Consider the following 72,089-nt stretch of genomic DNA (forward strand, 5'->3'; position numbering starts at 1 on the left):
CCTCCTAAACCCGTATTATAGATCAATTCTTATCTTACTGATAAGACTATGGCTTAAATAAGTGTTTATGACCTTTTAGTAATTTAGAGATAAGGTTCATTAGATGGCGGGCACAAAGTGAAAGTGAAAGCCTGATTCACACATGTAGACAGTTAACCCTTTGTGACAGAACTGCTGAATATTTTTAATAAAGACCAATTGAAAAAATTATTCTTAGCCCAAAATGAGTTAAAAGCGGTCATTAAAAAATTGCCCCAAGGGTGTACGTAGCCTTTAAAGGGAACCTGTCACCTTAAAAACACAGTGCAATCTGTAGGCAGAATGTTGTAGAGCAGGAGGAGCTGAGCAGATTCATATATATTTTTATAGGAACATTTTCAGTAAAACTTGTAATTTATTCATTTGCACCTCTACTCTTTCCCATCTTAAGAGTCATGTGGGCAGTCCTACTTAGTGACTGACAGCTAACTCTACAATGACTAAACATTGGTATTGAGTCATCAGTTAGTAAGTGCAGTCATCCACATGACTTCTAAGCACACAGAGAGCAGAGAGGATAGAAGTAGTAGTGGCTCAGCGTCAACAATAATTCACAGTGACAGTTCTCACAATGATGCTCCCTAGAGCCGGGCAGAGATAGGAGGGCACACACTTTTTTCCCTTGTGGCTATCACTTCTTTAGCTAGCCCTAGACTCACACACTGAACTAGGGGCAGACCAAAGTCCATCACCTATATTCCTACAAGGGCAGAGTCAGGATTATTAACCTTGACTTATCTATACAAAACTGTAATGAGTAGTACAATACATTAGAACATTAAATAATATGTAAATAACAAGAAACAATTTTCCAAGTACCCTATTCTGGGGTACTGCAGAAGCATTGAAGCATGCTTTATTAAGGTTCCAGTACATTCATGGGACAATGTTGCGGGCAATGCCTCTAATGAAGCTGAGTGCGCAGTGGGGACAACTGATGCCCCGGGTAACAACTGTCTCCACTGCATACTCTTTGGCTTGATAAAGCTCTTTGCTTGAAACATTAGCACCAGAGGCTTAATAAATAGAGTCGAGCGGACACCTGGATGTTCGGATTCGGCAGGTTCGGCCAAACTTGAAAAAAAAGTTTGGGTTTGAAGTAAATGGGGACCCGAACTTTTGGCCACTAAAATAGCTCTAAAATAGCCCTGGAAAGAGCTAGAGGGCTGCAATTGGCTTAAGAGCATAGCAAATGCTCTGCAAACAAATGTGGATAGGGAAATGAATTAAAAAAACATAAAAGACCTTAAATAATGTAGGAGGAAGAGGTTGAGGAGGCGGTGAATGGGTGGATGTGGCCTAGGTGGAAGCGGCGGGGAAGGAGGAATAGGTAGCCAACACAGATGTGTGTTATTTAGCATTTTTACATAGGGGTATCCCCCAAAATATCGGGACATATAAAAAAAAAAAAAGGAATAAGTGCACTTGAGTACAAGGATGGATGGTTGAGGCTGTTAGAACTGTCTATTCTGCACAAGGTACAGACAAGTCTTGAGGGATACAAGCCTGGTTCATTTTAATGAACGTGAGCTTGTCCACGTTGGCTGTGGACAGGCAGCTGCGTCTGTCTGTAATGACGCCTCCTGCCATGCTAAATACACGTTCAGAGAGTACACTGGCTGCAGGGCAGGCCAGCACCTCCAAGGCATACAGGGCAAGCTCTGGCCATGTGGACAATTTGGAGACCCAGAAGTTGAATGGGGCAGAACCACCAGTCAGTACGTGCAGTCATGTGCACAGGTACTGTTCCACCATGTTGTTTAAATGCTGCCTCCTGCTAACACGCTCCATATCAGCAGTTGGGGCCGGTTGTTGCGGTGAGGTGACAAAGCTTTTCCACATGTCGGCCATGCTAACCCTGCCTTCTGAGGTGCTGGCGCTGACACAGCTGCGTTGGCGACCTCTTCCTCCTCCCCTGCCTTCGCCTTGTGCTTCCACTTGTCCCCCGGTGTCAGTCGGGAATGCTCTCAGGAGTGCATCTACCAGCGTGCGCCTGTAGTCGCGCATCTTTCGATCACGCTCCAGTGAGGGAATTAAGGACGGCACATTGTCTTTGTAACAGGGAGCCAGCAGGGTGGCCACCCAGTAGTCAGCACACGTTAAAATGTGGGCAACTCTGCTGTCGTTGCGCAGGCACTGCAGCATGTAGTCGCTCATGTGTGCCAGGCTGCCCAGAGGTAAGGACAAGCTGTCCTCTGTGGGAGGCGCATCGTCTGCGTCCTCCATATCCCTCCAGCCACGCACCAGTGATAGGCCCGAGCTGCGTTGGATGCCACCCCGCTGTGAACATGCTTCATCCCCATCCTCCTCCTCCACATCCTCCTCCTCCTCGTCCTCCAGTAGTGGGCCCTGGCTGGCCAAATTTGTACCTGGCCTCTGCTGTTGCAAAAATCCTCTTTCTGAGCCACTTCTAAAAAACTGGCCTGAAAGTGTTAGAGATGACCCCTCTTCCTCCTCCTCCTCCTCCTGGGCCACCTCCTCTTCCATCATCGCCCTAAGTGTTTTCTCAAGGAGACATAGAAGTGGTATTGTAACGCTGATAACGGCGTCATCGCCACTGGTCATGTTGGTGGAGTACTCGAAACAGCGCAACAGGGCACACAGGTTTCGCATGGAGGCCCAGTCATTGGTGGTGAAGTGGTGCTGTTCCGCAGTGCGACTGACCCGTGCGTGCTGCAGCTGAAACTCCACTATGGCCTGCTGCTGCTCACACAGTCTCTCCAGCATGTGCAAGGTGGAGTTCCACCTGGTGGGCACGTTGCATATGAGGCGGTGAGAGGGAAGGCCGGAGTTACGCTGTAGAGCAGACAGCCAAGCGGCGGCAGGATGAGAATGCCGGAAGCGCGCACAGACGGCCCGCACTTTATGCAGCAGCTCAGACATGTCGGGGTAGTTTTGAATGAATTTCTGCACCACCAAATTCAGCACATGTGCCAGGCAAGGGATGTGCATCAAACCGGCTAGTCCCAGAGCTGCAACGAGATTTCGCCCATTATCACACACCACCAGGCCGGGCTTGAGGCCCACTGGCAGCAACCACTCATCGGTCTGTTGTTCTATACCCCGCCACAACTCTTGCGCGGTGTGGGGCCTATCCCCCAAACACATCAGTTTCAGAACGGCCTGCTGACGTTTACCCCTGGCTGTGCTGAAGTTGGTGGTGAAGGTCTGTCGCTGACCGGATGAGGAGGTGGTAGAAGAGGAGGAGGAAGCCGAGTAGGAAGAGGAAGCAACAGGAGGCAAAGAATGATGCCCTACAATCCTTGGCGGCGGAAGGACGTGCGCTAAACAGCTGTCACGGCCACGGTTCTGGGCGTGACTCCTTGGGAGCCGCATACAGTTGCCCGCGGTTTGGGTTGTTGTTTCAACCGCAGCTTGAGGCTTGATGTAGTTTGCCTCAAGTGCGGTTGCCGCGGACAACAGGTATGTGTGCGGTCCCTTTGGAGTTTGTGTGTCTGTATGTATGCACTTATGTATGTCTGTGTGCACTCTGTCTTATGTTTGGTGTGCACTGACATCTTCCCCTCACTGTGGTTGCCCGTGGCAACGTTTGGTTGTAGTGTGTACATGTGGTGGCAGTGTCCCGGCCTTCGGGCTGATTCCCAGGACACGGTTGCCACCCATGTCGTTGCTTGCGGCAACAGCCACAGTGTGACTTAGGTGTTGGACACTTTCCCTTTAAGTTGATGTCTTCCCTTCCCTGGTGTTGGAAGGGTTAACTTCCTTCCTAGTGTGTGTGTGCACTGGGTGTGTCCGATTGTGGGTGTGGCTGCATGGGCTATATAGCCTCAGTTTAGACATGATGTCTGAGGGGTACTCCAGCCTTGTTGTAAGCTGGAGGAACTCTCCTGGTCACATTTCCATCTGCCAGTGAGGGCCACCCTTGTGGTCATAAATTGTGATACACCATGTTATGTGATGTTCAGTTGATATTTTCCTGTTGTAAATTGGTGCAGCTATGGATCTGGGTTCCTGTGTGTGGTTGTGTGTTTGCTGGGTTCATTGAATGTTGTGTGGACTTCAGCTTGCCTGCACAGGGATCCAGTCAGCAAGGCTGTGGCAGGTAAGTGGAACTAGTTCACATTACCTGCCATATCCATAGGACTGTTTTTGTTCCCCTTTTTCCCAGCAGCTTGGCCAGTGAGACTCCTCTTCCTTCGTGTCCAGAAGGAACAGGTCGTCTTACCCTGCTCCTAGGTGAGGGCCATCTTGAGGGCTAGCAGGGACTTCTAGGTTCCGGAGCATGAGCCCTCCTACCATCAAGTTTGGCTCATGTAGCTAGGAGTCAGGGTCAGGTTAGGGATGCGTTTAGGAGGTGACCTGCTCCCTAATCCTGTCGTCCTGGTCAAGCAGCGACCATCATCTCTGTACATCACACGGCTGAGGGTTTTCCCCATCCTCAGCCGTGACAACAGCTCTCCGCCTGGGGCCCAGCCGCCACTACATTTACCCAGTGTGCAGTTTGGGAGATATAGCGTCCCTGGCCGTGCTTACTGGTCCACGTATCTGTGGTTAGGTGGACCTTGCCACAGATGGCGTTGCACAGTGCACACTTGATTTTATCCGATACTTGGTTGTGCAGGGAGGGCACGGCTCTCCTGGAGAAGTAGTGGCAGCTGGGAACGACGTACTGTGGGACAGCAAGCGACATGAGCTGTTTGAAGCTGTCCGTCTCCACCAGCCTGAATGACAGCATTTCAAAGGCCAGTAGTTTAGAAATGCTGGCATTCAGGGCCAGGGATCGAGGGTGGCTAGGTGGGAATTTACGCTTTCTCTCAAAGGTTTGTGAGATGGAGAGCTGAACGCTTCCGTGTGACATGGTGGAGATGCTTGGTGACGGAGGTGGTGTTGTTGGTGGCACATCCTCTGTTTTCTGGGCGGCAGGTGCCAACGTTCCTCCAGAGGCAGAGGAAGAGGCCGAGGCAGCAGCAGAAGAGGGAGCAGGAGGGGCCTGAGCCCTTTCTTGGTTTTGAAGGTGCTTATTCCATTGCAGCCCATGTCTCGCATGTAGTTTCATGGTCATGCAGGTTGTGCTAAGGTCCAGAACGTTAATGCCTCGCTTCAGGCTCTGATGGCACAGTGTGTAAACCACTCGGGTCTTGTCGTCAGCACATTGTGTGAAGAAGTGCCATGCCAGGGAACTCCTTGAAGCTGCCTTTGGTGTGCTCGGTCCCTGGTGACGGTGGCAAGTAGCAGGCAAACTGTTTTGGCGATGGCTGCTCTGCTTTTTCACCCTGCTCCCTCTTTTGCTACGCTGTTGGCTCGGTCTCACCACTGCCTCTTCCTCCGTCAGTGGCAACGACCTTCATTCCATGTGGGGTCTAGGACCTCATCGTCCCCTGCATCTTCTTCCACCCAGTCTTCCTCCCTGACCTCCTTTTCGGTCTGCACACTGCAGAAAGACGCAGCAGTTGGCACCTGTGTTTCGTCATCATCAGAGATGTGCTGAGGTGGTATTCCCATGTCCTCATCAGGAAACATAAGTGGTTGTACGTCAGTGCATTCTATGTCTTCCACCCCTGGGGAAGGGCTAGGTGGATGCCCTTGTGAAACCCTGCCAGCAGAGTCTTCAAACAGCATAAGAGACTGCTGCATGACTTGAGGCTCAGACAGGTTCCCCGATATGCACGGGGGTGATGTGACAGACTGATGGGCATGGGTTTCAGGCGCCACCTGTGCGCTTTCTGCAGAACACTGGGTGGGAGATAATGTGAACGTGCTGGATCCATTGTCAGCCACCCAATTGACTAGCGCCTGTACTTGCTCAGGCCTTACCATCCTTAGAACGGCATTAGGCCCGACCAAATATCGCTGTAGATTCTGGCGGCTACTGGGACCTGAGGTAGTAGGTTCAGTAAAACGTGTAGCTGTGGCCGAACAGCCACGTCCTCTCCCTGCACCAGAGGCTCCACCAACACTACCACCACGACCATAGATTTTTGCCTCATAGTTAGCGTTCACCAAGCAAAGTAAAAAGTGGTTAAGTCTGTTAAATAAAATTAACCTTCAATAAAAACCCTGATGTAGGGTATTGCACTCATTTTTTTTTTTAAACTCTATATGACAGCGGTGTTTGTGGCCTAAATTTCACAGTAACTTATGCACGTCTAATCCCAGATGTGCAGTATATCAGAGGGTTTTTTAACCCCAGTAAGCAAAAAGCCGTATTTGTGGCCTGAATGTGACACTCACTTTTGCACGTCTAATCCCACATGTGCAGTATATTAGAGGCTTTTTTTAACCCCAGTAAGCAAAAAGCCATATTTGTGGCCTAAATTTCACAGTACTTTATGCACGTCTAATCCCAGATGTGCACTATATCAGTGTTTTTTTTTTAACCCCAGTAAGCAAAAAGCCGTATTTGTGGCCTAAATTGACACTCACTTATGCACGTCTAATCCCAGATGTGCACTATATCAGAGTTTTTTTTTAACCCCAGTAAGCAAAAAGCCGTATTTGTGGCCTAAATGTGACACTCACTTATGCACGTCTAATACCAGATGTGCACTATATCAGAGGTTTTTTTAAACTCCAGTAAGCAAAAAGACGTATTTGTGGCCTAAATGTGACACTCACTTATGCACGTCTAATCCCAGATGTGCAGTATATCAGAGGGGGTTTTTTAACCCCAGTAAGCAAAAAGCCGTATTTGTGGCCTAAATGTGACACTCACTTATGCACGTCTAATCCCTGTTGTGCACTATATCAGAGTTTTTTTTTAACCCCAGTAAGCAAAAAGCCGTATTTGTGGCCTAAATGTGACACTCACTTATGCACGTCTAATACCAGATGTGCACTATATCAGAGTTTTTTTTAAACTCTAGTAAGCAAAAAGACGTATTTGTGGCCTAAATGTGACACTCACTTATGCACGTCTAATCCCAGATGTGCAGTATATCAGAGGGTTTTTTTTAACCCCAGTAAGCAAAAAGCCGTATTTGTGGCCTAAATGTGACACTCACTTATGTATGTCTAATCGCAGATGAGCAATATATCAGAGGTTTTTTTTTAACCCCAGCAAGCAAAAAGCCGTATTTGTGGCCTAAATGTGACACTCACTTATGCACGTCTAATCCCAGATGTGCACTATATCAGAGTTTTTTTTCAACCCCAGTAAGCAAAAAGCCGTATTTGTGGCCTAAATGTGACACTCACTTATGCACGTCTAATCCCAGATGTGCACTATATCAGAGGGTTTTTTTAACCCCAGCAAGCAAAAAGCCGTATTTGTGGCCTAACTGTGACACTCACTTATGCACGTCTAATCCCAGATGTGCACTATATCTGAGTTTTTTTTTAACCCCAGTAAGCAAAAAGCCGTATTTGTGGCCTAAATGTGACACTCACTTATGCACGTCTAATCCCAGATGTGCAGTATATCAGAGGTTTTTTTTAACCCCAGTAAGCAAAAAGCCATCTTTGTGGCCTACATTTCACAGTCACTTATGCATGTCTAATCCCAGATGTGCATATATCAGAGGGTTTTCTAACCCCAGTAAGCAAAAAGCTGTATTTCTGGCCTAAATGTGACACTCACTTATGCACCTATAATCCTGGATGTGCACTATATGAAACAGATGATTTTTTTTTCACCCCAGTATGCCCCAGTATGCAAAAAGCCATATTTGTGGCCTAAATGTGACACTCACTTATGCACGTCTAATCCCAGATGTGCAGTATATCAGAGTTTTTTTTTAACCCCAGTAAGCAAAAAGCCGTATTTGTGGCCTAAATGTGATACTCACTTATGCACGTCTAATCCCAGATGTGCACTATATCAGAGGTTTTTTTTAACCCCAGTAAGCAAAAAGCCGTATTTGTGGCCTAAATGTGACACTCACTTATGCACGTCTAATCTCAGATGTGCAGTATATCATAGTTTTTTTTTAACCCCAGTAAGCAAAAAGCCATCTTCGTGGCCTACATTTCACAGTCACTTATGCATGTCTAATCCCAGATGTGCATATATCAGAGGGTTTTTTAACCCCAGTAAGCAAAAAAGCTGTATTTCTGGCCTAAATGTGACACTCACTTATGCACCTATAATCCTAGATGTGCACTATATGAAACAGATGATTTTTTTTCACCCCAGTATGCCCCAGTATGAGAAAGCCGTATTTGTGGCCTAAATGTGACACTCACTTATGCACGTCTAATCCCAGATGTGCACTATATCAGAGGTTTTTTTTAACCCCAGTAAGCAAAAAGCCGTCTTTGTGGCCTACATTTCACAGTCACTTATGCATGTCTAATCCCAGATGTGCAGTATATCAGAGGGTTTTTTAACCCCAGTAAGCAAAAAGCTGTATTTCTGGCCTAAATGTGACACTAATTTATGCACGTCTAATACCAGATGTGCAGTATATCAGAGGGTTTATTAACCCCAGTAAGCAAAAAGCTCTATTTCTGGCCTAAATTTCACAGTCACTTATGCACCTATAATACTAGATGTGCACTATATAAAACAGATGGTTTTTTTTCACCCCAGTATGCCCCAGTAAGCAAAAAGCCGTATTTGTGGCCTAAATTTCACAGTCACTTATGCACGTCTAATTCCAGATGTGCAGTATATCAGAGGGTTTTTTAACCCCAGTAAGCAAAAAGCTGTATTTCTGGCCTAAATGTGACACTCACTTATGCACCTATAATCCTAGATGTGCACTATATGAAACAGATGTTTTTTTTTCGCCCCAGTATGGCCCAGTATGAGAAAGCCGCATTTCTGGCCTAAATTTCACAGTCACTTATGCAGCGATAATCCTAGATGTGCACTATATGAAACAGAGGTTTTTTTTAACCCCAGTGTCTCAAAGCAGTATTTCTGGACTTGCAGACATGCAGATATCCTGTGCTGGTGCACTATCGTTGCATAAAATGGCTGCCGATTATGTACTGATATTGACTAACTGAAGAAAAAAAAAAACGTTCGTTTTCAGTAGTAGTTGGCTCAGGGCAGGCTTAAAAAAATTGTGCACTGCACCCACAAAACACATTTGCTGTAGATCGCTGAGTAAAGAAGCAGTTCTGAATCTTCATAAGATTTCTCCCTGATCTCTCCCTCACAGCAGCTGCAGCCTATCCCTACACTAATCCGAGCAGAGTGATGGGCGGCGCTACATGACTCCAGCTTAAATAGAGGCTGGGTCACATGCTGCAGTTGGCCAATCACAGCCATGCCAATATTAGGCATGGCTGTGATGGCCTTTTGGGGCAAGTAGTATGACGCTTGTTGATTGGCTGCTTTGCAGCCTTTCAAAAAGCGCCATAAAAATCGCCGAACATCGAACCCAAACTTTTACGTAAATGTTCGGGTTCGGGTCCGGGTGCCAAAAACCCTAAAGTTCGGTACGAACCCGCACTTTACAGTTCAGGTTCGCTCAACTCTATTAATAAAGTGTTTATGCCCTGCCTCCTCCTCCTCCTTCTGATTGGCTGAGGTATTTTGAGTGGTTATTAAATGCGTACAACTCTGCGGAATATGGTGGTGCTATAAAATATACAATAATCTAGGGACACCATTCCTAGCCCATTTTCACCAACTTTATAGAAAGCTGATTTAAACTTTTTAAGACTGAATATATCAATGGAAATTATATGGGAATTTTACAGCTCACAATTCAAATAGAACAGTCTGGATTGGACGATGTGTACAACCATTAGAACACATTTCACACCGTAAAGTCTAGTAACAAACATGAAGCGCGTCATAAAATAGAAAAATAACTTTATTTAGATGCAAAATGGTTAATGTATCCATGAAAGAAATTCACATAACATTTATTTTGAATGAGCTATGTTCAGGCAGAACGGCGTAGACCACAGAATACGACAATATGATGTCAGGAGATTTATTTCCCTCACACCCCCATATCGAACTAAATAATGAACAGTTCTTAGTAAATATGCCATATAAATCATTGTGCTAAGAACTCCCAGTACCGGGGAGTATAAATGTCTGTGTAAAACAATTTAGAAAGAAATGGTAAAACTGTGATATATAGACACTGCAGTATGGCCAAAATATCTTATTCACATCCCAGCATTTTCCTTAACCCTTTCACTGATTCTTCAATGCTTAGACCAAATCATGCACTTTTGGTATTGATTGCTTTATTCACTAATATCTTTTTAAAGAAATATAGGGAGTCGTTTATTAAGACCGGCATTTTAGACGCCGGTAATAATAAAGCCCCATAGCTGGCGGTGGATCTGCCAAAGTTATGAAGAGGTGCAGGCCTCTACATAACTTCGGCGCATCAAGTGCCAGTTCTAAATGTAAGACAGCTTCCTAGCTGTCTTACATTTAGTCCATTTTCTACGCCTAAAACAAGCACAGAAATTGATGAATAAGATGGACCTAACCTCTCGCCCCCTTTTGTACCCAAACCACTCCTACTTTTTAAGATCTGGCGTGAGTGGGGAGAAGTCGCAGATTCCAGAGCAACTAACCGTTACATCGGAATCTTCCCCAGAAATAGACCTAATATAGGTGTATTTCAATATAATAAATTATTATTATTATTATTTATTAATAAAGCGCCATTCATTCCATAACGCTGTACATATGAGAAGAGGTATACATACAGTACAGACCAAAAGTTTGGACACACCTTCTCATTCAAAGAGTTTTCTTTATTTTCATGACTATGAAAATTGTAGATTCACACTGAAGGCATCAAAACTATGAACTAACACATGTGGAATTATATACATAACAAACAAGTGTGAAACAACTGAAAATATGTCATATTCTAGGTTCTTCAAAGTAGCCACCTTTTGCTTTGATTACTGCTTTGCACACTCTTGGCATTCTCTTGATGAGCTTCAAGAGGTAGTCCCCTGAAATAGTTTTCACTTCATAGGTGTGCCCTGTCAGGTTTAATAAGTGGGATTTCTTGCCTTATAAATGGGGTTGGGACCATCAGTTGCGTTGAGGGGAAGTCAGGTGGATACACAGCTGATAGTCCTACTGAATAGACTGTTAGAATTTGTATTATGGCAAGAAAAAAGCAGCTAAGTAAAGAAAAACTAGTGGCCATCATTACTTTAAGAAATGAAGGTCAGTCAGTCAGCCGAAAAATTGGGAAAACTAAGGGCTATTTGACCATGAAGGAGAGTGATGGGGTGCTGCGCCAGATGACCTGGCCTCCACAGTCACCGGACCTGAACCCAATCGAGATGGTTTGGGGTGAGCTGGACCGCAGAGTGAAGGCAAAAGGGCCAACAAGTGCTAAGCATCTCTGGGAACTCCTTCAAGACTGTTAGAAGACCATTTCAGGACTACCTCTTGAAGCTCATCAAGAGAATGCCAAGAGTGTGCAAAGCAGTAATCAATGCAAAAGGTGGCTACTTTGAAGAACCTAGAATATGACATATTTTCAGTTGTTTCACACTTGTTTGTTATGTATATAATTCCACATGTGTTAATTCATAGTTTTGATGCCTTCATAGTCATGAAAATAAAGAAAACTCTTTGAATGAGAAGGTGTGTCCAAACTTTTGGTCTGTACTGTAAATAATACAGACAATTGCACTAAGCATGAACAAGACGAGTTACAAACTGGTACAGAAGGAGAAAGGGCCGTGCCCATGAGGGCTTACAATCTACATGGTATGGGAGAAGGACACAGTAGGTGAGGGTGAAGCTGGTCATGGCGGTATAGAGGCAGCAGGGTCACTGGTTGTTATTATTATTATTTATTATTAATTATTCCATAGCGCTGTACATAAATATATGACCCACATAGTCTTATGACAATCCCTGTTCATATGCCCTGTTAATACATGGACTAGGGTTGAGCTGGCAGACTTGGGCTGTCCTTGTATTGGACACCTATGACCCAGCTGTTTAGTTATGTCAATTTGGCTCTTGCTTAGAAATTTCGGCTTGCCCCTTTTTCCTGTTTCCAACACATCAACATAAACAACTGACCACTTACCTGTGCCCTAGTGTATCCACCATATATTTATGTATTTCTATTTATTTTTATTTATTTTAAACTATGTTTAATTTTTTCCCCTCAGATGGTTGCTGTTACAATATACCCCCCCCCCCCCCCAACTGATACTGCTATAACGGGTGATGGCTTAAAGGGGTTTATCAGAGTTATGTTAAAAAAAAAATAAAGCACTGTAAACCTGATGGTCAGCAATATATACATAAGCTTAACAGTTTAACCCCTTAAGGACCCAGGACGAGAATGCTCATCCTAAATGGCCGGTACTTTGTGCCCCAGGATGAGAATTCTTGTCCTGTGGTCCTTCTTCCCCCCCATGTGCTGTGGCGCAATCAGCAGCACGGATCCCTGCTGAATCCACCAACACCGATGCCAGTAGATTAACCCCTCATATGCCCCGGTCAGCACTGACAGCGGCATATGGGATTTTTCCGCCTCATCCATCGGGTCCCCGCTATTGTTGAACGAGCTTACTCGACCGAACAGCAGTTCGGCTCGAGCATCGCTATGCTCGGCACATCGCAGTGTTTAGCTGAATACTGTATATGCTTAAGCACAATGAAAATCAATGGGAGACCCGAGCATTAAACCAGGCACCTCCTGCTTTGAAGAATAGAGGGTGTCTGGTTCACAGAAAAAGGTTAGAAATTGATGGAAACAGCACCGAAATGGTTTAAAAACAGCATGGGAAGGTTGTCTAGATGCATCTTGGACTCCCATTACCTATGACATACAATAGACAACCACACAAAAGCTATATGCCAAAAGCCAGGTATGTGCAAGCCAACAATCTATTTATGAAACAGATAATAGTCAGCATAACTTACAATTGCAGCCTTGTGTACTATGAGACATTCAAAACCATCTTTCATCTGACTGAGAGCCAGTAAGCCTCAAAGTTACTTTATATCTGTTGGATGGCTTGAGTGGACCTGAGCACCTAGATCATTATCATTAGGGTGACAAAAAGATTTCTGATTGTCCTAACATAATATTCAATAACCTTTCTATACAGCTTTGTCATGTAAGCTCATTTGCATAAACATGGGCATATGGGAAAGACATGCAAATGAGCAGAATCTGCCTTGTTTTTCAGCTAAAAAACCATTTGCATTGAAAATTTGCGATAAAAATGTGCGATTATTACAATATTCGCGATCTACACTACTTATGAACAGCGCCATCTATTGGATTCATAGTCTTGTCATAAGACTATGAAACCAATAACATATAAAGCATCATCAATCCTTACATAAAGACGCAGTATCATGAGACGACACGACAATAAATCTACAAGAACTCCAAAATTAGACACCTCCAGGAATACCTATAATAAAAAGAAATCTTTAAACCACATCACCTGTGGGGGGAGGGTTGGGGGGGAAGGGAAATGTTTAGTGAAAGGATTATTGCGTGTTTTATCTTTGTTTTCACTGCACATAGCTGTAAAAAAGAAATATGACCTGTAATTTGATCCAATATGTACCTTTGAATGTACAGTTGCAAGAAAAAGTATGTGAACCCTTTGGAATGATATGGATTTCTGCACAAATTGGTCATGAACTGTGATCTGATCTTCATCTAAGTCACAACAATAGATAATTAAAGTCTGCTTAAACTAATAACACACAAAGAATTAAATGTTGCCATGTTTTTATTGAACACACAATGTAAACATTCACAGTGAAGGTGGAAAAAGTATGTGAACCCTTGGATTTAATAACTGGTTGAACCTCCTTTGGCAGCAATAACTTCAACCAAGCGTTTCCTGTAGTTGCAGATCAGACGTGCACAACGGTCAGGAGTAATCCTTGACCATTCCTCTTTACAGAACTGTTTTAGTTCAGCAATATTCTTGGGATGTCTGGTGTGAATCGCTTTCTTGAGGTCTTGCCACAGCATCTCAATCGGGTTGAGGTCAGGACTCTGACTGGGCCACTCCAGAAGGCGAATTTTCTTCTGTTTAAGCCATTCTGTTGTTGATTTAATTCTATGCTTTGGGTTGTTGTCCTGTTGCAACACCCATCTTCTGTTGAGCTTCAGCTGGTGGACAGATGGCCTTAAGTTCTCCTGCAAAATGTCTTGAAAAACTTGGGAATTAATTTTTCCTTCGATGATAGCAATTCATCCAGGCCCTGACGCAGCAAAGCAGCCCCAAATTATGGTGTCCCCACCACCATACTTCCCAGTTGGGATGAGGTTTTGATGTTTTTGTGCTGTGCCTCTTTTTCTTCACACATAGTGTTGTGTGTTTCTTCCAAACAACTCAACTTTGGTTTCATCTGTCCAAAGAATATTTTTCCAGTACTGCTGTGGAACATCCAGGTACTCTTGTGCAAACTGTAAACGTACAGCAATGTTTTTTTTGGACAGCAGTGGCTTCCTCTGTGGTATCCTCCCATGAAATCCATTCTTGTTTAGTGTTTTACGTATCGTAGATTCACTAACAAGGATGTTAGCATATGCCAGGGACTTTTGTATGTCTTTAGCTGACACTCTAGGATTCTTCTTCACCTCATTGAGCAGTCTGCGCTGTGCTCTTGCAGTCATCTTTACAGGACAGCCACTCCTGCAATTGTAAGGTGTGCTGACTGTTATCTGTCTCATGGATAGATTGTTGGATTGCACATACCTGGCTTTTGGCATATAGCCTTTGTGTGGTTATCTATTGTAGGTAATAGGAGTCCAAAATGCATCAAGATGTCCTCCCCATGCTGTTTCCAAACTATTTTGGTAGTGTTTCCATCAATTTCTAACCTTTTTCTATAAACAAGACACCCTCTCCTCTTCAGAGCAGGAGGGGTCCTGATGGTTGCCATGGCAGCCCCAAGCCATTCAAAGGCCTTGGGGCCAGGCATGTATGGAGGCCTATGAGGCCCAACCCCCCAGGCTGGGTCTCATAGGCAAAGTATCAGTGTATTACACAGGTGTATTACACTGTGTAATACACTGATAGTCAATGCAGTACGATACAGATGTATTGTGCTGCATTGAAACAGGGATCAAACCCTTTAATGCTGAAGTCCTATAGTGGGACAAAAATAAAAAATAATAAAAGTGAAAAAATGTTTTTAACAATAAAAAATTTTTTTTTTTTAATTATAAAAGCCCCTTTTCCATAAAAATAGATATATAAAATTTAAAAAAAACAAAAAAAAAAAAAAAACAGACATATTAGGTATCACCGCCTATGTAACAACCTGCTCTATAAAAATGTTACATGATCCACCCTGTCTGGTCAACACCGTAAAAAAAAAAAGAATAAAAACTGTGCTAAAAAAAGCCATTTTGTCACCTTTCATCACAAAAAGTGTAATACCAAGTCATCAAAAAGTCACATGTACCCAAAAATAATAATAATCAAACTGTCATCTTATCCTGCAAAAACGGAGACCCTAACTAAGACAATCGGCCAAAAAATAAAAAAGATATGGCTATCAGAATAGGACAGTAAAGCATCATTTTTTTGTTTCAAAATGCTTTTATTGTTTAAAACCAAAATATATTTAAAAAAACAGACATATTAGGTATTGCCGCATCCGTAACAACCTTCTCTATAAAAATATCACATGAGCTAACCTGTCTGGTGAACACCGTAAAAAATAAATAAAAAAAAAATCAATTTTTTGTCACCTTACATCACAAAAAGTGTAAAACCAAATGATCGAAAAGCAGTATGTGCCCCAAAATAGTACCAATCAAACCATCATCTCACCCCGCAAAAAATGAGACCCTACCTAAGACAATCGCCTAAAAAATAAAATAAATTATGGCTTTCAGAAAATAGAAACAAAAAACATGATTGTTTTTCTTATAAAATGCTTTTATTGTGTAAAACCAAAATAAATATAAAAAAAAAGGTATTGCCGCATCAGTAAAAACAAGCTGCTCTATAAAAATATCACATGATTTACCCTGTCAATTTTTTTTTTTAAAAAGTGCCAAAAAATCTATGTCACCATACATCACAAAAAGTGTAATACCAAACGATCAAAAAGTAGTATGTACTCCAAAATAGTACTAATCAAACTGTCACCTCACGCTGCAAAAACTAAGCCCCTACATAAGATAATCGCCTGAAAAATAAAAATAATATGGCTTTCATAAAAAGGAGACACAAAAACATGATTTATTTCAAAAATTCTTTATTATGTAAAACTGAAACAAAATAAAAATAAAAGTAGACATATTTAGTATTTTCATGTCCATAACAACCTGCTCTATAAAAATAGCAGATGATCTAACCTGTCAAGTGAACACTGTAAAAAACTAAAAATAAATACTGTGCCAGAACAGCCATTTTTGGTTACCTTGCCTCACAAAAAGTGTAATATAGAGCAATCAAAAGAAATATAAACCAGGATGAGGACGTGATGACGTGAGCGCTAACGTTACGCTCTCCCTCCTCCCCTAATGCCGGGCTTCCCTCGCCGCATGTGTTGGACGCTGTGCTGGCCCGTGTCTATGTGGAATCTTGCGGTGTCTCCTGGAGTACGCGCACACTAAGTTCGCTTGTTTGCCTCTCCCTCTGTCCTGCTCCGTCTGTTTGACATGTGAGGGGGTGATGGTGTGGCCGTTTGTGAGTGGAGCTGCTCCACCTGTATGCCCGGGTGTCTATGGCTGTGAAGCTCCTGTGTCCGGTGTCTCCTCTGTGATTTTGATGTCCTCTGACTACCCCCTGATGATTCTCAGCAGCGGTGCTACCCCTGCCTGGATTCCGGCTTTACAGTCTTCTTGATTGCTGATCATCGGTGGATGGACCTTTTTTTTTTTTTTATGCGTATCTCTTCTCCGTGTTCTTTGTGCTATCGCTCTGCCTCACCTGCCTTTCCTGCCTCATCAAACCCCATTAACCCTTAATTAACCTCATTTGGACGTCTTAATTCCTTGCCTCCTTTTTTTTTCAACTAATTATTAAATACTAACTTTTCTTCAGAGAAGCTTGAGGTTGAAAAAAAAAAAAGGCAATACTAAAAGCTACTGAAGCTAGAAAAGGGGGAAAAGGGGGGGAAGAAAAAAAAGAGAAAAAAAAAAGGGGGCGGTGAGGAGAGAGAGTGAAGAGAGTAAGAACTATACCACAGTAATAGTATAATAGTAAAAGAGTCACCTTATCCAATATTTTCCAAAATGGGGTCACTTATTTGGAGTTTATACTCTAGGGGTGCATCAGGGGGTCTTTAAATGTCATATGGCAACTTAAAATTATCCCAGTGAAATCTGCCCTCCAAAATCCTGTACAGCAGTTTACGACCACATGTGGGGTATTTCTGTAAACTGCATAATCAGGGTAATAAATATTGAGTTTTATTTGGCTGTTAATCCTTGATGTGTTACAGGAAAAAATGAATAAAAATTGAAAATCTGCCAAAAAAGTGAAATTTAAATGTCCGGTGATCGGAACAAGGTGCCTGTTCAAATCATTGAGCAGGCACCTCGGCTAAATGCGCGGGGGGGTCCCGTGACCCCCCCGTGTCGGCGATCGCAGCAAACCGCAGGTCAATTCAGACCTGCGGTTTGCAGCGCTTTCTGCAGTTTCTGATCCCCGCGGTCCCTGATCCCCGCGGTCCGCTGTATGGAAAAGGTTAACAGTCAGGGAGCTCCCTCCCTCTCCCATCGGGGGGCTGCTGTGCCTTTGCAGCCCCCAGACAGGATAGGGTCACAGAGGGAGGGAGCCCCCCTCCTTCCCCTTCCCCGTCTGCTCAGTTGTGGCACACGGGGAAGGTTCCCATGGCAATAGGACGCCTTCTCAGGCATCCTGCTGTCTATGGTGCTGAACAGATCTGTGCTAAAGGCATAGATCTGTTCAGACAAAGTGTAAGTAAAATACAGTACAATACACTATATAGTGTACTGTATTGTATTATACAGACATCAGACCCACTGGATCTTCAAGAACCAAGTGGGTCTGGGTAAAAAAAAAGTTTAAAAAAAAGTTAAAAAAGTAAAGATAAAAAAAACACATTTATCACTGAATAAAAATTAAAAAATTAAATACACTACACATATTAGGTATTGCCGAGACCTGATCTATAAAACGGTCATGTTACTTTCCCCGCACGGTGAACGCCATAAAAATAAAAAAATAAAAACTATGCGGAAATTGAAATTTTGCCCACCTTACTTCCCAAAAAAGGTAATAGCAAGCGATCAAAAAGTCATATGCACCCCAAAATAGTGCCAATCAAACCGTCATCTCATCCCACAAAAAATTAGACCCTACCTAAGATAATCGCCCAAAAACTGAAAAAACTATGGCTCTCAGACTATGGAGACACTAAAACATGATTTTTGTTGTTTCAAAAATGAAATCATTGTGTAAAACTTACATAAATAAAAAGATTGTATACATATTAGGTATCACCGCGTCCGTGACAACCTGCTCTATAAAAATACCACATGATCTAACATGTCAGATGAATTTTGTAAATAACAAAAAAAAAAAACGGTGCCAAAAAAGCTATTTCTTGTTACCTTGCATCACAAAAAGTGTAATATAGAGCAACCAAAAATCATATGTACCCTAAACTAGTACCAACAAAACTGCCACCCTATCCCGTAGTTTCTAAAATGGGGTCACTTTTTTGGAGTTTCTACTCTAGGGGTGCATCAGGGGGGCTTCAAATGGGAAATGGTGTCAAAAAAAACAATCCAGCAAAATCTGCCTTCCAAAAACAGGAACTGCGCTCTGCCGTGTGCCCGTACAGCTGTTTACGACCACATATGGGGTGTTTCTGTAAACTACAGAATCAGGGCCATAAATATTGAGTTTTGTTTGGCTGTTAACCCTTGCTTTGTAACTGGAAAAAAAATATTAAAATGGAAAATCTGCCCGAAAAGTGAAATTTTGAAATTGTATCTCTATTTTCCATTAAATATTGTGCAACACCTAAAGGGTTAACAAAGTTAGTAAAATCTGTTTTGAATATCTTGAGGGGTGTAGTTTCCTAGATGGGGTCACTTTTATGGAGTTTCTACTCTAGGGGTGCATCAGGGGGGCTTCAAATGGGACATGGTGTAAAAAAAATGCCCTACTGTGTGCCCGTACAGTATTTTACGGACACATATGGGGTGTTTCTGCAAACTACAGAATCGGGGCAATAAATATAGCATTTTGTTTGGCTGTTAACCCTTGCTTTGTTACTGGAAAAAATTGATTAAAATGGAAAATTTGCCCAAAAATTTTAATTCTGAAATTTTATCACCATTTGCCATCAACTCTTGTGGAACACCTAAAGGGTTAACGACGTTTGTAAAAAAAAAATTTGAATCAGTTTTGAATACCTTGAGGGGTGTAGTTTCTAGAATGGGGTCCTTTTTGGATGGTTTCTATTATGTAAGCCTCACAAAGTGACTTCAGACCTGAACTGGTCCGTAAAAAGTGGGTTTTTGAAAATTTCTGAAAAATTTCAAGATTTGCTTCTAAACTTCTAACAGTCAGGGAGCTCCCTCCCTCTCCCATCGGGGGGCTGCTGTGCCTTTGCAGCCCCCAGACAGGATAGGGTCACAGAGGGAGGGAGCCCCCCTCCTTCCCCTTCCCCGTCTGCTCAGTTGTGGCACACGGGGAAGGTTCCCATGGCAATAGGACGCCTTCTCAGGCATCCTGCTGTCTATGGTGCTGAACAGATCTGTGCTAAAGGCATAGATCTGTTCAGACAAAGTGTAAGTAAAATACAGTACAATACACTATATAGTGTACTGTATTGTATTATACAGACATCAGACCCACTGGATCTTCAAGAACCAAGTGGGTCTGGGTAAAAAAAAAGTTTAAAAAAAAGTTAAAAAAGTAAAGATAAAAAAAACACATTTATCACTGAATAAAAATTAAAAAATTAAATACACTACACATATTAGGTATTGCCGAGACCTGATCTATAAAACGGTCATGTTACTTTCCCCGCACGGTGAACGCCATAAAAATAAAAAAATAAAAACTATGCGGAAATTGAAATTTTGCCCACCTTACTTCCCAAAAAAGGTAATAGCAAGCGATCAAAAAGTCATATGCACCCCAAAATAGTGCCAATCAAACCGTCATCTCATCCCACAAAAAATTAGACCCTACCTAAGATAATCGCCCAAAAACTGAAAAAACTATGGCTCTCAGACTATGGAGACACTAAAACATGATTTTTGTTGTTTCAAAAATGAAATCATTGTGTAAAACTTACATAAATAAAAAGATTGTATACATATTAGGTATCACCGCGTCCGTGACAACCTGCTCTATAAAAATACCACATGATCTAACATGTCAGATGAATTTTGTAAATAACAAAAAAAAAACGGTGCCAAAAAAGCTATTTCTTGTTACCTTGCATCACAAAAAGTGTAATATAGAGCAACCAAAAATCATATGTACCCTAAACTAGTACCAACAAAACTGCCACCCTATCCCGTAGTTTCTAAAATGGGGTCACTTTTTTGGAGTTTCTACTCTAGGGGTGCATCAGGGGGGCTTCAAATGGGAAATGGTGTCAAAAAAAACAATCCAGCAAAATCTGCCTTCCAAAAACAGGAACTGCGCTCTGCCGTGTGCCCGTACAGCTGTTTACGACCACATATGGGGTGTTTCTGTAAACTACAGAATCAGGGCCATAAATATTGAGTTTTGTTTGGCTGTTAACCCTTGCTTTGTAACTGGAAAAAAAATATTAAAATGGAAAATCTGCCCGAAAAGTGAAATTTTGAAATTGTATCTCTATTTTCCATTAAATATTGTGCAACACCTAAAGGGTTAACAAAGTTAGTAAAATCTGTTTTGAATATCTTGAGGGGTGTAGTTTCCTAGATGGGGTCACTTTTATGGAGTTTCTACTCTAGGGGTGCATCAGGGGGGCTTCAAATGGGACATGGTGTAAAAAAAATGCCCTACTGTGTGCCCGTACAGTATTTTACGGACACATATGGGGTGTTTCTGCAAACTACAGAATCGGGGCAATAAATATAGCATTTTGTTTGGCTGTTAACCCTTGCTTTGTTACTGGAAAAAATTGATTAAAATGGAAAATTTGCCCAAAAATTTTAATTCTGAAATTTTATCACCATTTGCCATCAACTCTTGTGGAACACCTAAAGGGTTAACGACGTTTGTAAAAAAAAAATTTGAATCAGTTTTGAATACCTTGAGGGGTGTAGTTTCTAGAATGGGGTCCTTTTTGGATGGTTTCTATTATGTAAGCCTCACAAAGTGACTTCAGACCTGAACTGGTCCGTAAAAAGTGGGTTTTTGAAAATTTCTGAAAAATTTCAAGATTTGCTTCTAAACTTCTAAGCCTTGTAACATCCCCCAAAAATAAAATATAATTCCCAAATTGATCCAAACATGAAGTAGACATATGGGGAATGTAAAGTAATAACTATTTTTGTAGGTATTACTATGTATTCTAGAAGTAGAGAAATTGAAACTTGGAAATTTGCAATTTTTTACAAGCGTCATGAAGTACAATATGTGACGAAAAAACAATCTCAGAATGGCCTGGATAAGTCAAAGTGTTTTAAAGTTATCACCACTTAAAGTGACACTGGTCAGATTTTCAAAAAATGGCCAAGTCCTTAAGGTGAAATAAGGCTGTGTCCTTAAGGGGTTAAGTGATTGGTTCAGTTATCACAAGGGATTTTTTTGTGGAAGACAGCAGCATGGGTGAGCTCCTCTAGGGGATACCCATTGGGACTCACATCAGCAGGACCTGACCGACTTTATATCGCATATATATTGCAAGACTGTTAATAGGAGGTGGTTAAAATTCAAAGCCATCCAAAAATAATGTATTTTCACTGATGTGATCTTTTGATATGAGTTTTTGACATGTTAAATGATTTCCCCTTTAACCCCTTAGGGACGCAGACAATTTTTATATTTATGTTTTTTCCAAGAGCCACAACTTTTTCAATTTTCTGTTCACAGGACAAATTGTATTTTTAATGGCACCATTTAATTTACATTGCCTCAGCCTGACCGCCATATCTTTATTTAATTTTTCAGATTTATGTTGGTGTTCAATTTTTGTAGGGTAAGCTGCAGTTTTTATTGGTACCTTTCTGGGGTATATACGTTTTTTGTTCAATTCTTTGGGAGTAACATAACCAAAAACAGCTAATCATGAATACAGAACAGAAAGGGCCACCTCCATTGGTTTGACCCCATAGATGTCATGGCCGATATTGACAGCAGCATCTGAGGAGTTAAATAACCAGAATCTGGGTTTTGTCTGAAGTCAGTCACTGCCAGTGGGTGCCTGCTATATTATACAGCCGGCACCTGCCGTGTATGGAGCGAGCTCAGTTTGTGAGCCCGTTCCTTATAGCCTTGATGATCATGTTTTATGAGGCAACAGCATGATAGGACTGATGAAGTTAAAGAGACATTTTAGAGTAGAGATGTGGGTACCTGATTCATTGGGCTGTATACCACACATCTGCTATTCCAGTTTCACAGATTCTCTACTTTAATGGGGATGTCCCTGCTGGGAAACTTATGGCATATCCATAGGATATGCCATAAATGTCCAGAAGATAGAGGTTCCAAATTTGGGACCTACTATCTCGATAACAAAACCCTATTATGCCCAGCCAGGAATGGAGAGGTGATGTGCATGTGTAGCTTTCGCCATTAACTTCAATAGCACTTCCAAAAATAATCAAGTGGACTCTTTCTGGAAGTGCAATTGAAGTGAATAGAGAGAGCCATGCATGTGCGTCTACCTCTCCATTCATAGCAAAAAATTTCCATATCGTAATACCTATTCACAATATCATGGTACTGGTACTCTACAGTGATTCTCCACTTCTAAACACGACAATGTTTTTAGTTGAATCATTATGTGCTGGTTAGTTTCTGTATCTTGGATATGTAATGCTAAATAACCAGCAATCTTGTAGCAATGTAATTTAACTATGTGAGTTTAACGCGAGGAGTTAATAAATTTGAGTTAAGAGCTGGAGTGCTAACCCTGCTACATCTGTAGCTCAGTTGCATCTATACATTTTGAACCTTATCATTATAGGCAGATCTGTCATGTGACCTTCAGTCTGACCACTAGTCCGACTACAGGCACTGGGCTGGCTTCTCCAGTCTCTTTCCTGCCATAAAAAAGTTATGTTCTAACCAGGCCTGAGCTAACTGTTCTCGTTCTCTCTCTTTCTCAGAAGGCCTGACCATAGAGCTGGTGACTCAGGGTCTGTGGCTCGGTCGTCCGGCTGGCACTCTGGTAAAAGGGCTGGTGACCCAGGGTCTGTGGCTGAGTATTCAAATCTCATGTCTTCTTCTGGCGACTCGTGTAGTCTGGCAATGTCTCTTTTACTAAACACTAAAAGCTATCTACAGATGAATAGGGGTTCTAACTGTTCTCCTTTTAATGGGAGGGGTGGGGTGGAGTGGAGAAACACCGCCTAAACAGAAACATTGTTGCAATTTCAGTCTGTTATAGACTTGTATAAAGTTTCAATACAAGTCTATGGGAATGACTAAGCAGTTTTTCCCAGACATAAATAAAGTCTTCCAACAGTCAAAATATTAGTGTGTTTGTTTGTTCCCTCCAAAAGTTTGCATAGCCCTTTATAGTAAATGTGGAAAATTTCGAACTTCTGAGTGCATAGAAAGTCCTAAAAAGTCTCTCAGTATTAGCTGGCTGTGCATCAACACTTTCCGCAGTCCAGTGCAGATATAGTGCAATAACAGTATAAATGAACAGGATATATTAAACATATAAATGCTGTTCAACATTACAAAGCAGTATAAGTGCACAAAACTGCATAAATTACAGTGAAAGTTAACCCTTCAAAGTGCATTAAAGTAGTGAGTTAATGGCTTTGCATAGTAGCAATAAGGACAAATGCCCACAAATGACCATTGTCCAAAGTACCCTTCCTCCAGCTACATGAAATAATAAGAGCAGAATGTACAGTGGCATTTTATAAAAAGTACCACAAGCTATGTCTAAAATTGTCTCCCCCCCAAAAAATTGCATTCATTAAGAAGTATTCTGGTTTTCTATTTGTATTTGCATTATAATGAGCCAAGAGACCCATCATTGTAGGAATCGGCTTATGATATTTTCTAATGGATAGACCTCTCTCCACCTCCAGACCCATTTTATTTCTACTAGGTTTGTTATACTACCACTACTACATTATTATTTAGTGCTGTCATTAGCATTATTAGTACTGGTATAATTGTCACATTGTCAGTAACAGTTTTTCACTGAACCATTATAGTCACGGCGGAATAATTCAGAGCAGTTGATACTAATCGTGTCCAGTAGAAGTGTTGGTATTAGCTGTTCCTAGTTATTTACAGCACTAGTTGTGTGGATTTACCTCCAGAACCTTGTAATAATTCCTTCTCTCTTGCACATGTATCAGCTCTTCCACCAGGTCTGCTTTCATTTCACCCACATATCATGGTGCAGTATCTTTGGCAAATGTGATTAAGATTTCTTTTGTAGCAGACTCGAGCAATCATCGCTGTATTGATTTGTTTGGTTTTGTAGTCACATTAAGCACATTATTATGATAAATAATGTGACAGCCTATAATTTAGCCTCATTGCTAAGTCAAATGTTGTGTCTAGTGAAATAGCAAGTTACGGGTCTGTGATCGCTATACTTAAAGGGGTTTTCCAGGACTTTCAGCACAGCCCAGCTCCGGGTAGAAGACCAGGGAGCGGTGATTATAGCCAGCACCAGGAGTGCTATATTCACTGCTTCCTCGTCCATAATAGAAGCACTTAGTGTCGGACTGGGGTGCCTAGGACCCACCAGTAAAATTTATTTTGGGGCCCCACCATATGGATACATTCAAACATTACCTCCTCACACAGCAGCAAGAGGCTACCAGATGATTGAATATGGGGGTCCCTGCAGCAAGTCTGAGAAGGTAGGTCCTGGGAAAAAGAGGACACTGGCTAGCTTTCCTCTATACCTAGAAGTCATCTCAGCTTTGATCGTGTCTATAATAATAAACTGGGGAGTTTTTTTAAATAATCTATAAGTTTTTGATATGATTCACCTGTACCCCTGTGGGCCACTCCGAGCCTGGATTAGTATTCGCTTCCTAAGACGCACTGTCACCCCCCCCTTCCCCATACATACAGACTTTTAGGCTAGGTCTACACGACAGCATTTGTCGCGCGACATTTTGTTGTACCAATGTCGCGCAACAATTTTTATAATGGTAGTCTATGGTGTCGCACTGCAACATGCGAAATGTTGCGACTGCGACGCTACAGTCGCAAAAAATCCATTCGAGATGGATATTTCTGCGACTGTCGCAGTCGCAGCATGTTGCAGTGCAACACCATAGACTGCCATTATAAAAATTGTCGCGGGACATTAGTGCAACAAAATGTCGCGCGGCGAATATTGCAGTGTAGTTGTGCCCTATCTGTCGCGCGACTTATTGTCGTCGTGTAGACCTAGCCTTAGGGAAAAAAGTATGTCTTATAAAGCAAAAAATATGGTACATGACAACTCCTTTAAGGTAGCATTATAACACGTTGTCTTATTATGCCATACCAAACGACAAACCTGTCTTGTTGCGTCTAAATTCCCATCAATCACTATCTAGATGACACGTTGATAATAAAGCAAGGCTGCAAAGTGATCAAAAGTGAAGCAGATTATTAACTATAACAATACAAAGAATTCTATAAAATGCGATACCTTAAAAGGGATTTCTGATCACGGAGGACCAGACCTCTGTGTGGTCTCTGGGAGTTTCAGTCCCTTGTGTGGGCCAGGTCCAAATATCTAGCAAAATACTGTTGCTCCGACGCTTGGGAGGTCTTAAAAATGATGCATTGAAGAATAACGGAGGCTTTTAAGTGAATGTCGTCTTATTTTCTGTTACATTGAATCATAATTAGAATTCCTTCCCTGTTCACAATCTGCGCTGTAGAAAATACGCTATTAAAGCCGCTGTTTACATGATCTATAATGACCTCGCCAGGGACCATAGCCAAGAGCTTCCTAAAGCTGATACTTAGAATTATTTAACCCTTTGTTTCTTTGTCTCGTTTTTTTTAAGGCCACGATTTAAGGCGACTTTTCCATGGCTGACTTTTTAATTGTAAATATAAAAATTCCATTTATCTCCAATACGTAGAGGGCTAATACACTTTGGGTAATGAGGCTTTATGAACAACAATAAGAAATGGCTTCCCATACAATATACTGAGTATTCTGCGTACAGTATTTATGGCATATACTTATGTAATACGCTTCAGTGCTCAGAGCTGCTAAAGCTGATGTCACTAAGCCAACAGCTAACAATAAAAATTCCCTACTGTGAAAAAAGTGTAGAATAAAAGAGAGCGGGAGCTTCATATTGTATTTAATTTTCATTGATCAATCGCTAAAGGGTTTATGCAGGAAACTGTCACATGGAGGATTCTATAATGTGATGGTCCTTCATGCAAGCAAATCTATGACAGACATGCTGCTATAATATGCACATATTTACTTATTTCATTGCTTTCTGTTTTCTGGTTAAAAAGAGAAAGAGATGTGGGGAAAAAAAACATAGCCCCACAACCAGCGTCAGAATCAGGGAAACCTAGTGGATGCTAAGGCACACTGGGCTTAGAGACCGATGGTGCAGGGGGAAGGGATATACAGCCTGTAAAACCTGTTTAGGGGCCCAGAGCGAGCAGGGGGCCACAAGTATTTTTAAAATAGGTATACTGGTTTTCTCACTCACTTCTGAAAATCTCTGGGGGTCTCCCATAGATTATATCGCATCGTCCTAGTCAGCCAATCACATACACTTGATAATTTTCTGTATGAGCAGTCTATGGCCACCAGGGATGTTATTTTTTACTCCTTCACTGCCCTAGCCCACCCTAGCTCCCCTAGACCAGAAGGGATAGTACAATTAACTTTTTCTGTACTCCAGACCACTAACCTCTTACTGTCCTAGACCAGCAGGGATACTACTATTAACTCCTTTACTAGCCTAGACCACCAGGAATGTTACCAAAAAACCCTTTACTACCCTAGACCAGCAGTGATTCTACCATTAACTTCTTTACTAGCCTAGACAACTTACAAATGTAACCACTGCCACTTTTACTATCCTAGACAAGCAGTGATACCACCATTACCTCCTTCACTACCAGACCATCAGAGGTGCTACCCATTGCTGCAAGTAAAATAACAATTATACGGCCAATATGAGCTAAAATAATGGTCATTATTATATAAGAAGAGGTAAGTTGCAGGTATGCTGATGGAAGGGGGTCCACGAGTTGCACAGTGACCCTCAGTTATCTGGCTACCCTTGCTAAATATGTTCTACACATATCCAGAGTTATGGCTGTTTTACATGGGACAACTTGGCAGGCAATTTTCAGAAATGAAAATTCATTCCTGAAAGTAGCCCTGTTTAATAGGGCATGATGCCTATTATTAAGCTAGCCATATTGATGAGATAATTGTCTGCTGAATGCTTATCAGGCTGACAGCTATTCCGCATGACTATATATATATGCTGAGCATGTGTATTTATTTCAATTAGAAGAACGACTTCTCCTCTGTGGGAACAAAGGATTGGGCATGCTGAAATCCAAAACGTCTGATATCTCTTGCAGTTGGCAGGACCACATGCTCATGAATATGTCAGTTGGTCCAGTCAATACAGATGGGTTCTGATGACTTTTCTCTCCTATGTGTCGTCAGTCTTTGTTGCCTCAGATCCTATGTAAATCTGTAGTCAGCAGTAGAAAAGTACTGAAATATGTTAATAGTGAAGCTTAATGTTTAGTTGTAAAGCTTAACGGAGGTCATCTAAACTTCCTTGGATTGAATGAACTTTAAGACCATTGTTAGGTCAGCTGTGGGTCTGTCACTGCCCTGCTCTGACCTGCCGGCATGGTCCCCGCGCTACTCACCATGCTGCTACCTCTCTCCTCAGGGTGTGCTTGTGCTCACCTCCTTCCTCATAAAGGGACAGTGCATGTGCTTCCCAGTCCAGGGGCATAGCTATAGAGGAAGCAGGGGAAGCGGCTGCTTTGGGGCCCGGACTTAGAAGGGGACCATCCAGGATAATGACTAAAAGATTTTATTGTCAGGGGCCCCTCAGTGACATTGTAGGAAATGGAAGGAGTGGCTGCTGAACCTCGTCTGAAAGAGTGATCTTGACTAGCCACAGGAGTGGGGGTTGCAAAGAAGTTTCAGGGGTGGGGTGGGGGAGTGGCATTCAAAAATTCGCTGAGGGACCCAGTAATTTCTAGTTAAGCTACTATCCAAATCCTTCCCTACAAAATGGCTTGGAGTCCCTGGGTATTTAGGGTGCCGCTCTCAATAAAAAGTGTGCCTGGCTTTAGGTGATCAGCAAAGGTGTTTTTTAGAGATGAGCGAATTATTGAAAAGTTCGATTCAGCTGATTCGGCGAATGTTTTGCCACGTTCATACATGATCACGGAGTGTAAAAACAGTGTAAAATTAACATAAAAAAAAAATGTAATCAAACTTACCACCTCTATTTGCTTGCGATGGGCCAGCCGCCGCCATCTTGCTTGAAGATCTGGTGTGAAATCTCACGCTGCGCGAGATGACGTCATCACACTTGCCGGTCTGGTGACATCATATGTCACCACACACGGTATTTCAGCCTGTCGCAAAGCAAATGGAGGAGGTAAGTATGAGTTTTTTTGTTTTTTAAACTATTTCAGGTTAAATCGATTCGCTACCACAAATCACGAGGAAATTCGGCTTCGAGGCTAATCATATTTATCCTGAAATTCGGTTCGACTTCCACTTTGTGGGATTGGATTTGCTTATCTCTAGTGTTATTGTGCTATTGTGATTTACCTGTTTATCCTGCATTTGTTCCTGTCTCTTCTCCACCTTGTCCTGCCGGTGTGTTCTTCCACCAGTTTCAGTTCTGTCTGTCTTTAAGCTAATCCTCTCTGTGTGCCTCTCATATGTTCCTGCCAAGTATCCAGCCATTGTGCCTCGTCTGTATCTTCACTATGCCTCTGCCTGCCTGTTTATCCTGTGTCTCCCACCATTTATGTGGTGTCTGGATCTTAGAAACCTGCATTCAAGGCTTAGTGACTGTTCAGACTATGGGCCAGATTTATCATTCCTCTGACAGCTCACTCCACTTTCACATATGGCTAAAGTCAGTTTTAGCCAAGTCAGATTTATGATCGGCCCTTTAAGACTGTAATAAATGTGGTTTGACAGTAGCAGTTTATCCGTCAGTAAGCAGCTTTACAAAAGTCGCACATCTTTACGAAAAAGTCGCATGTTCTATTAAAAAGTCTCATAAGCTAAGCATGGTCCTCACTGGAGTGAAATTGCAAATTTTTTTGCAACTTTTTTGCGACTTTTTAAATAGTCCCAATAGTAAATCTGTCTAGAGATTCATTTACATAAGAAAACACGCCCACTTTCAGAAAACTGGCGAGCATAGTGCAGAGCAGAAAAAAGTCGCAAATTTGTGCGCAGTTTTAGCGTTTGCGCATTTTCTTGCGACTTTTTCACTCCATTATTCTGACTTGAGCTAATGATAAATCTGGCCCTATATCTGGGGTTTTCCTTTGTTTTCAGTGTGTTTTCTGTATCCTGAGGTTCTGGTGCTTGCAGCAGAGTCCCTAACCCAGTGGGTCAACTGTCCACTACACTGTAACTATCTCAGGAGGGAGTAGACCACTTGTTTCCCTGCAACAAAGTCCAAATACATGTACAGGGGTTGAAGGGAAAATACCAGGGGAGCACCGGAAAAACGCCCTTAGGATTTAGTCCAAAGCCAAACCAGTTAGTTGGCACAGTGGGTCCAAACTTGCTGATCTGTAACAACCAGGATGCAGATTGCTGCAGAAGAAGTTTTTAGAAGTTATTTCGTAATATGCTTAAATGTCTGCATAGAGAAGGTCTGCTCATTTGCCAGGAGACAGACCCTCAGAAATCCATTGATCACCACTGCAGATGATCTGATCCTTCTTTCTGCATTGTGGTTTAAAAAATAATAATGATTCAGCTGTACTCACAATGTCAGCCCACATGAAATTATAAATTGTGCAAAAATCTTGAACCATTGGCTGTCCATCTCCTTGCTGTATTGAGATGTGTTGCTTTTATCTGTTTATGCCACTGTCTGACCCGGGGGACCACCACGGCATAGGTATGAATTCTGTAGTTTAGATACAACTATGTGTAGATTTTTTAAATATTTCCATTTTGAAATGTGCAATTTACTCACCGATTGTCTGCCCCGGTCCGCCTGCTGCAGGTATTGAGACGCCACCACTGTACCTTTTGCTCTTCCACGTATGATGTATGGACATATCATGTGATATATTCAGCTATGGCAGCCTTACTTGTCATCACTATGACATAATCAGTAGGGTGCACATGAGCAGCAGGGGACTGGTGTGGAATCAGTAAAGTAAGTACAATCATTTATATAGTTTATTATTTTTTGCAGTTTTGATCCTCATGCAGCCATTTAAAACTTTTTGGAACAAGTATACAGTACAGACCAAAAGTTTGGACACACCTTCTCATTCAAAGAGTTTTCTTTATTTTCATGACTATGAAAATTGTAGATTCACACTGAAGGCATCAAAACTATGAATTAACACATGTGGAATTATATACATAACAAACAAGTGTGAAACAACAGAAAATATGTCATATTCTAGGTTCTTCAAAGTAGCCACCTTTTGCTTTGATTACTGCTTTGCACACTCTTGGCATTCTCTTGATGAGCTTCAAGAGGTAGTCCCCTGACATGGTTTTCACTTCACAGGTGTGCCCTGCCAGGTTTAATAAGTGGGATTTCTTGCCTTATAAATGGGGTTGGGACCATCAGTGGCGTTGAGGAGAAGTCAGGTGGATACACAGCTGATAGTCCTACTGAATAGACTGTTAGAATTTATATTATGGCAAGAAAAAAGCAGCTAAGTAAAGAAAAACGAGTGGCCATCATTACTTTAAGAAATGAAGGTCAGTCAGTCAGCCAAAAAAATGGGAAAACTTTGAAAGTAAGGGATATTTGACCATGAAGGAGAGTGATGGGGTGCTGCGCCAGATGACCTGGCCTCCACAGTCACCGGACCTGAACCCAATCGAGATGGTTTGGGTGAGCTGGACCGCAGAGTGAAGGCAAAAGGGCCAACAAGTGCTAAGCATCCCTGGGAACTCCTTCAAGACTGTTGGAAGACCATTTCAGAGGACTACCTCTTGAAGCTCATCAAGAGAATGCCAAGAGTGTGCAAATCAGTAATCAAAGCAAAAGGTGGCTACTTTGAAGAACCTAGAATATGACATATTTTCAGTTGTTTCACACTTGTTTGTTATGTATATAATTCCATATGTGTTAATTCATAGTTTTGATGCCTTCATAGTTATGAAAATAAAGAAGGTGTGTCCAAACTTTTGGTCTGTACTGTATGTCTTATAGTGGTTGTCAGACCCCAAAGCAAATTTTTGCAAGGGCCGGAAAACAATTTGACCAAAATAAAAAAATAACGGCCTCACCAATGCTGCTCCAATCCTGCTCTTTCCTGTACCAGGAGGTTTGACGTCCCATCCAGGGTTACATGCACCACTGCAGCACATAACCACAGAGCCTCAACATGTAAGTGCCAACAAAACACTATAAATAGGAATACCCCTAAATGACTTGTCTCACAAATACAACCACTTTTTTTATTTACTTTATTTATAGAAGATGGCTGCCTTCTTAAAGGGGTTGTCTCAATTCAGCAAAAAGCATTTATTATGTAGAAGAAGTTAATACGAGCCACTTACTAATGTATTGTTATTATCCATACTGCTTTTTTTGCTAGCTGGATTCATTTTTCCATCACTTTATACACTGCTTGTTTCCATGGTTACAAGCACCCTGCAATCCAGCAGCAGCAGTCGTGCTTGCACACTATAGGAAAAAGCCCCAGCCTATGTGCGGTCCCACGGTCCCGGCCACCAGGGAGGCCGGAGCTTTTTCCTATAGAGTGCAAGCATGACCACCACTGATGGATTGCAGGGTGGTCATAACCATGGAAACTAGCAGCGTGTAATGTGATGGAAAAATGAATCCAGGCAGCAAAGGGAGTAATATGGACAATCACAATACATTAGTAAATGTCTTGTATTCACTTTCTCTACATGATAAATGCTATTTGCTGAAGTGAGACAAACCCTTTAATTGTCATGTCTGGTCAAGCACTTCACCAACAGCAGTCACTGCTACGGGAAATGCAGCCATCTGGCGCATAGAGGGGGGTCCCAAGTATGGCATTCTCTTCTATGAGATCCATAAGGTCTAAAAAAGAGTTATCCTCAAAGAACAACCCCTTAAGTGAATCTTTAAGATCTGAAATCATCTTCTCTATTGTTTTATTTGGTTTTCCATCAGAAAAAAAAAAATCATATGTCAATAGAATGTCACCAAATTCTCGTCCTCTGTGTGACATAAAGCAATAAGAACATAATCATATTGACATTTTAAGCATTTTATGATCTAGCAGTTCAGGCAGAATTTACAAATACTTTATATTAACATCTGCACACAAAATAACAGTAAAAAACCCATTTGTAATATTGATTGTTGACCTTATGGAGAAATTCGTTCTAACTATTTGCTTACTCATAACCAGATGCAGTCACTTCTGAACTGACATGTACGGGAAGTCATCTATGGTGGCCCCATTGGGGAATACACATGTGAATTACTTTAAAACAGGGGCGGAACTTAAAGTGACCCTGGAAAAAACGAAAGGTGGACCCACTTTGTTGTAGGGTCCAAATTGACAGAAGGCAGGGCCAAGCCAAGTAGGCAAGGTCAGCAATATAATACTGTGGCACATGGTACTGCCCCGGCAGCACAAAATACCTCCCCAAAATCTGCTACTCTGTTGTGGTCAGTGCCAGCTGCCAAGTTCTGTCCTCTAACTCCAGTTGCCTCAGGATCATTGGCGTGCTAAGGGGGAAGAGGGTAGGGCGGTCCAGAGGTGCCAGCTCTCAGGGGTGCCAGAGTCCAGAAGCAATGAGCGCTTCCATCAATACAGATGAAAGCGCTCATTGCTAGAGTGCAGGGAGCTGGGTCCCCACACTCCTTCTCTTCTTCACAATGCACTGAAAGTTAAAGCAGGAAGACTTATCCCTGCTCCACCATTCAGCCTGCAGGCACAGATCATACTGCCGGACTGTCTGGGAGGAGCCTGCAGTCTGGGAATCTGCCTAAGCTCCTCCCACACAGTGCTGCAGAGCGATCTGTGTCTGCAGGGGAGAGAGATGTGAACTTCAGGTACCGGACAAGGTGAGTAGGTACTGTGTTTTTTTTTTTTTTTAACAGAGGGAGCACAGAGGGCATTTCTACCATGGAGGAGGCACAGAGGGCATTACTAATACAAAGGGGGCACAGAGGGCATTATAACTACAAAGGGGGCACAGAGGGAAATACTACTACAAAGGGGGCACAGAGAGCTTTACTTTTGTGAAGGGGAACCATGGGCATGTCTACTATGGAGGGGGCACAGAGGGCATTACTACTACAAAGGGAGCACAGAGGGCATTACTACTATTAAGGGGCACAATGGGCATTACTACTATAAAGGGGCACAATAGGCATTACTACTATGAAGGGGGCACAATAGGCATTACTACTGTGGAGGGGGCACAATGGGCATTACTACTATGGAGGGGGCACAATGGGTAGAAGGCTTGCATAGTATAGTATCAATTTTCGCAGATGACACTAAACTGTGTAAAGTAATTAACACTGAAGAGGACAGTATACTACTACAGAGAGATCTGGATAGATTGGAGGCTTGGGCAGAGAAGTGGCAGATGAGGTTTAACACTGATAAATGTAAAGTTATGCACATGGGAAGGAATAATGCAAGTCACCCGTACATACTAAATGGTAAAACACTCGGTAACACTGACATGGAAAAGGATCTAGGAATTTTAATAAACCGCAAACTAAGCTGCAAAAACCAGTGTCAGGCAGCTGCTGCCAAGGCCAATAAGATAATGGGTTGCATCAAAAGGGGCACAGATGCCCGTGATAAGAACATAGTCCTACCACTTTACAAATCACTAGTCAGACCACACATGGAGTACTGTGTACAGTTCTGGGCTCCTGTGAACAAGGCAGACATAGCAGAGCTGGAGAGGGTCCAGAGGACGGCAACTAAAGTAATAACTGGAGTGGGGCAACTACAGTACCCTGAAAGATTATCAAAATTAGGGTTATTCACTTTAGAAAAAAGACGACTGAGGGGAGATCTAATTACTATGTATAAATATATTAGGGGTCAGTACAGAGATCTGTCCCATCATCTATTTATCCCCAGAACTGTGACGGAGGGACATCCTCTGGAGGAAAGAAGGTTTGTACACAAACATAGAAGAGGATTCTTTACGGTAAGAGCAGTGAGACTATGGAACTCTCTGCCTGAGGAGGTGGTGATGGTGAGTGCAATAAAGGAATTCAAGAGGGGCCTGGATGTATTTCTGGAGTGTAATAATATTACAGGCTATAGCTACTAGAGAGGGGTCGTTGATCCAGGGAGTTATTCTGATTCCCTGATTGGAGTCGGGAAGGAATTTTTTATTCCCCTAAAGTGGGGAAAATTGGCTTCTACCTCACAGGTTTTTTTTTTGCCTTCCTCTGGATCAACTTGCAGGATGACAGGCCGAACTGGATGGACAAATGTCTTTTTTCGGCCTTATGTACTATGTTACTATGTTGCTACTATAAATAGGATACAATGGGCATTATTACATGAAGAAAGAGAAGTTCCAGCATTCAGGATAAAACCTAGATGTTTTCTTTATTCATAATTGTCACAATTCACATACATGGACAGCCTCTCCCTCCACCGTTAGGTTGACATGTTTCGGACTTGTTAGTCCTACTCGTAACATCTAGGTTTTATCCTGAATGCTGGAACTTCTCTTTCTTCGTGTTTCAAGTGAGGACTGGTCCGGTCTGTTCCGTGCATGGGAAAAGATATGGTGAGCTGGAAAAACGTGTTTGTTTATACCTAATGGGCATTATTAATATGAAGACAGCATTACTCCTGTGAAGGGGGTGGGCCTAACTGTTATGGGGCACTGAGTGGGCATTATTACTGTGAAGGGGCACAATGGGCATTACTACTGTGAAGGGGCATAGAGGGCATTATTACTGTTATGGAGGCACAGTGAGGGCATAGCTACTCTGAAGGGGCACAGGGAGGGCATTACAACTGTGAAGGGGCACAGAGAGGGCATTACTATTTTGAAAGGGGCACAAAGAGGGCATAACTGCTTTGAGGGGGTACAATGAGGGCATAACTACTGTGAAGGGGCGCCATCCTGTACGGAGATATATTATGAGTATTTGTATGGTACTTTTTCCACTACTTTAGCCAGGATTTGCACTTGCACTTTTTATCTGGTGTTTTAGATGACTATTGTTACTTGGTATTGCCCTTGTATCTCCTACAGGGATGTCACCATCTTACCTGCACTATTGTTTTTAATGTACCTTTTCAATCTTCTATAAGAATTATTTAACAAAGTATGTTGATGATAATTATGTGGACTGGCAATTATTTGTAGGTTTATACTGTGAAAGGGGCACAATGAAGGGATAAGTACTTTAGAGGGCACAATGTGGGTGTGGCGAAACCAACCTCGCCACTGGGTGGTAGAGAATCCAGGTTGCCAGCCTCTTGCCCCAGGATTATGAGCCCTCTCATCAGCCCATGCTAAACTTAAACCCCATGGTGATTGACTGTGTTTGTGGCATCTGAGCGCTGTTTGGATATTGAGCGCTCAGATCCAAGTCATCTGGGGATATGTTATGTCTATGTTTACTGTAATGGTTGGGACATTGCATATTTGAGTAGTGATGTCTGTCCTATTGTCTCCACGTGTGTATTGGCGATTTCCCTTTGTCCTGAGAGATAATTGAATTACTCCTCGGTTGTCTCCAGGACAGAAGACATTGTGTATTCTCCTGCCTGTGATAATTACATCAACCCATTGTGTAAGGTAATTGTATCACAGGCAGAGGGGAGGATTTTGTGTAGGAGTGTTTTACTGTATTGTACGTGTTTATTGGTTGTTTTTACAAAACCCTGTGGGTGGTACTAGTGTGTAACAATGTTAAATAAGAACAATAAACACACAGCTCTGGGTGACCACTGCTTTACCTTCAACACGGAGCTTGGTCTCGTTCTTGGGGGGATTCACTGCATGCTGTTAGAGACTGATTGCTAGGAGTGTAAGCCGCTTGGGTGCGTTTCCTATTCGTCTTCTAGCAGCTATTCGTGAGGTTCCGTTCGGGAGTTTGGAGCATTGCCTTGTATGCCGTTACAGTGGGCATAACTACTGTGAAAGATGTACAGTGAGGGCATAAATACTGTGAGGGGGCACAGTGTGGGCATAACTACTTTGAGGGGGCACAATATGGGCATAACTACCGTGAGGGGGCACATATCTGGACAAAACTACGGTGAAGGTTGTACAACGACTGTGAGGGGGTACCATTTTTTTTAAGTATTGGGGGGGTGCCAGAGAAAGGACCTGCCCCGGGTGCCAAACAGCCTAGGCACGCCACTGCTCAGGATTGCAATAAAGTTTAATTAAACTCAAGCTGTGCTCTGGACATCAGCCCACAGGGATATTTCCCTGTTAGGTCTATGGTCCTTCCGCAAAATGGTTCACAATTCCCTAGTCATAGAGTGTCCTTACACTGTGCAGTCTGGGCATGGGATCTGCATGTGGATTACAGATAATGGCCGTGGCGCACCTGTACTTGCTATATGAAACAATAGCAGGTACAGGTGAACCTCTGCATGCAGATCCCACACAAATCAGCTGAGACATCTCTAACTACAATGTGACAAAACAAAACAAAGACTTACCTGCTGCTTACCTTATCCTGTCATCCATAATTCATGACGTGACCTCAGTATTTGAAATCATGTGCCCAACTATAATTTAGATCCAAAACACACAAAAATTATGAATATGGAGATAACATATCTCCATATGGTCATATATAGAGAAGAGCAAAGTTTTGAAAAATGTGATTCTGCTCCTTTGCCGAACTTTGATAATAAATTAGATTTGTTGCGAATCACTTTGTCACAAATAACTTTCCATTGTATGGAACAGTGCAATGATGGGTAACGGTGATCACGCTGCCCCTCGTGATTTAACCACTGCCGTGTTCAACACTGATCGAGGCATCTGCGACTCACATTAAGCCCTTCAGGGGTTAATCAGCGGTTAAAAAAAATACTCACCTCATCCACTTGATCATGGAGATGCTGTCCGCTCCCGTCTTGATTGAAGAAAACCTGCCAACGGACCTTTGGCGAGCGTGATCACGTCACCACGTGATCATGCTAGCCACGAGTGGTGACGTAATTTTATTTTCAGCTGCCATTTTAGTAAAAATGGATTCATTACCACGAAGCATGAGAAAATTAGGATTTGTGGCAAACCAAATTTTTCCTCTGAAATTTGGATCGAAGTCCACTTCTACTTTGATTTGCTTAACACAAGTCATATATACAGCAGTATACGCATTTTTTCACTTGGATAATATATTTTTCCCCATACAATATGTTCTGATACATCGCCCAATGTGAAATAGTTTTGCCCACAATACAGTAACTTTCAGATTAGACTTAAATGCGTGAGGTCAGCTGCATAAGACCTTAGATTTTATTCGATTTATGTAGCCAAACATGATTTATAGGGTTGCACAATACTCAGAAGTCCATCACAGATCATGTTCAGCTCCTTGAAAGAAGATCAAAAGTTGACCTACTGCTTTCCATCCTTGTTCCAATTCTTATTATAGCTGTAGAGAATAGACATTTTATATGTGTGTCACCTGTAATTCTACACTTGTGTGAGGATTGACTGACTAGAGATTTATAGCATGTAGTGCCGGACCTTGAGTTTTCTAAGAACATACATCTACATTCCCAGTTCATAGCTGTTTTGTTGTACTGTGGAACATAGGTCATAGCCTGACAGGGTTATGAGTTGAAGAAACAAGGATCTTGTATTTAGCATGAGTCTGAAGAATGAAGTAAGGGATCTAGTCTCAGTTGATATATCATGGGTTCTCCATGTTTTAGGTATATAGTAGGTTATAAACAATATGGTATATTTACCATCATATGAAATGTGTGCAAAACTGCTCACAGTAGATAGAATAATAATCATTATTTATATAGCGCCAACATATTTTGCAGCACTTTACGATCAAAGAGAACATGTACAACCAAATATCAAACTAATCAATAATTCATACAAGGGGAATGAGGCACTGTTCGTAAGAGCTTACAATCTATGAGAAAATATAGTTGACACAAAAGGTAAAAGTGCTTGTTATAGCCAGCCATATTTTATACTAAATGGAGGTATACATAAAGCTGCATGAGCCAGCCTCTAGTCAGTATCTATGAATGCATAGATATCAAGTCAATCAAAGAATGTGACGGTTATTGTTGAATGAAGGGATTAAGTTTTGAGGTATAATATAGATTGAGGTAAAAGGCATAGCGTTAGATTAGGGAATGTGATAGGTCATCCTATAAAACATGAATGTTTAGGGCACATTTTAAATTAGTAGATGTTGGAAATTTACCTGATCTGGGGTAGCGAATTCCAGAAAAGTGGTGCAGCTTGAGAAAAGTCTTTAGGATGGGAGAAAGAGAGGTTTGGATTATGGAAGATCATTGGTAGACCGGAAAGCATGTGCAGAGTGGTAGACAGAGATGAGGTACATGTAGGACTGTGCAGAACAGAAATTTTAAGGGGTTTTCCAAAAGTTTCATACTGATGACCTATCCTCAGGAGTACCCACCGATCAGCTATAGGAGGAGCTTACCAATCCATTGGATAGTGGCTGTGCTTGGTATCACTGCTCATCCCCTTTCACTTGTGACTGAGCTGCCCCTAGGACACATAAGCAATGAATGCGACTTCACTGGGCTACTGATTCTGATTGGCAAGGGTCCCGGGGGTCGAACCTCTACCAATCAGAAATCTTAAGGATAGGTCATTAGTATGAAATGCTCAGGAAACCCTTTTATTGTATTCTAGTGTGGATGAACAACCAGTGTAGTCACTGGTACAGAGTAGAGATATTGGTGTAACAGTTGGACAGACAGACAAGCCTGACTGCTGCATTCAGGGAAAATTGGAGAGGAGAAGAATAATTAGTAATCAAGATGAGACTTGCCAACAGAAATGTATGTGTAGAAAGAGCTGGGAGTATTACTTTTAGCAGAAAGATGAGGTACATTCATGGTAGAGGAATCTAATAAGACTACTATCTGCAGTAAAGTTGGATACCTGCACAACTGACAGGAACTCTACAAGTAGGAGGAAGGCTAAGGACACGCCTGGCAGGTGAATTCTATGCACATTTCAGAAATCAGTATAATGGTTAGGTACAGTCATGTCAGCAGAAAGAATAGGAACCTTACTATCAGCAGAGAGACCAGAAACACTACTGGCAACAAAATGGATATGCACCTGTCTGCAGAACAGGAATTAACAAGACGAAGACCAGAAATAGTATTAATACATTCCTTACTGCAGAGTGGTTGCAAACTCTAGTATTAGAACTTTTCATTACTATAAAATGCATAGGCGCTAGAGATGAGCAAATAGATACTAAACAAATAAAATTAATTTTGCATTTCCAAAAAAATGCAGCTTCCAAGGGAATTTGAAGTTTTTTTGAGATTCAGGTGAATTGCACAAAATGGTGTTCGGCATTTTACAGATCAAAACACAACAGAGAAGGGCAAGTAAAATAAAGAAGGAGGATCACGTGACTGGCTGGTGTCCTGGACGGTGGGCTTGCCCATGATACCTTGCAGTCAGCTTCAACCAATCAGAAGGGACAATACTGATATTTGTCATACGCCCTATGTAAGATCCCATGCGGGGAAGCCATATGTATTACTTGCTTGTACATGGATGTGACAGGACATCTCTTAGAGAAAGCGAGCAAAGAAAGCTTAGCTAATCGTCACACACAATACGGCTAGTTTAGCATCAAACAGGGACCGCGTTAGACAAAATAATAGATTTAATTTACGGATAGAGAGAGGTTTTAGCTAGGGACATCACAGGTTTAGATTCAGTGTATTGTAATACTATGTGTCACTGGGCTGCAGCCATTCAATGAGGCTTTGCTTCCACTGTGCATCATTATTTAAAGCTACTGTACTCAATTTCCTTCTTAATATGTAAGAGTCAACTTCCAGAACAATTAACATTAAAGAAAATTGATAAGTGTACTAGCGGATGCAAACTTTCCAAATCAGACTTATTTCCCCTCATCACTGTCACCAGAAATTGTTGTGGCCTCTTTCTTGCTGTAACCTGGCACATTTGATGTACTTAACAAAATTGTCCTCCATAAGTGTGTAAAATTTTACATTTGTGAAAATGAATCAGGATCTGTGAGGAGTTTTCCACACCTCTGGCTGATGCCAATAAATAGGCCATTCCTGACAGGGATTTTAACTATTGTGTGACAGCTGCAGTCTCGTCAAAAATAAAAAATAAAACTATTTTTCATTGCTTGTCTGTTTTTGGGTTTGATGGCTATATAATATTGCAATCTTTGGGAAAAAAAAAAAAAAAAAACAACAACAACGATAATCCATAGCCAAATCAATTATGAAAGCCATCATTTCTAGGATTTTCAGTGATGGCCTGTTCCTAGGTCAATGTATGATCAGGAGGGGGCCTACGGCCTACTCCAGGAATTCTCTTTAATCAGCAGTATGAAGAGGCTGTAACATTCAATTGGCGGAATGAAGAGGCTGTAGCACTGAATGGATCACTATGGGGGGCATTTATCAAGGCTTGCATTTGTTTTGTCGGTATTGATTACCCCTGCACGGCTGGAGTGTGCGCCAAAGTTATATAGAGGCACATACCTCTCATAGATTAGTTGCATCTCTCTGCCATGCAACAGATTTATGTAGATATCTGTTATTATTTATGTGAGAAAACTGGTGTGAATAAAGATAAATGTCCCCCTTTTCTCAAAAATAGCAGGCAACCAAATTTGCGACTTTTTAACTCCACAAAATAAATAGCAACAAGTAAATTGCATGGTAAATGCCCCCAATGTGTTTATCCTAGCCCATTGACATGAATGTGGCTCTTCATGCCACTGCAGATCAGATCTTTTGTTCTGCTGATTGCTGGAGGTCCCAGTGGTCTGACCCTCAGGAAACATAGCCCCTTTGCTCTGTCGACTGCAGAGGTGCCCAGAAAATGGAGCATCAGCAATCATACCTATTCAAAAGATAGACCATCAGTTGAATACCTTTTAAAAACTGTTCTTTTTGGGGGTTTAGATTCAGTGAAATTAAGGTCACCTTGCATAACTCTTGATTTTGGGGTTTGATACATGAACTTGTTTTCCGCACCTATTGAAGGACAACAACTCTCAATGTCTCCTAAGCACTTGTAGCTCAGTTACATCAAGAGACTTAAGAGTTTCCTACGTCCAGTCTATTGTGTCGCAAATTTACAATAGTGATAGAATGGTTAATTCAATGGCTAGTTGCTTCTCTGGCTGGTGCTATAGATTTAACCTCTTTCTTTGAAATATAAGTCTGTTAATCTTGGTTTTAAGTTTCTTTAATCAATGCAGTAACATATGTAAAGTAGAACGCAGTAAATCTTTCTTCCCACTGTTCAATGGAGGCTATCAAGCTTTGAATGGAAAGCCACATTTCAAAGCTTCTGTTCAAGAACTGAGCGGGCCCCATACTGGCCTTAAATCAGGATGTTCCTAATCTGATTTACTGCGCTCATATAATACAGTAAGACACCTTGATGCAGTCTTGTTAGTTTGCAAGGTGAAACTGCCTAATTTTCTCTTTATCTCAATTTCCTTGCTGCAGTATAATGTTAAAGATTCACTTAAAGGGACATTAACTGGACACAAAGAAGTGATAAATGCCATGTGGCTGGAGGTGCCAATACACAACTGCATACGTTATCCATTAATGCTTCCAATATTTCATCCAAATTTCCTCCATGGTGAGGGAGTGATAGCTGGAATTTTTGTGGTTGAAAAGAGTTTTAACACTTTTTAGGGTTTCTGTAGATCTTGTACCCAAATTTAGAGTCATAGCTAATCTTTCCTTTACCCAGAGAAAAGACTCAGTTTCTTGCCCCAGCCATATATTCTAATACCCTGGCCAAGGCACAGTGGCTTGTTTATGTGGGACCTATCACCCCAGGCCTCCCATCTCCCATTCTTCACATTCTTGCCTAAGATTATTGTAAAAGTCATCTTTAACTCTGCCAAGTCTAGCAGCAAGACTGGATCATGTGTGGACAGCCATGGAGGTGCATTGTTCAAATAAAAAAAAATTCTAGGATGGGTGCGGATATCCTAGAACATAATTATTTCTTCAGCAAACAGAGCAAGTTACTGCCTAGAGATAACCATAGAATGCATGTTACATTTGGGGAGTCCTGATGCTTATAGGTGAGAATGCTCTTCTTATATCATTTAAGAGAAGGTTAGGAAGAAAGGGTCTGCTCCTCCTCCAGAAATAGTGTCATACTATTATAGCTCTCCCCCATGCATCTAAATTGAGCTAAGCTGCAATACAAGACAAAGCTTATAGACAGGAGTCAAATGCCAGTTGCTTCTGCGGCAGTGGTTTTCTAGTTACCGTGTAGTTTTTGCTAACTTGGCAGTAATCATGTTTTGTACTCAACATTCCCCAGTCAATCAATGGCTTCTGTGGCACTGTACCATCCATAATTGCATCACCAAATAGATCATTTCTCTTACCCAACTCAACTCACTGCCTTCTGCTGATAAAGCGACCCTCCACTCCCACCCCCTTACTAAGATGCATTACCCAAGTATATGTGCAAGAGTTACCTGATAATCATCTTTTGCTCACCGGTGGTTTAGTAGTCTGTACTTAAATCATCTGTCAGCAGATTTGTACCTATGAAACTGTCTGACCTGCTGCATGTGCGCTTGGCACCCGAAGGCATCTGTGTTGGTCCCATGTTCATATGTGCCCACATTGCTGAGCAAAAGGATGTTTTAATATATGCAAATGAACCTCTAGGAGCAACGGGGGCGTTGTCATTACACCTAGAGGCTCAGCTCTCTCTGCACCTGCTGTGCCTTCTCCACTTTGATTAACAGGACCAGGCAGTTTAAACATGATCATGTTTGGCCCTTACTTCTGCTAAAGTCAAAGTGGAGAGGGAGCGGCAGTTAAAGAGAGAGCTGAGTCTCTAGGTGTAATAACAACACTTCCATTGCTTCTATCGTGGCATCTGACAGCAATAATATAGTGTAAAATTTAAAAAAAAATATCAAATCATGGCTTCCTCATTCATTTGATCAGGAAGAGCCAATTGCCGCCATCTTGAGTGAAGATCTAGTGTGAATTCTTTTACAGCCCGTGATGACATCATCGCGTCAGCCGGCGTGGTGACGTCATACATCACTGAGATCTTCAATCAAGATGCTGGCAGACAGCTCTTCTTGCTCAAACAGATGAGGTAAGTATCATTGTTTTTACCATTTACCATTAAGGGAAAATTGATTCGCTACAACGAAGCATGAGGAAATTCGGCTTTGCAGCGAATCGAAAGTTCAATTTACTCAACACTAGCGGGCACACATGAACATGGGGCCAACAAAGATGCCTTCAGCTGCCAAGTGCACATGTAACAGGTCGGTCAGTTTTTTAGGTACAAATCTGATGATAAATGTCCTTTTTTAAATTTATTTTTTTTATAAATCTTTATTATTGTTTTAAGACATTTTAACATATCAACATTATTAATTATTTTTGCATTATAACACAATATAATTACATTTTATAAATTTATAAATTACCCACCCTAATTTCCCCAATGCCTGTTGCTCCAAGAGAAGAAAAAACGATATATACAGGGAGTGCAGAATTATTAGGCAAGTTGTATTTTTGAGGATTAATTTTATTATTGAACAACAACCATGTTCTCAATGAACCCAAAAAACTCATTAATATCAAAGCTAAATATTTTTGGAAGTAGTTTTTAGTTTGTTTTTAGTTTTAGCTATTTTAGGGGGATATCTGTGTGTGCAGGTGACTATTACTGTGCATAATTATTAGGCAACTTAACAAAAAACAAATATATACCCATTTCAATTATTTATTTTTACCAGTGAAACCAATATAACATCTCAACATTCACAAATATACATTTCTGACATTCAAAAACAAAACAAAAACAAATCAGTGACCAATATAGCCACCTTTCTTTGCAAGGACACTCAAAAGCCTGCCATCCATGGATTCTGTCAGTTTTTGATCTGTTCACCATCAACATTGCGTGCAGCAGCAACCACAGCCTCCCAGACACTGTTCAGAGAGGTGTACTGTTTTCCCTCCTTGTAAATCTCACATTTGATGATGGACCACAGGTTCTCAATGGGGTTCAGATCAGGTGAACAAGGAGGCCATGTCATTAGATTTTCTTCTTTTATACCCTTTCTTGCCAGCCACGCTGTGGAGTACTTGGACGCGTGTGATGGAGCATTGTCCTGCATGAAAATCATGTTTTTCTTGAAGGATGCAGACTTCTTCCTGTACCACTGCTTGAAGAAGGTGTCTTCCAGAAACTGGCAGTAGGACTGGGAGTTGAGCTTGACTCCATCCTCAACCCGAAAAGGCCCCACAAGCTCATCTTTGATGATACCAGCCCAAACCAGTACTCCACCTCCATCTTGCTGGTGTCTGAGTTGGACTGGAGCTCTCTGCCCTTTACCAATCCAGCCACGGGCCCATCCATCTGGCCCATCAAGACTCACTCTCATTTCATCAGTCCATAAAACCTTAGAAAAATCAGTCTTGAGATATTTCTTGGCCCAGTCTTGACGTTTCAGCTTGTGTGTCTTGTTCAGTGGTGGTCGTCTTTCAGCCTTTCTTACCTTGGCCATGTCTCTGAGTATTGCACACCTTGTGTTTTTGGGCACTCCAGTGATGTTGCAGCTCTGAAATATGGCCAAACTGGTGGCAAGTGGCATCTTGGCAGCTGCACGCTTGACTTTTCTCAGTTCATGGGCAGTTATTTTGCGCCTTGGTTTTTCCACACGCTTCTTGCGACCCTGTTGACTATTTTGAATGAAACGCTTGATTGTTCGATGATCACGCTTCAGAAGCTTTGCAATTTTAAGAGTGCTGCATCCCTCTGCAAGATATCTCACTATTTTTGACTTTTCTGAGCCTGTCAAGTCCTTCTTTTGACCAATTTTGCCAAAGGAAAAATTGCGTCAGCCGGCGTGGTGACGTCATACATCACTGAGATCTTCAATCAAGATGCTGGCAGACAGCTCTTCTTGCTCAAACAGATGAGGTAAGTATCATTGTTTTTACCATTTACCATTAAGGGAAAATTGATTCGCTACAACGAAGCATGAGGAAATTCGGCTTTGCAGCGAATCGAAAGTTCAATTTACTCAACACTAGCGGGCACACATGAACATGGGGCCAACAAAGATGCCTTCAGCTGCCAAGTGCACATGTAACAGGTCGGTCAGTTTTTTAGGTACAAATCTGATGATAAATGTCCTTTTTTAAATTTATTTTTTTTATAAATCTTTATTATTGTTTTAAGACATTTTAACATATCAACATTATTAATTATTTTTGCATTATAACACAATATAATTACATTTTATAAATTTATAAATTACCCACCCTAATTTCCCCAATGCCTGTTGCTCCAAGAGAAGAAAAAACGATATATACAGGGCGTGCAGAATTATTAGGCAAGTTGTATTTTTGAGGATTAATTTTATTATTGAACAACAACCATGTTCTCAATGAACCCAAAAAACTCATTAATATCAAAGCTAAATATTTTTGGAAGTAGTTTTTAGTTTGTTTTTAGTTTTAGCTATTTTAGGGGGATATCTGTGTGTGCAGGTGACTATTACTGTGCATAATTATTAGGCAACTTAACAAAAAACAAATATATACCCATTTCAATTATTTATTTTTACCAGTGAAACCAATATAACATCTCAACATTCACAAATATACATTTCTGACATTCAAAAACAAAACAAAAACAAATCAGTGACCAATATAGCCACCTTTCTTTGCAAGGACACTCAAAAGCCTGCCATCCATGGATTCTGTCAGTTTTTGATCTGTTCACCATCAACATTGCGTGCAGCAGCAACCACAGCCTCCCAGACACTGTTCAGAGAGGTGTACTGTTTTCCCTCCTTGTAAATCTCACATTTGATGATGGACCACAGGTTCTCAATGGGGTTCAGATCAGGTGAACAAGGAGGCCATGTCATTAGATTTTCTTCTTTTATACCCTTTCTTGCCAGCCACGCTGTGGAGTACTTGGACGCGTGTGATGGAGCATTGTCCTGCATGAAAATCATGTTTTTCTTGAAGGATGCAGACTTCTTCCTGTACCACTGCTTGAAGAAGGTGTCTTCCAGAAACTGGCAGTAGGACTGGGAGTTGAGCTTGACTCCATCCTCAACCCGAAAAGGCCCCACAAGCTCATCTTTGATGATACCAGCCCAAACCAGTACTCCACCTCCATCTTGCTGGTGTCTGAGTTGGACTGGAGCTCTCTGCCCTTTACCAATCCAGCCACGGGCCCATCCATCTGGCCCATCAAGACTCACTCTCATTTCATCAGTCCATAAAACCTTAGAAAAATCAGTCTTGAGATATTTCTTGGCCCAGTCTTGACGTTTCAGCTTGTGTGTCTTGTTCAGTGGTGGTCGTCTTTCAGCCTTTCTTACCTTGGCCATGTCTCTGAGTATTGCACACCTTGTGTTTTTGGGCACTCCAGTGATGTTGCAGCTCTGAAATATGGCCAAACTGGTGGCAAGTGGCATCTTGGCAGCTGCACGCTTGACTTTTCTCAGTTCATGGGCAGTTATTTTGCGCCTTGGTTTTTCCACACGCTTCTTGCGACCCTGTTGACTATTTTGAATGAAACGCTTGATTGTTCGATGATCACGCTTCAGAAGCTTTGCAATTTTAAGAGTGCTGCATCCCTCTGCAAGATATCTCACTATTTTTGACTTTTCTGAGCCTGTCAAGTCCTTCTTTTGACCAATTTTGCCAAAGGAAAGGAAGTTGCCTAATAATTATGCACACCTGATATAGGGTGTTGATGTCATTAGACCACACCCCTTCTCATTACAGAGATGCACATCACCTAATATGCTTAATTGGTAGTTGGCTTTCGAGCCTATACAGCTTGGAGTAAGACAACATGCATAAAGAGGATGATGTGGTCAAAATACTCATTTGCCTAATAATTCTGCACGCAGTGTATATAAATAGCCTCCTCCTTAACTCGCCATCTCTCCCCACTCGCCCCAGTCCCCCCACCCCCAAACATCTCCCGGTTCTTATTCATTTCAACCATTCCTGCCACAGTCTGGTAAATCTAAATTTTTTGTTTATCGATACCAGGTGTGATCTTTCTCTAATAATCAAGATTCTCCCATTCCTTAGCCGTGGGTAACCCACTACTACCCCAATATCCAATAATACATTTCCTAGCAAAAAATAGGAGTTTTGTTGCTATTTCTCGGTGGTTTGAGTTGTCTATCCCATCCATCACCCCAAAAATACATATTTCAAACTCTAACGGGACTCTAAACCCATGATAGGCCTCTACTCTTTCATTTACCTTCCTCCAGAAGTCTTGGATCTCTCTACGTGTCCAAAGTAAGTGGACGTCGTCCGCTCATTTACACTCACCTAAAGAATTATTAGGAACACCTGTTCTATTTCTCATTAATGCCATTATCTAGTCAACCAATCACATGGCAGTTGCTTCAATGCATTTAGGGGTGTGGTCCTGGTCAAGACAATCTCCTGAACTCCAAACTGAATGTCAGAATGGGAAAGAAAGGTGATTTAAGCAATTTTGGCGTGGCATGGTTGTTGGTGCCAGACGGGCCGGTCTGAGTATTTCACAACCTGCTCAGTTACTGGGATTTTCACGCACAACCATTTCTAGGGTTTACAAAGAATGGTGTGAAAAGGGAAAAACATCCAGTATGCGGCAGTCCTGTGGGCAAAAATGCCTTGTGGATGCTAGAGGTCAGAGGAGAATGGGCCAACTGATTCAAGCTGATAGAAAAGCAACGTTGACTGAAATAACCACTCGTTACAACCGAGGTATGCAGCAAAGCATTTGTGAAGCCACAACACGCACAACCTTGAGGCGGATGGGCTACAACAGCAGAAGACCCCACCGGGTACCACTAATCTCCACTACAAATAGGAAAAAGAGGCTACAATTTGCACAAGCTCACCAAAATTGGACTGTTGAAGACTGGAAAAATTTTGCCTGGTCTGATGAGTCTCGATTTCTGTTGAGACATTCAAATGGTAGAGTCCGAATTTGGCGTAAACAGAATGAGAACATGTATCCATCCTCTGATGGCTACTTCCAGCAGGATAATGCACCATGTCACAAAGCTCGAATCATTTCAAATTGGTTTCTTGAACATGACAATGAGTTCACTGTACTAAAATGGCCCCCACAGTCACCAGATCTCAACCCAATAGAGCATCTTTGGGATGTGGTGGAACGGGAGCTTCGTGCCCTGGATGTGCATCCCTCAAATCTCCATCAACTGCAAGATGCTATCCTATCAATATGGGCCAACATTTCTAAAGAATGCTATCAGCACCTTGTTAAATCAATGCCACGTAGAATTAAGGCAGTTCTGAAGGCAAAAGGGGGTCCAACACCGTATTATTATGGTGTTCCTAATAATTCTTCAGGCGAGTGTATATCCGCATTTTTTACAGCCAAAATCTTTGGATTTATAGAATTTCATCAGATCTTTAGGGGAGTAATATAATCGGTATAGTATGTTGAATTGGGTGACCCTATGTGAAAAGTTATATGAAACCCCATTTTTAGCCTGTACCGCCTTCTCCCAAAACTCTATCTGATGAGAACAAGACTTTTGCCATTTATACAATAGGCAATTAACAGCTTTTTTTTCTGTCCTCTGATGTAACAAACCCTGATATATCCTTGATATCAACTTCTTACCCGCAGTTAGCTTAGATATGTTACCTATAGATTGTGGGAGGGTAGATATATTTGTTCCCTTTCCTATCGATGCTCTCAGGGCTTGTTTCAGTGGTAGATAAAAGAAGGTCAAGTCTCTATTTCCAATTTCACAAAGATTTATAAGATCTAAGTATGCAATTATATCTCCCTCCTTCCATACCTGTCCCAATCTGTAGATTCCATTTTTCCACCAGACTTTTTGTTGAATTGACTTTAGTTCTCTAAGATAAGTATTGTCCCACAATAGAGTATCCATGTGTACTCCCATCTGGGGCCACATATCTCTTACCTCCTTCCAAATTTTGGTCCATAACACAAATAGTGGTATTTTATTGGTTTGCTGTTGTGACAGTATGTCAGCTTCCAGCAGTTGGAAAATGCTACAATTATTTAGATTTTTATTAATCCCTTCTACCATGGCTTTGTATCTTTGTGAGTTGCTCCAGCTTATCATATTTCTAATATGGCCAGAAAAAAGTAGAGTTCCAAGTCTGGAACCGATAGTCCACCCTCTTTCTCTCGGATATTCAAAAATTGCGCTCTTATTCTAGTTTTTTTCCGCGCCATATCAGATCTGTCAATAGGGAGACTATCCTTTTAAGGATTCTCTTAGGAATTATTGCAGGCGCATTCCACATAATGTAGTTCAAAGCGGGTAAAATAGACATTTTCACCAGTGAAATGCGACCTGCCATTGATACATGTAGTTTTTTCCATACTTCTAATTTTTTCTTTATTTCCTGAATTTTAGGAAGCACATTTAAATGCAGGTAGTCCTTAGAATTAGGGGTAATATGAATGCCTAGATATTTTACTGGTTCGTCTATTTTCTTAATTTCCAGTTGACCCGGTCTTAAGTTGTTTAGAGGATCAATTGGGATACAGGCCGATTTAGCCCAATTTATTTAAAGTCCAGCATATTTGCTATAATCGTCAAATATCTGGAAAATCCTCGGAAGTGAACCATGTGAACCCACAAACAGCATAATATCGTCTGCATATAGGGCGATCTTTTCTTCATAGGATCCATACCTGAACCCCACAATCTCCCTATCTTGCCTAATCATGTCCGCTAAGGGTTCCATAGCTATGGCAAACAGCAGGGGGGAAAGGGGGCAGCCCTGTCTGACACCCCTGCCAATGGGTATATTATCAGAATACTCTCCGTTCAGTATCACTCTTGCAGATATTTCAATAGTTTAACCCAAGAAACAAATATATCACTGACTCCCATTTTTTTTAATGTTGCCATTAGAAATGGCCATTTTATTGTGTCAAAAGATTTTGAGGCGTCTAAGGTTAAAATCATACGCTCACCACTATTTGTAGGTTCCACTTGGTGATTTACAAAATATCTAATAATATTTTAAGTTGTTGTTTTGTCCGACATGAATCCCGTCTGATCCTCGTGTACAAGTGCTGGTAACACCTCCCTCAGCCTCGCCGCCAGTATTCTTGCTAATAACTTATTATCAGTATTGATCAGTGAAATGGGGCGATATGAGTCTGGAAGGGTTGGATTTTCCCCAGGTTTTAAAATGAGAGTAATTAGGGCTACCCTCAAGGAGTCTGGTAATTTCCTTGACTCTCTCAAGGCCGCCCACATTTTGAGCAATTTCGGGATCAGTATTTCTCTGTATTGAGAGTAGATTTCAAACTGAATACCATCTGTGCCTGGGGTTTTATTCTTTGTTATCTTTAATAATATATTGTCCACCTCTACTGGGTCCAAAGGAATTTTCAGCCTATCCCTTTGGTCTGTAGTTAATGTGGTAGTAGTGTATTCTTCTTAATTTTACTACAATATATGTTCTTAAAATAGTCTTTGAGCAAATCTATCTTTGTCGCTTGTTCAACAATGTTATGTCCAGATATATCTGCCAAACAATGTATGTACCTATTCGCAATTATCTGGGTTGCCACCAGCGCAGTTTACTTTTTACCAGGTAGATGCCCTTTAATAATCATTCTGCCTAATCAAAATTCTGCCCTCCATGCTTTGACCTTTTAAGCCTGTGAGATTTTGTTTATACACAGCAGCCAATCAAAGGAGGCAGAGCCGCAGAGAGGAGGGAGAGAACAGCCAATCAAAGGAGGCAGAGCTGCAGAGAGGAGGGAGAGAACAGCCCATCAAAAGAGGCAGAGCCGCAAAGAGGAAGGAGAGAACAGCCAATCAAAGGAGGCAGAGCCGCAGAGAGGAGGGAGAGAACAGCCAATGAAAGGAGGCAGAGCTGCAGAGAGGAGGGAGAGAACAGCCAATCCAAGGAGGCAGATCTGTAGAGAGGAGGGAGAGAACAGCCAATCAAAGGAGGCAGAGCTGCAGGGGGGAGGGAGAGAACAGCCAATCAAAGGAGGCAGAGCTGCAGAGAGGAGGGAGAGAGCAGCCCATCAAAGGAGGCAGAGCCGCAAAGAGGAGGGAGAAAACAGCCAATCAAAGGAGGCAGATCTGCAGAGAGGAGGGAGAGAACAGCTAATCAAAAGAGACAGAGCTGCAGAGAGGAGGGAGAGAATAGCCAATCAAAGGAGACAGAGCTGCAGAGAGGAGGGAGAGAACAGCCAATCAAAGGAGGCAGAGCTGCAGAGAGGAGGGAGAGAAAAGCCAATCAAAGGAGGCAGAGCTGCAGAGAGGAGGTAGAGAACAGCCAATCAAAGGAGGCAGAACTGCGGAGGGGAGGGAGAGAACAGCCAATCAAAGGAGGCAGAGCTGCAGAGAGGAGGGGGAGAGCAGCCCATCAAAGGAGGCAGAGCCGCAAACAGGAGGAAGAGAACAGCCAATCAAAGGAGGCAGATCTGCAGAGAGGAGGGAGAGAACAGCTAATCAAAGGAGACAGAGCTGCAGAGAGGAGGGAGAGAACAGCCAATCAAAGGAGACAGAGCTGCAGAGAGGAGGGAGAGAACAGCCAATCAAAGGAGGCAGAGCTGCAGAGAGGAGGGAGAGGACAGCCAATCAAAGGAGGCAGAGCTGCAGAGAGGAGGTAGAGAACAGCCAATCAAAGGAGGCAGAACTGCGGAGGGGAGGGAGAGAACAGCCAATCAAAGGAGGCAGAACTGCGGAGGGGAGGGAGAGAACAGCCAATCAAAGGAGGCAGAGCCGCAGAGAGGAGGGAGAGAACAGCCAATCAAAGGAGGCAGAGCTGCAGAGAGGAGGGAGAGAACAGCCAATCAAATGAGGCAGAGTTGCAGAGAGGAGGTAGAGAACAGCCAATGAAAGGAGGCAGAGCTGCAGAGGGGAGGGAGAGAACAGCCAATCAAAGGAGGCAGAGCTGCAGAGAGGAGGGAGAGAACAGCCAATCAAAGGAGGCATAGCTGCAGAGAGGAGGGAGAGAACAGCCAATGAAAGGAGGCAGAGCTGAGGAGGGGAGGGAGAGAACAGCCAATCAAAGGAGGCAGAGCCGCAGAGAGGAGGGAGAGAACAGCCAATCAAAGGAGGCAGAGCTGCAGGGGGAGGGAGAGAACAGCCAATCAAAGGAGGCAGAGCTGCAGAGAGGAGGGAGAGAGCAGCCCATCAAAGGAGGCAGAGCCGCAGAGAGGAGGGAGAGAACAGCCAATCAAAGTAGGCAGAGCTGCAGAGAGGAGGGAGAGAACAGCCAATCAAAGGAGGCAGATCTGCAGAGAGGAGGGAGAGAACAGCCAATCAAAGGAGGCAGATCTGCAGAGAGGAGGGAGAGAACAGCCAATCAAAGTAGGCAGAGCTGCAGGGGGGAGGGAGAGAACAGCCAATCAAAGGAGGCAGAACTGCGGAGATGAGGGAGAGAGCAGCCCATCAAAGGAGGCAGAGACACAAAGAGGAGGAAGAGAACAGCCAATCAAAGGAGGCAGATCTGCAGAGAGGAGGGAGAGAACAGCTAATCAAAGGAGACAGATCTGCAGAGAGGAGGGAGAGAACAGCCAATCAAAGGAGGCAGAGCTGCAGAGAGGAGGGAGAGAACAGCCAATCAAAGGAGACAGAGCTGCAGAGAGGAGGGAGAGAACAGCCAATCAAAGGAGGCAGAGCTGCAGAGAGGAGGGAGAGAACAGCCAATCAAAGGAGGCAGAGCTGCAGAGAGGAGGTAGAGAACAGCCAATCAAAGGAGGCAGAACTGCGGAGGGGAGGGAGAGAACAGCCAATCAAAGGAGGCAGAACTGCGGAGGGGAGGGAGAGAACAGCCAATCAAAGGAGGCAGAGTCGCAGAGAGGAGGGAGAGAACAGCCAATCAAAGGAGGAAGAACTGCAGAGGGGAGGGAGAGAACAGCAGCCTGAACCTATGATGAGTCCGGGGGGGGGGGGGGTCTCAGACTCCTTCTGACTTCCTGAATTCAGTGTAGATAAACTGAAGATCACAGTCCTGCCCTAACAGAGATGATGAATAGAACAGTTAAGCAGTAAGATCTGAGAAAAATGATTATCAAGCAAACATCACCTATAGGTATTAACCTACATGTTAATTCTGATCTTGTGGCTGGGCAGGTCATGTTGAAGAAAACAAGGATTAAATATGTTACATGCTCAATATTTTGTCCAAGCAGGACGTAAGCGGAACTTAGTTTAGAAACTGCTAATCCCCATCTCCCCATGAAGATAACTATGAATTCCTGGCTTCTTCCTTCAAGTTAGGAGTATGGGCAGATGGAGCATTGGAGGTTTTGACAAGAAAAGAAAAAGATCTGATTCAAATCCTTAGTAATTTGTATCTGATCTTCATTTCTATATTAAATCTTACCCACGTGCAGTTGCCCACTTTTGCCCACCCTATAATCCATGTTTTTTTTCCAATTTTGTATTGTTTTGACATGTTCTATTTCTTCTTTTGCTTCCTTTCCCAAATTGTGGGACCTTAGTGTGACTGTACTTCTAGCATGTATTATTACTATTATTATTGTTTATTTGAAACCGCCATTTATTCTATGGTACTGTACATCAAGATTGATTAACCAGGAAGCCCAGGATGAGCCATGCTGTAGGCCCACTACTGAAAGTAAGATGAATACATAAATGTGATTGTGTATAAATGTAATTTAAAGTAATTTTGAGAATGAATTTCTCCAGAATCTAGTTACATTTTATAGAACTTATCAATAAATGTTTTTTCCTATTGCAAGGCATGTAAATCCATGTTAAAATTCTATCGGAGTCCAGAAGGTAATTGGAAACTATATCTGTTTTTGAGGCTGTTATTTTACATTCTGCAGTCTCTGGGGCATCATTTACACCGTAGCCACTGGCGAGACCTAAATAAAATGGATGTTGTTAGTCACTTAAAAATACACTCACTGGATATACGTCAGGTATGTTGGCAATTGAAGTTGGCATTCGGTGCTATAAAAATCTATAGACTGTGATGCCATCTGTTTAACCAAGTGAATATTGACCAATGTACTATCAAGCATGCTGATAAAATGGACACTGTCTAGCTTCGGAATATGTTTTATTCAATATGAGTCACTAGAGATGCATTATTGAAAAACGTGTGCAGACATCAAGCAGAATAAAGCTGAGGCCGTTTCAGTCCTCGCAATAGAGAGCTCCATTTTACTGGAGACACATCTTAGAAATGAGATCCATTCCCAGCATAATTCTTTAGTATTTATGATTGCTGCAGAATCGACTCCATATCTCTGGACATTATAAGTTTATACTATTCAGTAGCCGATATTTCCTGGAAAGAATTGATAGGAAAAAGATGCTCGGGGTGTTTCTAGTTAGCTAGTATAATTTTATTTTTCACTTACAGTAAGGACGATAGTTGGTGAGCGAGCAGCTTAATCTATGAAGCCACAAAAGAAACAGGAAGGGCTATATTTTTGTTATTGTCTTTTCCCAAAACAAGGCAACAGATCCATCAGTCTTTGTACTACGCTGGGGGCCCATGTCTGCTGTTCCATTCACCATGTGTCTGTCTCTACTGTGTTTAGGTGTGACTAGGACCTTGATTAGTTCATTGTATCTCTACTCTGTTTCAGAATTGCAAGGATTACACCCTCCTATCCTTGCTGCTGTCCACCTGCTGACTAATGAACTCATTCATTCCATTATATATGCTGAGCTCCTTGTCCCACCCATTGCCTGATCTACAGGTTCTCTCTGGTTCTGCTAGATCTTGCTAAACAAAAAGCTATAATCTCTTTGTTCCTATATACCAACTGCTTCTGGGTTTTTGTACTTGACTCTTGCTACCTGCCCTGATGTAGGGCTGTGTATTTGAGTATTGCCTGGCCCCCGGGTGCCTCATTATCATGTCTCTGATGCCCATGGGTCAGCAGCCGACCACTCCTGGTTGTTGGCACAGTGGATCCACATCCAAAGACTGTAACAGTCTGAACTTAGGTCTTCTAATTTTCATAAGCACTTGCTTGTTGAATTAAATGCCAGCCAATTATGGGAATTCGCCCATTCATTTTATCATCCTTACCCTTATCCCCAGGCTGTGGGATTAGCATATTTAGCATCCCAAGTAGTACTAATATCTCCTATAGTGCACCATTAGTAATAAAGCCCACCACAGTAGTTATAAAGCCAACCATAATGCCCCTGGTAGTATAAATCCCCAGTGTGACCCAGTAGTAAATATGCCCCCTTATAGTATCCCTATTAGTAATGCCCCCCATAGTGTTCCCAGTAGTAATAAAGCCCACTATAGTGCCCCCCACTAATAATGTATTGCCATCTTCAGGATGATGATATGGCCTAATGATTTTGATCAAAATGTATATGTTTTGATGATAAATGGAGATTAGTGGTAATACATCAAAGCATAGCATATGTCTTTTTTTGTACAGTTGGTGCATTGGCTTAATCTTGAGGTGTGATGGTAGACATGAAGTTGGTTATGGGTAATTTGTTTTCTCCCATTAATAATGATAATGATAATCAAAATGAGTTGACTTACAGTTCTGGATCTCCATTTTATTTTACCATAGTGCTTTATATTAGCATTTTGCTGTACATATGTAACACAATGTTTAAACCGTTACAGATGTATATTACACTTAAGTCTGGTTCGCAAAGTGGTTCCAAATACATTATTGCTCTTATACTTTTTATATCTATACTTTTATATATACTTTTTATATTTACTCTTCCAAAAATAAAACAAAAAAACATAAAAACAAATAGTTATACTTGATTATTTATTGTATTAGCACCTAAAATGACTGCCTCCATTGCATGAAGTTAAGGGGTCCTTTTAACCTATAATTACTTTAAAATATTACAATCACTCCAATCTGTAGATGCAAACTAGAAGTTGTACAGCCAGAAATAGCTTATCCTGTGTTTTCTGGGTATTTTCCATCCCTCTACATGTGTCCCTATATGTCTTTTTCAAAATCCATATTTTCTCTCTTACTGACTGCTGATTGGAAAGACTCTTCTTGGGTTGACACTACTGCTGGGCATATCACTCTGAGTAAATCATATTCGCATATTTGAGAGAAAGAGAGAAAGATCAACAGAGAAAATCTCCCCTTCCCCTTTCTAACTTCAAATTACTTTATCACTGTAAAAAGACCATTTGGTGACTGAGGAAGCTTCTATTACGATATAAAGTCGAGTCACATTATTATGACCACCAGTTAATATCCAGAGTAACCTTCGTGTGCAGCACGGACAGCAGCTAGACGGGCTGGGAGTGACTCAATAAGGTCCTGCAGGGGCAGATTGGGAAGTTAAAGTGGCCCTGAAAAAAAAACTAAAAGTGGACCCAGATACCACAGTGCAGCATAAAATACGACCACAGCAGAACCAGATACCAAAGTGCAGTACATAATACTGCCTGAATTAATTAATGAATGAGAGTATTCAAGAGAAGGTCTTAGGTGGCCCTCTGGGCATCGGCCCACCGAGAAATTTCCCTGTAGGGTCTATGGCTAGTCTGCCCCTGAGGTCCTGGTAGGTTCTTACTGGTATCTGGAGCCATGCTGACTACAGTGCATCCCACAGCTGCTGATGGGTGCCTGGGGGAGAATCCATAGAGTGAACATGACAATCAATGTGATCCATCAGATGCCCAATTGGGTTCAAGTCTGGAGAATTAGGGGGCCAGGGCAGTCCTTTGAAGTCTTGGTCATGCTCTTCCAACCAATTTTGGACATTTCTAGCTCTGACATGTGACATTGTCTTGCTGGAAGATCCTATCTGCCCCAGGGAAGGCAGTCATCATGTATGGATGTATGTGATCTGCAAGGATGGATTCATACCCAAATCGGTTTAGAGTGCCTTCCACATGAATGAGTGAGCCCAGCACCAGCTTGTGTTCTTCTAGCAATGGTTGTAAGGTGTTTGCTCTCTGTTGTCTCTTGCCTGACATGCCAATGTCCATCAGTTCGATGGAGCAGAAAATGTGACTCATTGGAGAAGGAAACCCTCTACCAATCAGCAGAGGTCCAATTCCGATACTTCCGCAAAAATTTAAACCTTTTCTGCCAATGCAACTTTGTTAAGATAGGTTCAATGACTATCTGTCTGCTTCGGAGCCCCATACGCAGACGGGTTCACTGATCTGTTGTTTTAGGCAGACTCTGATTCGTTTTGGCGGTGAGCTGCTCCACTGTAGAATGTTGGTCCTCCCCCTCGCACATCTTCATCACACACCTTATATACCCAAAAAGCCAGCGACACCTGATTTCCTTCATAAGCTGTGCGCTGACAATGTCAGAAGTAAGAAGCGGTCATAATAATGTGACTCGATGCACATTTTAAAAAATGATATCAGTAGGTACTTTAATAACTATTATATACCATTTTCTTCTATTGTTGTAATGAATTGCCTATGTTGATTTTAATAATGTATTATGCAGTATTAAAAAGTTCCTCATGAATAGCTTTTTTCATGGCTTGTTTGTTAGAGAGCTGACTTTTCATTCTCTTTTTCATTTTGCCCAATGACAATAAAAATACATAATGCATTCGATGTAATGTAACGATTCATTATTTTTGTTGATTACTTCACTGAATAGATTTTTCATTTTTTTTTTTTACTAGCATTCTTTTTAATTGTCATTGTTTGTTCCATCTCGTCCTTTGGACTTGGTCTGACAAGGTACATGCTTTTGATACAATATATTTTGCACAATAGGCACATTATAAATAGTCTAATTTGCATATATAATCTTCCAACACCAAGGAAATTAGGAAAAACATCTGAAGTGACATTCTTTTTGCTTTTTTTGAATGTGTATTAGCTATTTATAGATTACTACAAAGACACGGATGCATAATACATGATGAGCACAGATTTGTTCGAAGACAGTGTTAATTCCCATGAGACTTAAGAGCGTATTCTCCAAAGTTTAACCAGGAGTGATATTTGATCTGCCAGTTGTCATATCAGCTTCACGGGAGCCTACATATTATTCATTCCCTTATGTTTCTTTTGATGGATTCTATGACTATAAGCACTAAAATATACCGTACTTAAACAGAGATGGATTTTTACACCTACATATTGGCACTCATAAAACAAACACATACTCTGTTTAACATGTCTAGGTGTCCCAAATTGACTTGGGATAACTTTTGAATTATTCTGACAAACTCATACAAAAACATTGCCAGTAAAACAAAGACAAATGTGGTCAAATCTGTGTTGATCACTAGTCGTCAGTAGCACCAATACTACAGGAGAGGGATGGAAAATGTCACCATTCGCCCTTTATAATACTGGCGTTTTCTTATGTGGAAGAAGGAAGCCAGGACCAAGTATAATTGCTACCTCTGCACCCTGTATGGCTATACACCTGGCTTTCCATGCCATTGATTCTAAATCTAAACCAGTATTGAGAGGTATACAAATTTTCGAAGAGAAGAAATTGTGCAATATTTCATCAGATGCTAGATTATGGGATATAATCTCCTAGAAGCATTGTTTCCATTTAAAGGGTCGTGTCACCTCAGACATTAGTGTATCGCAATGATATGCTAGCAATGTCAGATAGCTGCAAGTTCAAACTTTGAGACCAGCTCCTATCTTCAGAATTTTGCTCCTGAAGTAAAGGAGAGCACGCCATACATGTGCGATGTACACTCCATTTATTGTTATGGAAGTTCTGAAAATAACTGATCGAGCACGCTTAGCTATTTTCAGAGGTCCCATGGAAATTAATGGAAAGCATGCTACGAAAGAGAGATTACCTCTCTATTCACCTCTATGGGACTGCCAGAAATTGCCCAGCCAGCACTCAGCTATCTTCAGAACTCCTATAGAAAAGAATCGATGGTGGCCCTGCATGCGCAGTTCTTCTTCATTTATTTTGGGGGTCCCGTTCTGGAGATAGGGGAAGATCCCAAGTCAGAAATGAGACTACCCCTTTAAAAATACCTTTATAATACAGTGCTCTATGCTCCATATCCCACTGCATAGGCTCTGCCATGTGCATGGATCATAATTCTTATGTCTTCTACATTTTTATTGTTTATTTTTGGAAATACTAAGGTTATTATCAATATCAATCTTCAGGACTTCTCATCAATATTAAATAGATGGGGTCTGACACCCTGCACCCAGTGGCGCAACTATCGGGGTCATGTTAGTCACATTTGTGACTGGGCCCACAAGCCACACCACATTATTTTTTTGATCTTCTTTCTGATTTCCTTTGATGTCTGACATTCAAAATATTGTAAATTTAAGAGACTAGAGTGGGGGAGACAAGGGAAGAAGATTTATTATCCTGGATATTCCCCACGGTCAGAAAGGAGGTCATTAATCTTTAATAGTAGGGAACAGTAGGTAAGTATATAGTCAAGTAAAGAAAGGTGTGGAGAAAACCGCAGACGAACAGCTGCAAGAGCTACAGTGTTCTCATTGGACATATCTGTAAGGAAGAGACTGCTGAGCTGTAAAGATGATTATACTCCATCCCTACCACTATGTAGAGTGGTGTTGGTGTGAAGTAGTTTCACAACATATCAGGACCCATAGCCCAAGTAGATTAAAGTTGGATATTCATGCACTGGCTAACACAAGAGATCAAGGTAATGTATAGACCTAAACAAAAAGTGCAATTTAGTGTGAAAGCCCCCTCCCTCTGTCAAACACCTTAGTGCAGTCACTATTTGGGAAGTGGATGACTCCACTCAGAGAAGATGTACCTACAAAGTATTAATCATTGGTTGCCAGTGCCGATTGCTGAGTCAACAACAATGCTGCTAAAAAGGTACAGATGGGCTACAGCTGGCAAGAATAAAATCAAGTTTTGCTAAGGTGTTCAAGCTGCGTATGGAAATATGTATTTGAGATGGATTTGAGATTGTGAGCCTCATTGCAGACACTATCAACTATACAGCCCTGTAAAAATTTGGGGCTACGTAAGTAACAGGCAGGAAAAATATTTTCTAATTAATTTTTTGTTTGTTTTTGATGAGCTATATTTATCAGTTGACATTCTTAGATGTCCTAAGCTTACCTTTGGAATGGGAACAGTCTAGTAACTGTTCTTTGCCCATGTAATATAGACTGCCAAGATGTTGTTTCACATGTTCAATGTCTTGGCCCAAAATTGATCCAAGACAAAGTGACAGAAGTGCCAAGAAATATGCAGTATAAGAGTAATAGGAATGTAGACAACTGACGGGGCTGTCAGCAGCACTTTTTGTGAAAACAAGCAAAGGTCAAGAAAAGTGAAGCAGGATCATAAATAGAAAACCAAGGGGCAGAAGAAGACCTGTCATTGCCATGTCAAGGTCAGCAAGGTTGGTACAAAGAAACATGTCAACAGTGGCTATTCTTTGTACATTAGCCTCATGTAGGAACTAACCTTTTCTTGTCCTGAAGGTTCAAGTACATCAATAGGATTACGGTTCTTCAACATACCACATTTATAGTCTTCACATTCTCAGAATTTTACCATAAATATATATGTCAATAGAAAAATGTGGAGATATTACCATGTAGAACTATTAGGCCAAGGTCATGAAGAGCAAAGCTTTATACAGTACAGACCAAAAGTTTGGACACACCTTCTCATTCAAAGAGTTTTCTTTATTTTCATGACTATGAAGGCATCAAATCTATGAATTAACACATGTGGAATTATATACATAACAAACAAGTGTGAAACAACAGAAAATATGTCATATTCTAGGTTCTTCAAAGTGGCCACCTTTTGCTTTGATTACTGCTTTGCACACTCTTGGCATTCCCTTGATGAGCTTCAAGAGGTAGTCCCTGAAATGGTCTTCCAACAGTCTTGAAGGAGTTCCCAGAGATGCTTAGCACTTGTGGCCCTTTTGCCTTCACTCTGCGGTCCAGCTCACCCCAAACCATCTCGATTGGGTTCAGGTCCGGTGACTGTGGAGGCCAGGTCATCTGGCGCAGCACCCCATCACTCTCCTTCATGGTCAAATAGCCCTTACTTTCAAAGTTTTTCCAATTTTTCGGCTGACTGACTGACCTTCATTTCTTAAAGTAATGATGGCCACTAGTTTTTCTTTACTTAGCTGCTTTTTTCTTGCCATAATACAAATTCTAACAGTCTATTCAGTAGGACTATCAGCTGTGTATCCACCTGACTTCTCCTCAACGCCACTGATGGTCCCAACCCCATTTATAAGGCAAGAAATCCCACTTATTAAACCTGACAGGACACACCTGTGAAGTGAAAACCATTTCAGGGGACTACCTCTTGAAGCTCATCAAGAGAATGCCAAGAGTGTGCAAAGCAGTAATCAACGCAAAAGGTGGCTACTTTGAAGAACCTAGAATATTACATATTTTCAGTTGTTTCACACTTGTTTGTTATGTATATAATTCCACATGTGTTAATTAATAGTTTTGATGCCTTCAGTGTGAATCTACAATTTTCATAGTCATGAAAATAAAGAAAACTCTTTAAATGAGAAGGTGTGTCCAAACTTTTGGTCTGTACTGTATATGCTACATACATAAAATGCATTCACCTATGAATAGAGATGTCCTTACCTTGGATGGGTCCCTGGGCCAAACCTGAACACACCCGCAAACGCTGTACTGTCATACAGAGTAAATATAAATGTACCATATAGTGCCTAATCATCAATGTCATACAGGATGGTGCCCAAACAGCAATGCCATACAGCCACCACCATACTCTGCAAAAATATTATTCTATACAGTGTCTAATTAGTAGTACCACATAATGTCTACTGAATAATCCTCATACCCAACATACAGTTATCCCCTACCATATTAGATCATGGGCTGATCTCATTGGAATAAGGGTCCTTTTACATAGGCCCGGTAGAGTGAGTAATGATCGGGAATGAGAAATATTCATTCTGGATAAATACATGTTCAATATCTGCATTTACATGTAAAGATCATCAGGGCTGCATGGAGATGGATGATTGTTACTACAATCACTTGTCCCCTTACAGATTCATTGTTTGTTGGTAGCACATCCCTGTCCATACTGTCAACAATCAAGGATTTTTGGTGCCACATGAAAATGTGATTATCCATCCAACATTTATACAGGTCAATTATCAGAACAAGCATTTATAGGTTCCTGATAATTGCCCCAATCCTAGGGCCATGTAATAGGGTCATTAGTGGGTTTGGCTGACGTTAATCATATTTGTTTGGCCAGCCTTGCTGTCATCAAGTCCTGCTTCTTACCTTTAGCAGCCTGTTGAATCGAATTGGGAATAAGGCTTTAGTGGATTTGGACCTTTGCTCCAGAATCCCCTTTGAGGGGCCCATAGCAGTTCCACCATTCACACTCATGTCAATAATATACCAGCCACCATTTAATCCTTATATACAAATGGTCTCCTTTGTTCTTCTTTATGTGTTTTAGTCTACTTACCACTTTGACAGGGTAAAAGGAAAAAGAGCAAGCAGCATATGAGTTATGTTTTGAGCATTTCTCATCACAGCAAAGGGAGTCAAAGCAACAAAGCGACAACCAATACCAATTTCATCTTCATTTATTTTCCAAGCACTTAAAAAACAATGATAGAAAATTCTTACAACTGAATGTAATTTGAGTTATGTTCCTTTAAGACTTTACATTAGTCGTTTCCCTGCCTAATAACTTGACCTTCCCCTCTACCATCCACCTGCCTCATGACTGAGAGCTAACGGGAAAAGACCATATGCAGGTCACAAATTGATGTACTTCTATAGATGGCTGGAGTCAGTGACTCAGTGCACAGACAGATCCATTTGTAGGACAGAAGGCACCCACGGTATAGGAATCCTCTGCATTACTCCCTAAAATTACCTTCTTGTTCTAAATATTTATGTTGATGCGTCATGCAGATATCTCATAACTCAATCAGACAACTATTTATAGGGTCTACTAATGGACAGATTATTATTTTTGTGTAACAAGTTACAGAAAAAGTCCACGGTATGCAATAGTTTTATGCTCTGTTGAAGGACAGGATCTGCATTGGAAACCTAAGAGTATCTAACCTCGGCGTGTATTCATGGACCATGCCAAGTTGTTTTTTTTCCTGCAAGGGAATCAGGGTTTAACAAATGAGCTTTAGTTATAGCTGGGTGTATTATTTGTAGATGGCATTGTCATCACTGAATATTCCCTTCAACATGATCAGCATAGCTGATTCCTGACCATTTCAGTGCTGCAGACTGCAGTCTCTAACACCACCTACAAAACATGGCAGGAAACAGAGCTACCCTTCTCCATGAGTTGTGTTCAGTACTGCAGTTTAATTCCATAATGGTAAAACAGAATAGTGTTGAGCGCAAATATTAGAAGCGTGAATTTTAATCGCGAATATTGTCACTTCGAGAATTTGCGAATATTTAGAATATAGTGCTATATTCGCAAATAATGTTAAATATTCTAATCGCGGATTTATCGTGAATTTATCGGGAATTTATCGCAAATATATTACATTCCCGATTTTCACAATCAAGTAAACAATGACTGGAGATCACGAATTCTCGAATTCGCGAATTTATGGTAAATATTCGGCCAAAAATTCGCTAAATATTGTGAATTCTAATATTGCCTATGCCGCTCATCGCTAAAAGGGAATGAGCTGCAATAACACAACCTATGAACACACATAGCACTATTTCTGAAAGAACACAGTTATTTATTTCTTATTCTAGACAACCCCTTTACATTATAACTATGTTCTCCTGGACCAGGATGTTTATATCAGGTTTTATGTTAAACATATTTTTAAAGAATTTGGGTGATTTTTTTTCCTACTTTTCCATGTCATTGTCTATAAAAAAAAAAAATACGATCTTAAAATCCTGCTGTTTTCACACTGGCCACTAAGCCTACTAATTGGCTTACACTTTCGCACAGATCATAGGAAATGTCTAGAACACTCTCCTATAGAAGTCAATGACCCCCCTCCAGACTTTTGTCTCTGCGATCCATGGTCTCTAAATTCTGTTAACAACTGCTTGGATAAAATGGATTCCGATGCAATCATGTGCAAAAAATAAAATAAAAATCTACAAATATAAATTAATAACAAATTAGAAAAAAAATTATGTTTTCACTATCTTGTTTTAATTAGTAAAAAAATATAGGTGTTAGATCCCTTTTAAACTTTTACAGTGCTTAAATGGGTTGTTCATCCCTTGGGTGACTCATCGGTGGCACATCATTGCTGTGGCCTGTGGGCCCACGATGCAAGTAAAACCGGATACTGACACGGGGTAACCCAGGACCTGCAGAGCCAGCAGAGGTGCAATGTAGTTAGATCACATAGATGGGGATCAGGTAAATATTATTCCCAGTATTGGTCTGGTCATGCTAGAAGTTCTGCAGAAAAGGTCCCCAGGGATAAACAACCCATAACCATTTAAGGCCTCATACAACTGTAACGGGGGATGGTCACTGAGAATCAGGAAAATGCAGAGTTACTGTTCTTTTTTTTAGCTCTGCATATACAGAAGAAGAGAAAGGAATTGATATCTGTGGTGCTGGGGCAGTTAGTACATCCAGTGATATACTCAATTGGTTAACTGTAGATATGGTCTAAGTTAAGTTAAATAAGGTAAATGTGTACAAGGCTCCGGGTCCATATGGATTACACTCAAGGCTTATTAAAGAGCTCAGTTCAGTCATTGCTGTGCCCCTACTCATAATTTTTAGAGACTCTCTAGGGACTGGTACAGTGCCAAATGATTGGCTCAAAGCAAATGTGGTGCCCATATTCAAAAAAGGATCTAGGTCCTCCACAGGTAATTATACAGGGTGGGCCATTTATATGGATACACCTTAATAAAATGGGAATGGTTGGTGATATTAAATTCCTGTTTGTGGCACATTAGTATATGTGAGGGGGGAAACTTTTCAAGATGGGTGGTGACCATGGCGGCTATTTTGAATTCGGCCATTTTGAATCCAACTTTTGTTTTTTCAATAGGAAGAGGGTCATGTGACACATCAAACTTATTTGGAATTTCACAAGAAAAACAATGGTGTGCTTGGTTTTAATGTAACTTTATTCTTTCATGAGTTATTTACAAGTTTCTGACCACTTATAAAATGTGTTCAATGTGCTGCCCATTGTGTTGGATTGTCAATGCAACCCTCTTCTCCCACTCTTCACACACTGATAGCAACACAGCAGGAGAAATGCGAGCACAGGCTTCCAGTATCCGTAGTTTCAGGTGCTGCATATCTCGTATCTTCACAGCATAGACAATTGCCTTCAGATGACCCCAAAGATAAAAGTCTAAGGGGGTCAGATCGGGAGACCTTGGGGGCCATTCAACTGGCCCACGATGACCAATCCACTTTCCAGGAAACTGTTCATCTAGGAATGCTCGGACCTGACACCCATAATGTGGTGGTGCACCATCTTGCTGGAAAAACTCAGAGAACGTGCCAGCTAGATGAACAGTTTCCTGGAAAGTGGATTGGTAGTCATGGGCCAGTTGAATGGCCCCCAAGGTCTCCCGATCTGACCCCCTTAGACTTTTATCTTTGGGGTCATCTGAAGGCAATTGTCTATGCTGTGAAGATACGAGATGTGCAGCACCTGAAACTACGGATACTGGAAGCCTGTGCTAGCATTTCTCCTGCGGTGTTGCTATCAGTGTGTGAAGAGTGGGAGAAGAGGGTTGCATTGACAATCCAACACAATGGGCAGCACATTGAACACATTTTATAAGTGGTCAGAAACTTGTAAATAACTCATGAAATAATAAAATTATGTTAAAACCAAGCACACCATTGTTTTTCTTGTGAAATTCCCAATAAGTTTGATGTGTCACATGACCCTCTTCCTATTGAAAAAAACAAAAGTTGGATTCAAAATGGCCGACTTCAAAATGGCCGCCATGGTTACCACACATCTTGAAAAGTTTCCCCCCTCACATATACTAATGTGCCACAAACAGGAAGTTAATTTCACCAACCATTCCCATTTTATTAAGGTGTATCCATATAAATGGCCCACCCTGTAAACCAGTTAGTTTAACTTCTGTTGTGGGAAAATGTTTGAAGGACTCTTAAGGGACTATATACAGGAGTATGTGACTATAAATAATATTATAAGTGATAACCAGCATGGGTTTACCAAGGACAGAACCTGATTTGTTTTTATGAGGAGGTGAGTAGTATCCTGGATAGAGGGGCGGATGTGAATGTAGTGTTCTTGGATTTTACAAAGGCTTTTGATACTTTCCTTCATAGACGTTTAATAGGTAAAGTAAGGTCTATAGGCTTGGAAAATATAGTTCATAATTGAATTGAAAACTGGCTGAAGGACCATGTCCAGAGAGTTGTGGTCAATGATTCCTATTCAGAAAGGTCCCGGGTTATAAGTGGTGTACTCCAAGGTTCAGTGTTCGGGGGTCCCCTATTATTAAACGTATTTATTAATGATATTGAGGACGGGATTAATAGCACCATTTCTATTTTTGCAGATGACACTAAGCTATGTAGTACTGTGCAGTCTACAGAAAATGTCTAAAAAATACAAGCTGATTGGATACTGAATGTTTGGGCATTCACTTGGCAAATAAGGTTCAATGTGGATAATTGTAAAGTTATATATCTGGAGAGTAATAATCTCTGTGCATCATATGTCCCAGGGCGAATAACGCATGGAGAGTCACTTGAAGAGAAGGAGAGTCACTTGTAGAGAAGGATTTGGGTGTACCTGTAGATCATAGATTAGACATTAGCATACAATGTCAATCATCTGCTTCTAAGATTAGCCTTCAACTAGAGAAGAAAAAGTTCAGTCTCCAGAGCTGTCAAGACATCTTTACTGTAAGAGTAAGTCTACTTATTCTTCACTGAACAAGCAGCCGACTTTCAGGAAGGAACAGTTCCTTCCCGACAATCGGCTGTAACATTGTGTGATGTAAACCCGCCTTAACGTTCTCACTCAGACGATTAACTATGATGAAACAAAAGTGAATGAGTGACTTAATTAGAGCATCACACATTACACGGATAAGTGCAATAAGTGTTTTTCTGTGGACATCTATATACAGACCTATCAAGAGAACAGAAGAGCTGTCCATACTGTCATCCTAAATTCTACATCTACTAATGTACTGGCAGATAACGTCATCCCCTCACAGAAGAGTAACCTGACAATTTTATCTCTCTGTGCTGACAGTAGGACAATATTTTTAATAAATTTTCAATGGTATATCGCTGCTGAAATGAAAAGGGGCCCTTTTTGATGGAAGTATCCCTTTAACACAAGCATGTAGATCACAGAGGTTGTAATATATTATAGGAGATAAACCTTCCTGCGATCAGTGGTGATTATTGAAATAGGAAGAGGTCAGGAATTACATACATTCATATACTTCATTAGGATACATCACATTATTTTCCTTGAGCTCAGCCCTCTATGACAAGAAGCATAATTCATTTCTACAAGTCTACACTTAAACCAATGCAATAGATTCCAATAAAAATGAATGCATGTGACGTGGATACACACCTATGAGACATTTTCTTGTAAGAACACTGATTTAATATCTGTACAGTATATAAGCTGAAAACTCTTAGAGATACTCATTATTCTTCAAATAAAGGTAACAGCAGCCAGGACTCTGCTTAAATATGCACGTTCCATTGAAGATTTACACAATACTCTATACCAGCCCCTCCCTTTCTACGATTAGAAACATGCCCAGTTCCTGCAGAGTCAAGTCCCTGTTAATTAAGGTAGAAGACAGAACATTGACTTTTTTCATTAATTAACTTTATCATTTTGCCAAATATTTATGCAGTGAAATTACCAGTCTAATTACACAATGTACTACATGCAATGTACATGAATGTACTACATGCAAATATCTACAGTACATGCAAAAATTAGTGTTAACAGACACCCACCATGTAATGAACAATATACTAGAATCTTAACCGCCTCACGTCCGCCCATAGGATATAAACGTCCTATGGGTGGACGTCTATTTCTGACAGCACGTTTTAAAACGTCCTGTCAGAAATAGCAGCTGCACGCTAATCGTGCAGCTGCTGATCGGGTTGCCCGCTGTCAGTGACAGCAGGGCAACCCTAAGACAAGGCAGGGACAGTGCCCAGGTGTCCCTGCCTTCAGGATCGCTGCAGACACAGCGCTCACCGAGCGCTGTGTCTGCAGAGAAGGAAGCGCTGTGCGCTTCCTGTTCCGGCCCGGCGGTCATGTGACCGCCGGGACCGGAGAGTGCAGGGGCTGTGTGAGGTCTCTCAGAGACCTCGATCAGCCCTGCTGTGAGGCTGTACAGCGCAGGATTGCTGCTGTACAGCCTCTATAGGGGTGCATTTGTCCTGTAACTGGGGCTACTATCTCAGCCCCAGTTACAGGAGAAATCAACTGTGAAAAAAAAAAGAAAAAGTGAAGTAAATGTCCCCCAGAGGTCTTGTATGACCTTATGGGGGACGAAAAGTGTAAAATAAAATAAAAATAAAATAAAGTGTTGAAAAAATAAAATAAAAAAAAGGTTCACATGTAAAAAAAAAAAAAAATCCCAAGTAAGGAATAAAAAAAAAATAGAAAAATAGAAAAAATAAAATAAAATAGACATATTTAGTATTGCCGCGTCCGTAAAAACCAGCTCTATAAAAATATCACATGACCTAACCCCTCGGGTGAACACCGTAAAAAATAAATAAAAAAAACTGTGTCAAAACAAGCAATTTTTGTCACCTTGCATCACAAAAGGTGCAACACCAAGTGATCAAAAACGCGTATGTCCCACAAAATGGTACCAATAAAACCGTCACCTCATCCCGCAAAAAATTAGCCCCTACATAAGAAAATCTCTCAAAAAATAAAAAAACTATAGCTCTTAGAACATGGAGACACTAAAACATCATTTTTTTGGTTTCAAAAATGCTATTATTGTGTTAAAGTGAAACAAATAAAAAAAAGTATACATATTAGGTATTGCCGCGTCCGTAAAAACCAGCTCTATAAAAATATCACATGACCTAACCCGTCGGGTGAACACCGTAAAAAATAAATAAAAAAAACTGTGTCAAAACAAGCAATTTTTGTCACCCTGCATCACAAAAGGTGCAACACCAAGTGATCAAAAACGCGTATGTCCCACAAAATAGTACCAATAAAACCGTCACCTCATCCCGCAAAAAATGAGCCCCTACATAAGAAAATCTCTCAAAAAATAAAAAAACTATAGCTCTCAGAACATGGACACATTAAAACATAATTTTTTGGTTTCAAAAATGCTATTATTGTGTAAAACTTTAATAAATGAGAAAAAGTATACATATTAGGTATCGCCACGTCCGTAACAATCTGCTCTATAAAAATGTCACTTGACTGAACCCCTCAGGTGAACGCTGTAAAAATAAATAAATAGAAACTGTGCTAAAACAACCAATTTTTTGGTCACCTTGCCCCATAAAGTGTTATAATGAATGATCAAAAAATCATATGTACCCAAAAATAGTACTAATAAAACTGGCACCTTATCCCCTAGTTTCCAAAATGGGGTCACTTCTTGGGAGTTTCTACTGTAAGGGTGCATCAGGGGGCTTCAAATGGGACATGGCATCTAAAAACCATGTGGAGTTCCTTTCCTTCTGCGCCCTGCCGTGTGCCCATACAGCAGTTTACGACCACATGTGGGGTGTTTCTGTAAACCGCAGAATCTGGGTAATAAATATTGAGTTTTGTTTGGCTGTTAACCATCGATGTGTTAAAGAAAAAAATTGATTAAAATGGAAAATCTGCCAAAAAAGTGAAATTTAAAAATTTGATCTCCATTTTCCTTTAATTCTTGTGGAACGCCTAAAGGGTTAACAAAGTTTGTAAAATCGGTTTTGAATACCTTGAGGGGTGTAGTTTCTACAATGGGGTCATTTATGGGGGTATCCACTATGTAGGCCCCACAAAGTGACTTCAGACCTGAACTGGTCCTTATAAAGTGGGTTTTGGCAATTTTCTTACAAATTTGAAGAATTGCTTCTAAACTTCTAAGCCTTCTAACGTCCTAAAAAAATAAAATGACATTTCCAAAATGATGCCAACATAAAGTAGACATATGGGAAATGTTAAATAATAACTATTTTATGAGGTATCACTTTCTGTTTTGAAAGCAGAGAAATTGAAATTTAGAAAATTGCGAATTTTTCAAATTTTTGGGTAAATTTGGGATTTTTTCATAAATAAAGGTGAAATATTTTGACTCAAATTTATGACTATCATGAAGTACAATGTGTCACGAGAAAACAATCTCTGAATGACTTGGATAAATAAAGGCGTTCTAAAGTTATTACCACATAAAGTGAGATATGTCAGTTTTGCAAAATTTGGCCTGGTCAGGAAGGGGGCAAAGGGCCCAGATGGGAAGTGGTTAAAAAAAAAGTTATAAAGCAACATAGGTAACTTTATTTAATTATAAAGTTGGAGTTATATCCAAAAATAGTCTTCAGTTTACCATTGGTGCCATGGACCCCAACATGTGCAATGTTGCATGTCATGAAATAGTAAAGTACACTTATGTAAAAACTATATAACAGTATACACGTCTACAAATAACAAAAATAGAGTGCAGGCAGTGCAAAAGAGTGGTTAAAATATGATACAAAGACAAATAGACTCAATGAGGAGCCAAAAGAACCACCCTATAAAATGCACATCCAACAATAACCATAGATAATAAAAATGTATATAAAGTTTATTAGACAACTAAAACAACTAAAACAAACAGACACATAAAAAAATTGTATACAATGTGAACAAACGTGTCGGTGACTGAATAAGACCCACTGAACGTCCACAAAATCAGGACATAAAATGTATACCAGCTATACACAATAACAGCATGTAAACTCCATGTAGAAAATGTTGGAATAAGGTATGACCAATAATAAATAGAGCAGTCCACAATAAGGTCAAAGAGTAAAGGCCAAAAACCTGTGAAAGCAGCTGGTGCAGTGGGTCTGGAGAAAATAAGAGACGCCCAACGCGTATCGCCGGCATAGTCCGGCTTCCTCAAGGGTAATGAGCTTAATGTGAGTATGTCATATATATGCAACAATAAATCCCATAAATTAAACATAATGTAATTCACCTGTAGGAGGAAAATCAATTGTAGGAGCGCAGCAGCTTACCAGGTGACATGTAACAGAGGCGTGTGAAACACCGGAAGCCAGAGATCTCTAGGTCATGTGGCCAGAGGGGAGTGGCTATTGTAGAATGTATTCCTCCTTCCAAGGAAAGCCACCACAGAGCGTACGATACACACAGAAACCATGGACCGGAAATGCCATGGTCACCTGACCGGAAAGAGGAAGCTGTGATGGAAAATGACCGCCGGTGCGCGCAATGACCATGAACCAAAAACCGGAAGAGGAAAACTATCATGAAACGCATGATGCGTTCCACTGGCCGTGATGACCGCCGTGGAACGCAAGATGCGCTCAGTAATAGATATAAATATCATGAGTAGGGTTGAGCGAACCCGAACTGTAAAGTTCGGGTTCGTACCGAACTTTAGGATTTTGGGACCCCGGACCCGAACATTTCCGTAAAAATTCGGGGTTCGGGTTCGGTGTTCGGCGCTTTCTTGGCGCTTTTTGAAAGGCTGCACAGCAGCCA

The sequence above is a fragment of the Bufo bufo genome, chromosome 2 (genome assembly GCF_905171765.1).
Source record: "Bufo bufo chromosome 2, aBufBuf1.1, whole genome shotgun sequence".
NCBI classification, from domain to species: domain Eukaryota; kingdom Metazoa; phylum Chordata; class Amphibia; order Anura; family Bufonidae; genus Bufo; species Bufo bufo.